This window comes from Marmota flaviventris, chromosome 6, assembly GCF_047511675.1.
Source record: "Marmota flaviventris isolate mMarFla1 chromosome 6, mMarFla1.hap1, whole genome shotgun sequence".
Classification (NCBI taxonomy): Eukaryota; Metazoa; Chordata; class Mammalia; order Rodentia; family Sciuridae; genus Marmota; species Marmota flaviventris.
The window spans coordinates 18678752-18750840 of record NC_092503.1 but is presented as its reverse complement, the minus strand read 5'-3'; positions in this window follow the sequence as shown (position 1 = coordinate 18750840).

The window sequence follows — 72089 nt, the reverse complement described above, 5'->3', positions numbered from 1 at the left end:
TCAACCTATAGAACAAGAGGTTCAGTGAACCCAAACAAGGACAAAGAAAAAGGTAAGCAGTAAGCATACCTGGGCCCATTATAAGCAGCTTCTGAATTCAAAAGATAAAGAGAAAAAAATTAAAGTGCTAAGGGGGAAAAAGAAACATTACATGCAAGGAAATAATGATAAGAATCAATACTAACTTCTTATCAGAGAAATATGTCAGAAACTACTGAAATAATATTTTTGAAGTGCTGAAAGAAAAGGCAAGCTAGAATTTCATGTTCAATGAAAACTAAACACAAAATAAAACATTTTGAGATAAACTGAAAAGGAGAGAATTTACATCCAAAAGTATGTACTGAAATAAATGTTCAAACTATTTTTAACAAGCTAAATAGAAAAGATATCAAATGGGAGTCTGTACCTTCAGAAGTAAAAAAGGGCACTAGAAAAGATGTACTGACCTGTAGATATAGGACATTTTATATTATCATTATTTTTATACATGCAATTTTAAATTTTTTGAAGGCTTACTATTTAAAGCAAAAATAATATTATCTTGTGGAATTTAGCATATGCAAATGTAAACTAGGGCTGGGTTGTGGCTCACTGGTAGAATGCTTGCCTCATGTATGGGGGGGTACTGGGTTTGATTCTCAGCACTGCATATAAATAAATGTATAAAATAAAGATCCATCAAAAACTAAAAAAAAAAAAATTTAAAGTAAACTATGTGAAAACAAGAGCAAAATGTGTAACAAAAAGTGGAATTCTGTTGTTAAAAGTTCTTATATTTTCATAAAAATATTAAAATTTTATTTGAAAGTAGACTGGAAGTTTAAATCAATGCATGATAGTCTCTCGCACTATCATGAAAAGAAAGACTCAAGTGTATCTAACTAAAAAGTCAATAGATGAAAAGAACATAGACACCTCAGCAAGACTGTTAAGAAACCATGAGCAGAACATCCAAGAAATATGGGATAACATCAAGAGACCAAATTTAAGAGTCATTGGGATACAGGAAGGAACAGAGTTTCAAACCAAAGGAATGAGCAATCTATTCAATGAAATAATTCGAGAAAACTTCCCAGACTTGAAGAATGAGACAGAACCCCAAATCCTAGAAGCCTACAGGATGCCGAATGTGCAAAATCATAAGAGACCCACACCTAGACACATTATAATGAAGATGCCCAACATACAGAATAAGGAGAGAATTTTAAAAGCTACAAGAGAAAGGAAGCAGATCACATTTAGGGGTAAGCCAATCAGGATAACAGCTGATCTTTCAACACAGACTCTGAAAGCTAGAAGATCCTGGAATAACATATTTCAAACACTGAAAGAAAATGGGTTCCAACCAAGAATTGTGTTTCCAGCGAAATTACGCTTCAGGATGGAAGATGAAATTAAAACCTTCCACGATAAACAAAAGTTAAAAGAATTTGCAGCTAGAAAACCATCTCTTCAAAACATCCTTGGCAAAACATTACAGGAAGAGGAAATGGAAAATAACAATGAAAACCAACAGTGGGAGGTAGGACACTAAAGGGGGGAAAATAATCAAAGTGGAAAACAAACCATGTTTAGTAACATAAATAAACAAATATGGCTGGAAGAACAACCCATATCTCAATAATAACCCTAAATGTTAATGGCTTAAACTCACCAATCAAGAGACACAGGCTAGTAGAATGGATCACAAAACAAGACCCAACAATATGCTGCCTACAGGAGACGCATTTGATAGGAAAAGACATACATAGGCTGAAGGTGAAAGGTTGGGAAAAATCATATCACTCATATGGACTTCGGAAACAAGCAGGAGTATCCATACTCATATCAAATAAAATAGATTTTAAGCCAAAGTTAATCAAAAGGGATAAAGAGGGACACTACATACTGCTCAAGGGAACCATACACCAACAAGACATAACAATCATAAATATATATGCCCCAAACAATGGTGCAGCTATGTTCATCAAACAAACTCTTCTCAAGTTCAAGAGTCTAATAGACCACAATACAATAATCATGGGAGACTTCAACACACCTCTATCACCACTGGACAGATCTTCCAAACAAAAGTTGAATAAGGAAACTATAGAACTCAATAACACAATTAATAACCTAGACTTAATTGACATATATAGAATATACCACCCAACATCAAGCAGTTACACTTTTTTCTCAGCAGCACATGGATCCTTCTCAAAAATAGATCATATATTATGTCACAGGGAAACTCTTAGACAATACAAAGGAGTAGAGATAATACCATGCATCCTATCTGATCATAATGGAATGGAACTGAAAATCAACGATAAAAGAAGGAAGGAAAAAGAATACATCACTTGGAGAATGAACAATAGGTTACTGAATGATCAATGGGTTATAGAAGACATCAAGGAGGAAATTAAAAAATTCTTAGAGATTAATGAAAACACAGACACAACATATCGGAATCTATGGGACACATTGAAAGCAGTTCTAAGAGGAAAATTCATTGCTTAGAGTTCATTCCTTAAAAAAAGAAAAAACCAACAAATAAATGATCTCATACTTCTTCTCAAAATCCTAGAAAAAGAAGAGCAAAACAACAGCAAAAGAAGTAGAAGGCAAGAAATAATTAAAATCAGAGCTGAAATTAATGAAATCAAAACAAAAGAAACAATTGAAAAAATTGACAAAACTAAAAGTTGGTTCTTCGAAAAAGTAAACAAAATCGACAGACCCTTAGCCATGCTAGCGAAGAGAAGAAGAGAGAGAACTCAAATCACTAACATACGGGATGAAAGAGGCAATATCACAACAGACACTTCAGAAATACAGAAGATAATCAAAAATTATTTTGAATCCTTATACTCCAATAAATTAGAAGATAGTGAAGGCATAGATAAATTTCTTAAGTCATATGATCTGCCCAGATTGAGTCAGGAGGATATAGACAACCTAAACAGACCAATATCAATTGAGGAAATAGAAGAAACCATCAAAAGACTACCAACTAAGAAAAGCCCAGGACCGGATGGGTATACAGCAGAGTTTTACAAAACCTTTAAAGAGGAACTAATACCAATACTTTTCAAGCTACTTCGGGAAATAGAAAAAGAGGGAGAACTTCCAAATTCATTCTACGAGGCCAACATCACCCTGATACCTAAACCAGACAAAGACACTTCAAAGAAAGAAAACTACAGACCAATATCTCTAATGAACCTAGATGCAAAAATCCTCAATAAAATTCTGGCGAATCGGATACAAAAACATATCAAAAAAATAAAAAGTCAATAGAAAAGATAAGCTAGAACACCAGAAATACTTAATTCACTCAAAGGGATGCAATAAAATGAAACAGAAGAACAAATAACAAGGGTGAAAAAGAAAATTGATGCCAAGACAGCAGACCTAGATTTGACCTCACAAATAACGACATCACATATAAGTAAATGAAAGCCTCAATATTTACAGAATAAAGAAGGAAAAATTTAATGTATATCAATAGATGTACAAAAGGCATGTGACAAAATTGAAAAGCTTGTCTATGATAAAGTATATTAGCAAACTAGGGATCTAAATTATGAATTTTCTATATCTAATAACAGACATTTAAAAAATACTATGCTGTCATTAACAGGAGACATCAAACACTTAGGAAACTGTTTTCAGAGTAGTAAAAAGAGGGGACACCTGGTTCTTAAAGCTTCTGTTCAACACTTTCCTGGAGTGCCTAACCAATACAAGAAGACAAAAAAAGAAATAGAAGGTATAGATATTGCAAGGAAGAAGAAAAACTGTCATTGTTCTCAGAAGACATGATTAGGGACAGAGAAAACTTTATGGAACACATACAGACACACAGATAACTATTAAAACTAGTAGGTAAATTTGACAAGGCAGTAGGATACAAGATGGTGAAGAAAAACTAACTGTATATCCATATGCCATCAACAAACAAATAGAAAATGGAATTTACAAATCAGTCATGCCTTAATAGCATTTAAAATACTGAATACCTAGGAACATGTCTAATAAAAGATATGCAAGACTGTTATACTAAAAAACATGAGAAAACAGTGTTTCAGGATATCAAGTGCTTTAAAAAAATCAGCATCAACAAGGATTGAGAAGTGGCATTGCATTGTCTACACATTACTATCACTTTCCTACAAGGTTCTAGAAAGTAGGGAGGTACAAAAAGAAAGTATAGGCTTGCAAGAAATTATATGATAACTGTAAAAAGGTTTTGGATTCAGCCAAATATGGCTTTTAAACCTGGTCCAGCCACTTCTTTTCTGTGACCCTAAACTTAACCTTGTAGATGGCAATTTCTCCATCTTTAAAGTGGAAATTACACTAATTACAGATGATTTTTAAGAAAATACAATTATGGGAATTAGAGTTTATATTTAATATAATATGTTATAAGGTTAATATTTAAGATATTAAAATTTATGCTTAATAATCAATATAAATTATTATTGCCATCATCATCAAAATATGGCTTTGCAAGAAGATAGGATTATGGCTACAGAGGGCATGACAGGAGAAAAACATTGTTTTTAATTTGAAAAGTAAGCTTGTTTGTGGACTACAGACTTTATGTTAGTAGAAATAACATTACAATTGATCAATTACAGTCCTGGAGGACATAGAAAAGGATAACTCAAGAGCATGGATGACAAATTAGAATTGACTTTTAAAGATTTTGTTTATAAATGTGTATTATGAGAGAGAGAGAAATGAGGTGGGAGTAGAGTTCAAAAGATGAAAGAGATAATGGAATGCGAGGGAGTTCCCACCTGGCTAGTAAGATTACAGGAAAATCATCTTAAAGCACACCAGGTGACCAATCTATACAAGTTATTAAAATGTCACTTTAAAAAGAAAATTACTTTTACCTGAACTTCACTCAAAGAGTACCTGAAGTGACCCATAAGGTATGGAAGAAAGTTTTTTTATTGCTTTATTAGGTGGGAAAAAAGTGAGATATCCTTCCGTCTGCCAAGAAACGCCAAGCTCGAGGTAAAAAACAAGATTGCTCAAGTGCAGGTCCCAGTAACCTCAGAGCTGCTGCCCTACTGAGTGTGCTGTGCAAGGCCGGAGCCATAGCTAGCTTAGAACTAGCAGAAGAACGGCTTGTACCAGACGTCATGCATTCCCCTGTAAGGATTATTTAACAGCACTGATTTGAAAGGCTCAAAACTGCCCGTGTGGAGTAGCTCAAATCTTGGCCTCTCCAAAGAGTGGAAATTGTCCAATGAGGACCCAGGTTTTGGGGGGGAGGTTAGAGAATAGTGGCATTAATGACAGTCTGTGAGAAATGTGAAATGAACAAGAAAGGTACACATAGAAGGGGCTAATAAGACAAGGGAAAGGGAAAGATCAAGTGAGAACTCTGAGGATACACACACACACACACACACACACACACATTTTTCTTAATTTCTTCCCCTTTGCTAATTCTTTCTGCTGATGTCTGGAGCTCCATCTTTCTCAATTCCCTCTTTCTTTTCCTTTCTTTCCTACCCCACATCACCATTGGCCTTTATCTTTACTCAGTATTCTCTGGATAGCTACAAAAATTGTATTCCACAGTACTAGTAGCTTCACCAAACTCTTGATAGTTTCCTTTCTTATCAAGTGTGGCCACTGGAAATGTGAAGGATCCAAATATGAAATTAAGAGGTCAAGGGTCCAGATGTGCTATGTGGGACTCTGGGATGATATGCAAATTCCAGCTTCTATGACAATAAAATGGAGTAGAACATAGTCCAACATACTTCCCTTTTATATACACATTTTTTTGTCATATTTTGCTGTAGAGAACTGCAATCACTCTATCTAGTACATTTTCCCCAATCCAGACTTGTTAGCACACACAGGACAAGAAGAATCTATTTGTTTCAGGTTTGCATACTTAAACCAGAGTATTTAGACATTGCCCAGGAATAATTACTGTTGTAGTTAAAGACCTGCAGCTACAGCACTGTTTGGGTCATTAACGCATCCCAGCTGGTTAATACCCCCTTAAGAAATGTCCACTGTAATGTCTTAACCATTACTAACTAATTACTCCAGCTTTCCTTGACATTTTTGCGTTTCTGTGACATCACACCTTGAGCAGCTGTTTTAGTTATCCACTTACCAAATGCTGTTTTTTGATTGGAATTGAAGGGTGGCCTAAGTTTATTTTCATATAAGTACAAAAAAATAATTGAAAGCAGAATATATCTTACACTGCAACTTCCCACATAACACAGCTCTTCTTTCCAAGACAGAGAATCTGCTAGCTCTGGAATACTCAGCAAGTTAACTAACCTCTTTTGAGCTTCATATCCTCATCCCTACAATGGGGGTAATAAGAGCAGTTGCTATCATAGATATCTTGCAAGAATTAAATAATAATGCAGAGAAAATATACAGGATAATATGTAACAAATATTCCTTAGTAATTATACATAATAAGTTAAACAAGTGGTAATTTGAATTTACTGTTTTCTGTGCTACAAAAGCACATGGCATGGTTTTAGCTGATTTTGTGCCACTTAAAAGCTCACCTCAATCTTGACATTTTTAGCTCTCTTACCTAAAGCAAAGGTCAAGGGTCCAGATGTGCTTTGTATGGAGGAAACTCATACAACATTCATGGTCTCTTTACACTAAGTGAGAATATGAGAAAGGAAGGGAGGAGAATTGGGAAAAATTTATCTTCTCACACAATCACTTTTTGGATGTAAAAGTGCTTAGTCAACTAAGAATTGTATGGCCTCTATTACAATAATGATACTAGAAATTACGACAAATAGCACATTCCACTTGATTAAGGCTTTTAAAAACTTGCTTTTAAAAATACTATCATGTGATATCATCATTCAAAACACTTTAGGATAAAGTAGATATAGTATTGCCCCATTTAACAGAAAAAGCAGAGAAATCATGACTTGGCTTACCTAAGCTCACACTGCCACAATCTGTACTCAACCAGTGATATGTGACTTATACTCATTTCCACAAGCCGGCCAGTTTCCCAAAGATGCATGCTAGTGTGAACTTGTGCAACCCCCAACCCTATTTCCATAGTAAAAATGTAGAGAACGTGAAGAAGAGAAAAACAAATACAGTAAGAAAGTACAAAATTATATTCCTTAGTACCTTTACCAAACTCCTATTTTTTTTTAACAGTAGTTATCTAGTGTGGCCACTGGAAATGATGAGTGATCTGAATGAGAAACCAAAAGGTCAAGGTTCAGATCTGGTTCCATACACCAAAAGTTGTGCACAAAGCATGAAAGTCACATGGTGCACTAAGCATGAAAACAATTTGCTTCTCTATCAACAAGAGGAAAAGATTTTGCATTAGCTACTCCAGTGTTGGCTTTCTTCAACTGCTAGACCAATTCAATTGCAAGACCAATAGGAAGCTTAGCAGCATGGCAGCCCGCTGACTGGGAGCCCTATGCCAGTGAAGGCAAAGTTTTCGCCCCTGGGTCTCCTGGAGTATTCAGGGCCCTGTGGAGAGCACAGCCTTGGGAATGACAGTGCCCTTCGGAATGGTCAAGCTGTCACCCTACAGATGTTTCCCATGTTCCTCTCCTGCCTGTCTCCCATACCATCTTATTTGCTTTACCTCTCTGAAATCTGGTAGAGCGCATAATAGCCTAAAAACTGAAAAGTAATATTCAAGCATCCTTCACGTAATGTGATCCGTTATGTGAGCCATTATAAGTCAATGGCTTGAGGGTTTCTTTTTAAATTTTCAAAATCTTATTACATCCTCTAATAGGGTTCTTTTGTGGATAAAAATGATTCAGGACTTTTTAAGTACGAAATCCTTGCTGCTTATAAATGCTAGCTAGAGTCACACAAGTATAGTAAGGAATAAATGTGAAAATAAAAAGGTAATAGACTTTTGATTGAACCTCAGGCTGTAATTTTTTTTAACAAATCATAGGAACAAAAATATATAGCTCTCAGTTGTTATAAATAAAATCAAAATAACTTAACCTTAAATATCATTTCAAAAATTTCAAGTCAATGCATCAAAGAAATACATAGTATAAAATGTTTTATGTGCTAGTAACTTAAAATAATGACATTATTTTCACTGAAATGTTTGAATATGTTCTTCCATTAAGAACTTGCTCCATCTCTAAAAATTATGTATGGTCCCTACAGCATTATTTAATGCAAAACCTTGATTCCCATTTCAATCCCTAACAAACTAAAAGAAAGTGCAATTGAAATGGGGGAATGAGGTTTGGTCCCAGTAATGGTAAGAGAGTTCTGCAGCAGGAAATTTCAAAAACTGAAGAGCATATAATTTACTTATGTAAATATTTGAAAATAACTGAATCTAACTTACTTGCTTTTGAAACAAAGGAAGCCTTATAAAGCTATTGTTTTATGAAATCTTTTGCATCACTTATCAGAGTGATTTCATAGTTTCCCTCGACATGCTAAACATGGTCTTCACTGAGAAAAACCAGCCCAGGAATGAACTCATTTCCAATAAAGTTGATACAACTATTTGATGAACAGAGAAGCTCATAATGATTCCAGAAGCAAGAATAGTGTTTATTCAGTATGCTGGCAGAAAAAAAAAAAATCTTTCATTTAGATGCTCAGATCACATAATGAGATTCAAGAAGCAAGGGTGGTCCCAGAAACTGCCAAGATAAAAACAAAGGGATGTGGATTTCATTTACCATCAAGCCAGGCCAACACACCACTGTAGCAGCAGCTCATGAAACTGGTGGTACACAGGAAAATGAGGATTTTCATGATGAGCCTATTGATGTAAGCCTTCTTTACCTAATAATGAGTATATCAATAGATTATCTGCGTGAGAAAACAATTTGCTTCTCTATCAACAAGAGGAAAAGATTTTGTATTAGCTACTCCAACCAATGTTGGCTTTATTCAACTGCTAAAGGTCTTTTGCTCTCCTCCACTCTCTACCCTTTCTCATTCTCAAAGCAGGGCCAGAGAAATAGTAACAGAGGAATACAGGGTCTGATCCACATAACACTCATGAAAATAAGTCATGATTGTTCCTTATTTTGATTGAATTGGATATGTCCTTTGGGTGAACACACTGACTATTTCTTCAGGTCCTGAAATTTAGTAGCTTTAACCTGATTTTTCAAATATATCACAGGACTCCATTTCCCCCAGATAATGCTGTGAATTGTGCAGAATATACACACCTGGACTTAGATGAAGAAACAGGCATCTGTTTAAGAGTGAATCTTTTCTCTGTAAGCAGCATGGCACAAATTAAAAGGAGGTCACAAGCACTACCCTTCTGGTACAGAGCTTGTGAGGAGCAGAGTGCCAATTTGTGGGCCAACCTCTGTGCACCTAGCCCTGCTTATTTCAATTCCAAGCCAGGCGGCCTCAGAAACAAAGAGCTGGTCACTAAGAGGAAGACTGTCTCCCGACACAGAAAACCTGCTGATAGAGTCAAAGGGCAGAGGCTGCATCTTTTCTGCCCTCAAAAGGAGTGCCTTATCACTTAGGAGACACTCCTGCTGACTCCCTACCCAGCAAAGTAAGAAGTGAACCAAAACATACAGAAAGACACAAAGCACATTGTTTAAAGGACCTCTGAAGATGTGAAACTTTACCAAAAAAGAAAAGAAAAGAAAAGAAAGGGGCAGAAGGAAAGGAAGGAAGGAAAGAAGGGCTTTCTACACTCTAAAAGCCTAGATAATTCCTATAGAAATTTACCTTGGAAAAATCAGTCGTTTTGAAAAGACAGACCTTTCCCAAATCATCCTAAAGCCACCTCTGTGAAGTTGATTTCTACTTTATTTTTACCCTTACAGAGACCATGACTTTTATTTTGGCGGTGAAAATTTTGCTTAAAAATCTAATGGGGATGATGTAGATGACTGTGAGAGTATGAGATTTTATACTAAAGATTAAAACTTTGAAGAGAAACTCTGGGCCAATGTAGGAGAAGAAAGTTCTAATTAGCCAATTATTTGGAGGACTCTGTCAGAGAAATAAAAGGGCAGGAAAGAAGGAAGGAGAGAAGGAGGGAGGAAGGGAGGAAAGGAAGGAAAAGGGGGGAGGAGAAAGAAAAAGGGAGGGAGGGAGGAGAAGGGATGAAGGGAAAGATAAAAGAGCAATATTACAAAATTTAGCATGAATTCTATGAAGAAATAAGAACAAAAGAAAAAGTAATTTTAATTAAAAAACTATACCAAAGAGTAATAATCAGAATTGCCTTCACAGCTGTATACTAGTAAAATTATGTCAGTATATATCAATGCTTACAAGAAAAGTACCATATGGCTTTAGAATTCAAACTGAAGAATAAGTGTAGTAAAGAGAATTTTTTTGTAAGGAGAAGATGATACCTAGAGACTAACCAAACATCTTGTAGGTGTGGCTAAAGAAATGTGCATAAAATGGATTAAGTGCAGAACATCTTTGCTTTATACAACAAAAGCACTGCATTTGGGAGTGAATTTCAAATTAATTTTGATTCTGATAGGGTTTTTAAAAAAAATTATAATCTGCTTCATTTACCTTAGTTATCCTGGGGCCTCTCTCACTTAGAGTTCCTTAGAGACTTAAGCAAACCCTAATACTCTAAGGCATACATTTTATGTAAATTAACTCCTTCCTTAGCATTTTGATTACATTAGACTCTTTCTATAAGGGATATGCAATCTTTTTTTTTCTCCCTCAAAATATATTATTGTACTATAATATTAATGGGCAGGTAGCATATACAGAGTAGATATGCTAGACAAAGGGATAATGAAATAAAACAGATGTCATAAGATTTTAGCACACAAGTGAGAATGGTGCACAATCTAAAATTTATGAATGGTTTACTTCTATAATTTTCCACCTAATAATTTCAGACTACGGTTGACCTCAAGTAACCAAAACCACAAAAAGCGAAGCTACAGAGAAGGGGGGAACTGACTACTGTACATTCTATTTCTGAGGACGACCAAAACATACTAACTCAAATTATTCTCTGTTTCTTTGGTTCAAATAAGGAACTCACTCTGAATCTTCTAACTTTTCCCCAAACACACAAAATCTCTATCTCACAAAAAAACCTACATAAGGTTCACTGTCTCTCAAACCAGTGACTTAGATTATCTTCTCAACCCTATTCCTTGTCTCCCTTGAGGTTTCCTCTTCCTGCCCCTGCCCTCTCCAGACTGCCAGGTGTCCTCTGTGTTCTGCATTTTCCATCACACTCTATTAGTTATTTTTGGTCCTCATCATTGCATTCTGATTCACTGTGGATGGTCCCTTTTTTTCTTTCCTCACATTCAAAAAAAAAATGAATATATATATGTGTGTGTGTGTGTGTGTGTGTATATATATATATATATATATATATATATATATATATATATATATATATAAATTTGCTCTAATTCCCAATATTTAATTTAGTTTTTAAAATAAAAGTTGTTCTATAAATGCCAATAGTTGAATTTAAAACAATTTTATCTATAGTGCCAGCCTAAATTTATTGAATGGAAATACAGGCAATCATCCTGTTGATACCAAACATATAATTATCTTTAATATATATCAAGTGGCTATCAAACTATATTGGTTGGGATTTTTTTTTAAAAAAATTATAGTTATGCTCTACACATATTTGTTCAATAAATAGTGAATGAATAAGTGACCGAATGACTACAAACCATAGAAAGATGATGTGAAGAATAATACATTGAATCGTAGGTATTTCAAATTCTTGTCAAAAAATTTGAGTATATAAACAAACAAAACATCTTGGCTTCATTTTTGCAGCTTAATGGCTTTGCCATTTTTAATTACAAGTTTGCAACTTATATTCCTGTCTATTAAGACTTTAAGCTCCTTCACAGCTTGGACTGTGTCATAGATTATTCAATATTCACAGAGTTCTAAGCACAGAGCAGGTGCTTAATACACTCATTTGAACAGAATTAAATTTCAGTGATTATAAATTTACTTTTAAAAGTGCCATGTTAAATAGTTTCACATATAAAGAATATTTTGCATAAAATATGCTCTCAAATTATACTTGCTATTGTGATCATCAAACTAATGTCCCATGTAGAAAATGCAAGTTAATTATGATTTGCAATTTTAAAATCATGTTTTAAATGCATTGTACTATTTAAATATTTCAGTTAATTTTTAAAAAATAGACATAAAAAATCAAGAAACTTATAAAAAGTCAAAATGGATTTCAATGGGCAATCTTCAAATATCAGGTTAAGAAATTTTGTCTTAATAGGAAGTTGGGGAGCTTTTTATTATTTTTAAAGAAACTTTTAAACAAGATCTGGCATAAAACATGTACTTACATTCAAGAGAACCAAAAGTTCACTTGACACCAACATTTTACCTAAATGCTTTAAGAACATTTGCTGACTTTACAGAAATCCTAAGATGTTTTACTTCTTGGAAACAAATATCTAGAACCAGCAAACCTATATACTAGCCGGATAATCTTGGGAAGTCAAGGAATCTCCATGCCTCTGCAGAACCATTCCTAAAATGAGGATAATAATAAAATCTGCCTCATAGGTTTACTGTGAAAATTAACTGAGCTAATACATGTAAAATATGTAGCAGTTGTCAGTAAAAAATAAATGCTAATTAATGTTAATAATTAGTATCATATCTGGAAGCTATTTTTAAGTCAAATAGAGGATTAAATTCAAAGGATAAGGATTTTTGTGTGGGAGTTTCACTGTTACTTTTCTCCCACATGTTCTTTCTGACTTCCTGTCCCCTGAAAATCTGTCTTATCTGTGAACAAGAAAAACTGGAGAGTATAAAAATTGGAATGAAAGATTTTACTTCATGAAATTCCAACCAAAAATTATTCATAAATGTCTGTAAAGAAGAAAATGATGGAAAAAGCAAAACACAACTGAAGTCAAAATGAAAGAGCCACCCAAAGGACAGCATAAAAACGTAATCCATCAAAGTTCACCTCAGAACCATCCTTGTAAGGACTCAGAGCTGTCATCCATGTGCAGAGCATCCACCTGGAAGCACTCACCTCACAATCCTGTCCTGAGACCAGATGGCAAAACAGGGAGATTTTCATTCTGAGTGGAAATGATTTGCAAGTCAGACAATGAAACTTTCCAAGGAAGTTCAGTTTCCTAACAGAATTACACAAACCAAAGCCTCTGACTCTTAGGTCAAAGAAAGTCTCTGAGCAAACTGCTGCCCCAGTGCGCCTTCTGCACATATAACCTCATTTGCAAAGTACACCAGAGAAACAATGGAGATTACAGTTCCATATTAAGAAAGAGAATAAACCTGGGAGATGGGAAGCACATATTTTAAATGTGTCAACCCAATATCTCACCCAACATTGAAAAATTCTAGATGAAGTCATTATTTTACTAAGAAAATAAATACTGAGATATTTATCATATGGTTTACAGCATAACCAAGAAGCACACATAAGGGAAAAATCTCTGTCCTGTGGCAATTGCATTATAGATGAGGGAATAAATAATTTCAAGGCAAGTAGGTAACCATACAACATAACGTCACATGGCTGGTTACACAGTTTATAGGTCAAGGAAATCATCAGCATATTCTCAGGGGTTTCAGTTAGTTGGTTTTTTGTTTTGATGTTTTGCTTTGTGTTTTGTCACTGTGACCAAAACAACTGACAAGAACAACATCGATGAGGAGAAGTTGATTTGGGCTCATGGTTTCAGAGGTTCAGTCCATGGTATGTGGACTCCATAACTCTGGGCCCAAGTGAGGCAGAACATCATATAGAAGGTTGTGGCAGAGGAAAGCAGCTCAGAACATAAGAACTAGGCAGTATAGAAAGAGCTCCACTTAGTAGAAACAAAATATAAACCTCGAAGGTATGCCCCCAGTGATCAATTTCTTCCAGTCACACCCTACCTTCCTACATTTACAACCTGGTGATTTCATATCAGTGAATTAATCCACTGAACAAGTTACAGCTCTCATAATCTAATCATTTAACTCTGAACATTCTTACATTGTTTCATGCATGAGATTTTGGGAGATACCATATCTAAACCATAACACTCTGCCCCTGGCCCCTAAAAGCTCATGTTCTTCTCACAATGCAAAATATAGTTAGTCCGTTTCCAAGAGTCCCCACAAGCTTAACAGTTTCAGCATTGCCTAAAGACCAAAGTCCAAAATCTCATCTGAAACTCAAGGCAAACTCTTAGATGTTTTCCCCTATAAAAATCAAATGCGAGTTATATATGTTCAATATGTAATGTCACAGAGTAAACATTTTCATTCTATAAGGGAGAAATAGGGGCATAGAATGGTTCCATAAAAGATGGAATGAAAGCAAATCTAAAATCCAGCTAAAAAAAAAAGTCCTCAAGTTCCACCTTGAGCATTTGGGATGCATGTCATTAAGATTCTCTCTAAAAGGCTTGAGTAGCTCCACCCCTTTCACCTTACTGGTTTCAACCCACATGGCCTCTTCTCTTGGCTTGTCTCTGCTTTATTCCTATGACTTTACTCAACAGATTTTCCAAGTTATCAACATCTCTTAATCTCAGGGGCCTCCACTGCAGCTTCAGCTTTCTTCCCACATTTTTACACATTTCTTTCTCAGGAGCTGATTGTAGAAATTCTACCCCTACTATACTTTGCCTCACCTCTGAGACCTTCCTTTGCAAACTCAGTGAAAAACTCCATGACCCCCAAAACTCTAGCACACTGCATTCCTGCAGAGCCAGGCGTGTCTCCTAGGATCGTGATTACACAGCCCCTGTGTGGATGGGTGGCTGAACACACTTAACCAACCTCCAAGATGCACCTGTGCAAGAAGGGTGCCCTGTGGTCTCTTCTCAAAGGAATTTTTTACTTTACACCCTTGAGTCAAAGAAGAGTATGACCTTGCCAATTACTGATAGTCATGCCTCAAGCCATTTTTCCTATTGTCTTTGGGTAAAACACTTAGCATCTCTTTAGTGGCTATAACCTCTCTGAAAAGCACAATCACCTTTTCCCCAGATTTAAAACCACTTTTCTGGCCAAATGGCAAGTTTTTCAAATATTTCCACTCTGCTTTCATATTATCACAGTAAACTTGGCTAAAAGCCACCAGCAATATCCATGTCTCTGCCTAAATGCTGTACTTCCTTGAAATTTCCTCTGCCAGATTGATTCATTCATCGATTTTAAATTCAGCCTCATAGAAAGTCTCAGGACATGAGCAAAATGTAGACAACTTCTTTGCCAGAATGTAACATGAATGGCCTTTAGTCCAATTTCCAAGAGTTCTCCTTCTTCTCTGAAATCTCATGAGCCTAGTCTTTACTGTCTACAGTCCTACTGGCATTCTGGTGTTTTGAGCTCCCAACATAATCAGGCATTAAGCTCCACTTTCAGCTTTTTAAATTTTTTCCAGCTTGAGTCTATGAACTTTTCCAAATTCTCCCACAAACAAGCTCCAAAGTCTTTTGAACCACAAGGTCAGGTTAGTCACAGCAACGATCCTACTCTTGCTACTAATTGCTGCTTTAGTCAGCTCTTTATTGCTGTCCAAAAGATATGACATGAAAAAAAATTAAAGGAGAAAAATTTTATTTAGCTCACAGTTTCAGAGGTTCTATCCACGATCAGCTGACTTCATAGCTTTGGGCCCAAGGTGAGGCAGAACATCATGGCAGAAGGATGTGGTAGCAAGAAGGAGCTCAGGACATGGTATTGAGGAAGCAGATAGGGCTTGAGGGAAAGGATCCAGGAATAATATAATCCCCAGAGGCATACTCCAAGTGATCTACTTCCCCAAGCAACACTCTATCTGCCTACATTTACCATGCAGTTAATACACATTGAAGGATTAATCCACTGATTAGGTTACAGCTTTCATAATCTGATGGGTTAACCTCAAGCTCATGCATTATCTCACATATGAGATTTTTGGGACACCTAATATCTAAACTATAACATCAGAGCTCAGTATTTAGAGCTGCAACCACCTAGTATGTCAATATGGATACAGCAAAGAAAGGATTCTAGTGGAATCTATGTCTCAGAGGTGAGAGCGACACTTTAGAAATAGGAGAGATCCTGCATTCATGTCTCAGCCAAAGTATCTTCCCAGGCACACCATGGCTTTCAAACCATGCTTATTGGGTAAAACCCAACCCAAATCGGAAGTTTTCTTCAGATCTCCTGTTCACTAAACACTTGAAAGCCATGAATATATTGTTGGGGGTAGGGGTTCTCACTATTTTGCCCAGGCTGACTTCAAACTCTAAGCTCAAGTGATCCTCCAACCTTACCTTCTGTAACTGGGGCTACAAGTGCACTACTCTGTCAGGAAAGCACACTTATTATGAACGGCAGCTACAAACTCTTTAAGGTATCCCAAATTGATATCCAAATGAAATTAACAAAAGTTTAGACTTCTGAAAGTTTAGAACTTTCTAAGATCTCTCTTTATCTACACACCTGCTGTCTACTTCAGTAGTATATTCACTGAATTCTCACAGATTTTCATGATAAGAAATAGAACTGAGATTTCAACCCAGAGAGTCAGATTCCAGAAGCATTACCAAAAAACAACCTCAGTCAGTACTAAAGCAGGCATCTGATGGAACCTACTGCCTAAAAATATAAATAAAAGTATATCCTCAATCAGTCAATTCCTTGAAGCGTTTTGCCCTCCACAGGAGGTATGTGACAGTAAATGAAATACAGGTGTGCATATTTAATAATTATCTATAAACATTTCCTATACCTTAAGATAAAAAATACTGCATAGACATAGCATCTTGCTGAGAAAAGAAGGAAATGTCTTAATCCCCCAAAACTATTATGAGTACTAAAGCTAAGGCGTCCAGCAGCATAATCAAAGATACTTCTTGAAATGCCACTAGCACAAGTAGTCTGGATCAGCAGCCAAGTCAAAGTAGGTCAAGTGCTGATGGGGTTGGCCTTTTGTCCCCATTGTTGGAGTTGTCAATATGCCCAGCATATACCTGGTAAAGGAACACTATGTCACTAACAGGCAGGTATAAATCTAAGAAGACAGTAACAGGACTTCCATGTTACACAAACTCCGTTTGCCCCACAACTTCAAAAAACAATGCCTCTAAATGGAAACTGAACAAGTGCACTCAGGAAAAGAGATCGATTGGAAGTAAACTATAAAGTCTCTTTCTGTATCTTGACCATCTGTGGCAGAAGAAACCTGTGTAGGCAATGCATTCTTAACAACAAAACCAGACTACCCCAGGGAGGCATATCAGGGAAATGTTCCATTTGAACTAGTATGTTCTGTCCTATTTAAAAAATGTTCCCTGCAAATCCCTTTACATCTCTCTCATGTAAATAATAAAACCCAGGGTAATTGTCTTTCTCTTTCCAAGCAAGGGCTATTTATAACTGCCAAGCTTGCCTCCTTTGGACTGTTTTATAGATTTTATGTTGCACATTATAGGACACAGAGCAATCACATACATTTAGGTGCTTATTCTTCCCAATAACCACACATCTTCTTTCTAGTCCCACTTTAGAGATAAAGAAACTGAGGCCCAAGATCATTTAACTTTAACCAGAATTCAGACGGGTATTAAACCTTCCTCTTGCTAAATATCACCTGGATTCATGGATATCCCAGCCACATCAATTGAAAATTATAATAATTTAAAAAGTCAAACCAGATTTTTTTGACACTATAAGAAAAATAGCTGATTAAATAGTTACCCTTGCCAAACAATTAAGCTAAACTATATAGGAGATTCAGAGAAGCAAGTCATGAAAGAGCAAGAAGAGAAAGATTAGAGATAAAACTGGACAAATCTGCAAAGGAGGAGAGCAGGAAAAAAGAGACAAATTGGGAGCTTAAGAAAAACTAGAACAAACCTCCTCAACATGAATTTGATTTGGCATGGGGCCTCTGACCCTTTCAGATTCAATCTCTTATGGTTCTCTTTGTATTTTTCCATTTAACTGTCTGCTTACCACTCCCCAGTCCAAATGAGTCCCTGGTGCTTGATTTTAGTATTTACCTAAAATTGGCAATAAAAGGTGTTTATGTGCCATATTGTTTAGTATATAAGTAACAGTGGATTACCAGAATTACTAAAGAAGAGAGTCCTGATTTCTGGAGCAGTAAAGTGGGAATCCCCTGTAAGAGCTGCTGTTTGCAACCACCCAGGTCAATGCAATTGAGTTTGGGGAAGAGAAAAGGGGGAAAGCAGTCACCACGAACTTCTGGAGAAAAATAGTACCTGCTTTGAATTATCAGTGAAAATCCAGGAGTGATTTTTATTGTGATAAAACAACTCAAAATTGGAATACTCCTGCAGAAATTTAAATTGAATTCATGAAACAGAATGCAAAGCATATTGCATTTACTTTACTAGAGACACCTAATTAAGATACGACTGGACTTTCAGAGTTTAAAAAATTACATCAGTACTTTTGAAATGCCAACAAGACTCCTTGTGAATCTCAGAGGAGCATCCGGCATAGGGAGGTGAGAGTACTATGGAGATTCATTCTGGGATTCTACCTGAGGTCATGCTGAGTCTTAAACAGTAAATTCAGGTTACAGAAACATTTGATAAACTTAGTCCCTGGTAGATTAAAATAGGGACATTTTAAAAAGTTGGCTATGAATGCCTTAATACTATCATCAATTAGAGAATGAGTGTTAATATTGATTAGTATTACATTAAAATTCACAATGCAATACTTTGATCCAATCAAAAATTCAGCCAGGGCTACATATTTGTATTGTTTCAAAATAGTTACCTAGTGTGACAACAAGCCATAGTAACAAATTAACATAAATGTTCATAGAAACCTAAAGGAATTCTGTTCCCAAAAGTCAAGGTTCCTAATATATTCAAAACTTTTTCCTCAGTAGATAAGTTGAAGCAGTTAGGATGCCCTCATTCAACTCTCTCTAGGCCCATCTCTTTTCTACTGAGCGCAAGTCCTACCAATGCCGTTGCTTCTTCCTAGATGACCTGGCATAACCCTCATTCCTATACTCATCTAGTTGCTTGAAGTTTTTTTAAATAATATATATGTGCTGCCTTGCGTAGACATTCCCAGTCTCTAAGGGACAAAAGCCATATTTTCCAAAAGGCCTAGGAAAATATGTGATTCAGTGTTTGAAAATGTGTTGATTAATAGATGGAATCATTTTGTTTCACCCACAAGAAAATGAAATAGAGATTATAGAAAAAGTAGATGGTTTGGGATTTAAGTTAAAACATTGCTAGGTTATGGTGCTTTTTATCCCAAGTCTACATGTCAGAATGACATTCTGATCCATGATCCATCATCATAGATATTTGGAGAAGGCAATCTATTCTATAATTCCTTTTGTAATTCTTGTTCGATTTTGTCCTAAAATACATCAAATTGTTTCTTTAACTTAGTATGATAACTATGGAGACTAATATGATTTTTAATGGATTCAAAACTTCAGTTATGTTAGGATCACAGTCCATACCCTTCTCAAACATTTATAGAAACCCCATTCCATATGCAGAGGGCTGGATGGAATTACTAGTACTTGCAGAGCACTTTAGAGCGTGTGAAGCTCTTCCCCACACCTCCTTTTCTTTGACCCTCATGGCATCCCTAAAAGGTAAGTAGAGCAGGAAGCATCATTGACATTTAACAGAGCAGCAAAATAAAAAGAGATTTAATGACTTGGCATATGTCACAGAGCCTATAAACAATAGAAGGAGGACAAAATCTCAGTCATCGATGCACTTTTCATTTTGTCTCTAGAAGTTTCATTTTAAAATAAATCCTTAGGATTCCAAGTGAATGAATTATAAGATTTCTAGGACTTTAATTTTTTTTTCATATTGAGGATGTTTTGATTTGATAATTTACAGTGATGCTATCACTTATTGACAGCTAACTCAGTGCTTCCTAAGTCTTTTGTGCAGCTGTTTGACAACATTGCTTTATCACTCTCCTTGAGCTGTCAAACATCCTGCAAACCTGTTTCTTGCCATGCACATGCATGAATGGTTGACTAAATTCTGTGTAAAAAAAGAAGCTAAATAATGAAACATGGCATATAAAGAAGGTCAAAGAGAGCCAAATTATATTACACCACATGGTTTGCACACCGTGGACTCTGCTAATTGTAATTGTTTAATATAAATGTGCAGCATAAAGGTCATTATGGGTGGGAAGCATATTTGGCAGTCTCTAAAAACTGGTTTGCTTGCATTCCTAAAAAATGATAGCTACTTGAAGGTTGTCAATCTAGGGGTGAAGTTGATCTGCAAAAGAAAGACAACAAGAAAAAGAATGACATGAAGGAATACATGAGATTGAAAGGATATTAACTCCCCAAGTTCCAGTTTTTTTCTAAGTGTCCTAAAACAAAAGATAATGACTGTTGATTTACTCCAGATAGGATGTAGGTAATTTCTTCCTTGTAGGAAGCTCTAAAAGTTTTAAGAAATGCTGAATACCCTTCAGTGGGGTTAGATTTTCAATCTCTGAATCTACTAACAAATGGTTACAGGTTTAAGAACTATTTTAAAAATATATGGTAATATTTGTACTAACATCTGTAATTAATAATCCCATTCTTCTAGATAGGGATTACTGCTTGATGGTAACTAATAATTTCTACATATTAGGGGAAACATTTTTATTTCAAGGTATCCACCAAGTCTTTGACTCTTCTCTGATTTTCCTTTACTTTCTTCAAATTAGTAGAATTTTACCAAATAAGATATATAACATTTCCAAAAGCCTTAAATATATTTTAACCAGCAGGCACTTACCACATTGTCCCAGTATTTTTCTTTGTTTTCTTCCCTTGATTTATGCTTAGGAAAGGCTAATTGATTGTCAAAGCAGCAAGTCAATGCCTGGCTCAACTGAAAATAAAATTAACATGACACTTTACAATGACAATGAATCATTAAAGTGTTCTGCCATGAAGACAAACCCAAGAGTGCTTTATTAAATAAATTGGCAAATTATATAAGATACTTGTTATACCTAAAGACATGAATTTGGTTTCCCTTACAAGGCCCAGAAGGTGTGTGCAGATCCTCTCTGGCTACTCAGGAAGCTAAACAGAGAATACTTCAGCAATCCCCTACCAGAAGTATCCCTCCACTACCACATAACACAGACTGGAAGGGGTAAAGCCAGCCAGCAAACCAGCAGAGCTGGCTGGCCCCTGTGTGTCCTGAAGTCATCCTCCCTCAGAACTGTGATAAACAATTCAAGTGTACTTTCTTAAGGCGCTTTGATCTACCACATTTTTGGGGAGTGAATTACAACATGTTTTACACAGATTGTAAAAGGCTCGAAGTCAGTACCCATATCCAGTTTGTACATGTTCTTAGCACCAAGCCCAATATTTGGCTACCAATTTGTGATGAGTAAGTATTCGATAATAAACTGAATCCTCATACAAAAATCTTGGTTCTGCTCTTCCAGAACCTTTCCATGCTTCTTACCGTCATGAAATAAGAATGGAGTCTCCATAGTCCTACACCACTCCCAAGAATCCTTACTAGTGGAAGATGCAAACCTTAGATGAAGCTTAAGCTACATCTTCATCAGTCCACTTTCAACTTCCCACTTTCCCTTATGAGGAGAGGGTGGAAATCAGAAGTCCTCTCCTCTTCAAGATCTAGACTCAACCCAGACAAGGAAGGCAGGAGCATTGAGTGTACAAAAGAGGATGCTTGCACATTTTTCAGGACTCCCAAGCATTTCCCAAGTCTCTAAGTGATTATCAGACAGTAATTAAAGTAATACTAAGTATAGACTCTTCTTCATTTATCTTATAAATCCTCCTACATACTAGTTTTAGAACTTCATATTTTATGCATGCTGTTTTCTCAGCAGTGGACACAAAGGACCAAATTCTGGTCTTTAATGCATACACACAGTTGCTATTAAATTATTCAAGAACTGTGTTCATACATTTAACAACTGAATTTGCTTTCCTGGAATACTTCTTTATTTGATGTACATTTGTACATCTTTTAAATATTGCTGGAGGACTACAAATGTTTCCAATATACAACATATCAAGAAATGAAATTATTTAAAAACCAAAATCCATGCACTAAATTTATAATTATAATTCATTCACAGATGAAGCTAAAATATTTCTTTTTTAATGCAATTTCCTTTGATCCTAGGTAATGTTTCTTTAGTAATCCCCATAAGTACTCAGGGGCTTACTGATTCTGCTGGGGAAAAAACTCACTTTTAAGTTAAGGATAGCAAATACTTCCAATTTTGAACCCAACAGATACTGCTTCTCAGCCTTTTCTGCTGAACCTCAGAATCCTTCTCATCACAGTGCTCCAAGAAAATACTATTTAAAAAATTACTTTGATGCTTAAGATAAAATCTATTTGCCACATGTGCTAAACTTTCTCTTAGTCTTTTTTGAATAAGAAATACTTGTGAAATTATGAACCTTCTATAGAAAAATTCACATATACGAAAAAATTTTTTGTGCTTTTTCAGGTAGTTGTTACAACTCCTAAAGCTTATCCATTCATTATTTTTTAGATTAATCAACTCATGAGAAAAATCTCTGTTCTGGATCATGTATTTCCCAAGAAATAATGGAAAATCTGGATCATGATAACTAGTACTTGAATTTCTCACTTTCCTTTTCAAATTTCATATATATATATAAATTCTCTAAAAATAGGTCAAATATTGGTGCTCTTCTTCATTACTTATTTTTTTACATAATCTGTATTAGGTTTCATTCCCCTTAAATTTCACAGGGATGCAATACTGTTTTTAAATTCATATTAAATTTTTTGATGCAGTTATTAATGGGGTACCCTAGAAAATATTCCATTTTCCTTACTTCTTTTTAAAATATTTTTTATTTCTCCTTCCTCATTCTTTTCTATAAGTTCTCATTCTGCCCTAAAGAGATTATCTCTTTTGTTTTCATAGGCCTTTCATCAAGGCAGTATAAATGATAGTGTGGTAGACAAAATTCACTTTTAGAATATCCTCCCTGCACCCAGTCAGTCTCTCATGGTCACTTCTGCCCCTTGAACTGTCTCTACTGTCTTACAGAGCCGTTTTTTGGGTTTTTTTTCTCAAGGAAGGAAGGACACAAGACAATCCAGAAATTATTAAACCCACATGTTTTAAATATTATACTATTACAAATTGGGTATCAACATACTTTATATACAAACAGATATGAAAAATTGTGGTATATATGTATAATAAGAATTGTAATACAAAAAAACCAAAGTACATGTATGAAGACATGAATTGGCGTGAACATTCTTTATATACAAAGATATGCAAAATTGTGCTCTAAATGTGTAATAAGAATTGTAATGCATTCCGCTGTCATTTATTTAAAAAAATAAAATCAATTAAAAAAATAAATAACTAAAAAAGAAAACAACCACAGCAGAGAGCATAGCCTTGTAATACACAAGAGGGTGGTGGGTAATTTGAAAAAGCCAACATTTTTTATAAGTGGTGGGGGCCTATTGAATTTATATTTACTTATATGTTTAGCTTTGAAAATTCAGGGACAAAAACCTAAGCTACAAGCAAAAGTCTATACTTAAAAACACAACTGAAAACAAGACAGAAAGATCTAAGAGGAATTTTTCTGTCCAAAATGAGATACATGCAAAACGATGAAATTGGACCTCTACCTCATACAACATACAAAAATAAATTCAAACATGGATCAATGACTAAATCATAGAACTTTTAGAAGAAACTGTAGGGGAAAATCTTCATGACCTTGGATTTGGCACCGTCATTCTTAGACATAACACAATGGAAGAAAATAATCAACTGGACTAACTCAAATAAGTTTTTAAAAGTGTGCTCTAAAGTATATTATCAAGAAAATGATGAAACAACCTACAGAATAGGAGAAAATATTTTCAACTCATTTGTAGCTCATAAGGTTAATACCCAGAATATACTTTTTATTAGAGCCTTTAGTTATATGTAGGAGTTGGGTTCATCCTGACAAAATCACACCTGCATGGAATTCTATTTTAGTTCATAATCCTCCCCTTTTCCTTCCCCCTTTTCAGTCCTATCTTCTCTCCTCTCCCCTGTTCTCCTTCCTCTACTCTACTAGAATTCCTTTCACTCATCTATTAGTTTATATTTTATTGGTTCTTTTTACTTATACCTAAAGGTGAAACCCCCTGGTATATTTACATAAGCATATAACATGATTTTTAAAGATTGAATTCTAAAAAAAACCTGAACCTCCACCATAAAAAAGAAAAGAGTTGAATAGACATTTCTGTAAATACATACAAATGGCCAATAAGCACATATATTACCATGATAAAAGTAATTGGCAGCAGGATATGGAGAAAGAAAAATAAAAGACTAGAAGAAACAAAAGTCCTTGTAATCCCAACGGTGCAGGTTAGTACTAGGAACTCAAAGAGGCTTTTTAGATTTTACCTAGAAGACACATAGTATGAGAACATATTCATCATCTCTCAGATGCCAGCTTGAATAGATATTAATGATCAAATGCCACTGGTGACTGCAATTGTATGGAAGCTCTATGCACAAATGTCAACACCATGGATCAGACCCCTCTTCCCAATGCCACATCCATCTCTCTTGATGCTCTGACAATATGTAATATTCTCTTCTACTTTAAGTGAAGAATAGAAAGGAGAAAGTAAGGAGTAAACCTGAATTTAACTGAGCTTTCAGTTAAAGCCAAAAGTGGTTAAAGAACTAACTCCTCTCCCTTGTTAGCACTGAATGATTTTCCAACTTCCCTAGTTCATGCACTAAGCATTGAGCAAAACCTAGTCTGGCAGAAAAATCTTGTGAGGCGCTGCAAAGAGTTTTTAAAAGGAACGTTCTTTGCTTAGCCTGTAGGAACACTGAGAGTTACATTACAGATCTTTCTAGGTTCATGAGGTTTTAAGAAACCAGGGAGAACAGACAGGTATAGAAGACTCAAAGCTGGGGCCAATAATGTAAAGAGGAAGGTATTGGGCAAGAGGACCAGGAGAATCATGTGCAGTGTGGCTCAAACAATAGTTTTCTAACAAGGCAGCTATTCTTCTTTGCTTTTTCTCTTTTGGAGAAGCAGTTCCTGCCGTCATATCTATGCCACCTAAAAAACATATTGAATCAAAGGAGACCATTCAGGAAAAGAGTGCTTTTAGCTGAGGGAAGCAAGAACTTCACACAGTAACTGGGTTTCCTATGTGACACCACAGTTTCAGGGGTAGAAGATGAAATGATCCCACATTCACATGTGGGAATGCACAACTGGATGGACAGAGTCGGGACAAATACCCCAATCCCATTGCTAAGGATGTGGATGAGGAAGGTGGGGTGGGAGGGTGGCATGTGTTTTCTTCAGGGAAAAGAAAATTAGCATAAAGTTGAATATGAAAAAAATAAAATTCTATGAAAACCAAAGCATTTTCTTTTCAGCATTTTGCTCATTTCCCTACAACCTTTTACTCTCTGAATCATTTAGCATTTGTTTCCTCAATGGAACGAGAGATGTAACTGAGAATATAAGAGTCAATTGAATCTATAAATAAATTTTGAAACTCAGAGAAAAAAAATAATAGTTTTGAAAGCCAAAGTGTTTTGATTTGCAAGAATCATTTAAAAAAAAAATAAGATTTTAAGCACCAAAAGTTTGACTTTAAACATAAAAGCCAAAATACTGAAGGACACATAAACAGAGTTTAAAAGTTGCCTCTTTAGAGTTTCTAAACTCCCAGAAGGAAGAAGATTTCTAGGCCAGTAAAGGAGAATATTCAGAAATGGAGAGTACGTAATAAATTAGTTCTCTCTTATATGGCTTTCTGAGAAAGAGGGTTTTGCATGTTGTCCCCTAAAAAAGAGCTGAGTCTATGGCATGAAAACACAGAAAAACAGGTGATTTGTATCTCAGAAGAGAGAATACATGTGTCTTCCATCTCCCCGGTGTAATCTGGAGAGCCTGCAGAATTCATGAAGTGGGCCCCGATCCAACACAGCAACAGAACAGTAAAATGCCCACTGCTGAAGATACAAGCTAGATAGATGACCTACCAGCAGGCTAACAGTTGAGGGCACCCCTGGAGTTAAGAAAGATAGTTCCTGAGCCCTCTAAGAGGAAATATGTAAAGTAAGAGTACGAATTGCAGTTTGAGGGAGAAAATTCCAGAGCACTTGGGCCTGACAATGAGAAACTAGCAACATCAGGAGCTGATGCCAGTAAACACTAATTAGGGCCAGATGACATGGGTCAAGAGGAGTAGAGCATGCTCAGAAAGCAGACCCTCCCTCTTGGTTTATGCCGTGGTTCTGTTATAAACTGCCTGGAACTTAAATTCAATGCAACAAAAGAATGCAAGAAAAACCCTGCATTGACTGAATAGGTTAACAGACACTTGACCATTGCTTTGACCAAGTTGACCTGGACATCAGTAAGTTTTGTTTTCTGCTGATAGAAATGGCAAACTTTAAAAAAATGCCCTCAGGTTTTACACAAAAATTAAATATAGATTCTGCAAATTCAAGTGTTTCATTGTGAAATTTCAACCAACTACATGTGCTTTCTAATCTTTCAGTCCTGGGATTACACTCAAGATTATTTTCTTCAGCATTTTGTAGATTCTAACACTAGTACTTATACTTGCAATCTCTTGGTTTACTTCCCCCAAATAGATATACCCATTGTATGTTGGTTTCACTCATTCAAATTTGTGAAATGTAGCTCCAAACTAAAAACTACCTAATGATTTCAATTCCATTTAGAATTTTTTTAAGTACAGATGCTCTGTCAACCTAGAGAGTTAAACAAGTATGTCTTGTGGATAAGTAAAAGTTGTTGGGAGGAACCCTTCCCTGGTTTCCTCTCCCCCAAGCAAGACAAGCTTAAAGCAGGGAGAAACCATGCTCATTTGTTGTTTGTTAAAGCATTGCTACTGTGCCTAGCACAATAAAATTACACATTGTAGATGCTCAGTTATTAGTTATATGTGGCATTGGCTTGAAAGAAATTTAATTTAAATAAATTGGTACAAGTATGGCTTGTTTTCACTGTTTTTTGCACTCTGTCATGCAAGTAGTAGCTGTGAATAATTTATATTCCCCCAAATCAATCAAACGAGTAAATAACTAAGTCCTGTTATGTCCTTAAATATGAGACATAAATGCAGTATTTTAGGGGACTTTACAGGACTCTTAACAATCTACAAATGGCTCTACATTCTAACTGTGAGATTGGTTCTTTCAGCCCTTGATCTTTTAAATCTTTCTGAGTGTAGTGTTGTAGCTTTTGCAGTAGATGAAGAAGGACATACATCCTTGAAGTGCTTGTGTTCAGGGCAGGGTTTGCTAAGGGTATGACCTTGAGAAAACTACTCAGACTCTTCAAGTTTGGGGTTCTTCCTAAGACAGGAATAATATCACTACCTTGTTATATTGCTATTAGTCTTAAATTAGATGGAAAAATTCTAAAGTACTTAGCGTTTTAACCACAAAAGTGCCTGGCAAAGCAAGTAGTATGTAAAAAATACAGTAATCGGGTGCTTTAATTGTCTTGGGAATGGAGATTTTACTTCTCTACCCTTTTCTGGGTATATGTGAAACAAAAACATGTTTCTTCTTGTTCTCATATATGGTATCACATGATCTCTACCTATACATATGATATACTATATCTAACACTATGGATTAAATATTCTACATAATCACCTAGGCATTCCCCAAAGCTACTTATGTATCATTGTTATCTATTTGTCATCAGAGACATTCACCCAGCACACCTCTGCCCTTCTCTCTTTGCCATGCTGCACATCGTGGGTGAGCAGACAGCATCTCTGTCTTCTAGATGCACATAGAAACAACGGAACAGACACTGACTCCATATTAAGGAACTAAGTAGAAAACAGATCTATTAGCAACGTGTAAGCACAGAGCTCAGGAAAGGGAAGCCATCTTCTAAGCAGGTCAGCCTGTGGGAAATAAAACAACTCAACCTTCCTCCAGCTGTATTAGAAAATATACAAGGAACAAACAATGACTTTATTGAAGTCTCTGTCATCCTTACATTTCCATCCTGAATGCATTACTAAGAACCATAAAAAGAAATATTGAAGAGTCAGGCATATTGCTATATCATTAATCATTTTAGAATATGCATATTGGGTTTTATAATTTTTTCAGGGAAAGTGTTGAAAACTGTGTAAAGCATTATTATTTTTATTATTTCATGAAATCCAGCAATGTATATGCACATGCCAGGGGCTAAGATATTTTTACAATCAAGAAACAGCAGCAGATGCTATTATTGCCTGTTTTTTTGCATACATATCTCTGAGTTTGGCCTCATTTCTTAAATGTGGTAGCTACATAATGGCAAAGAAATTATATTAAAAGTAAAATTCATTCAGTCTTCCAGATATTCTTATTAGGCAATACCAAACAATGAAGTTATTGATTAATTAACTGAACCTCCCCTTTGTATTTTTTTTTTGGCATATGTACCACAGGTTTAAATTTAATATGAAAGTTTGTAACATCAACTTTTTTTTCATGAATTTGAGATTGTCCATACAAACTGAAATAATAGTTTGTGTCAATGTCACCATTTGGTTAGATGCTTATTAAGAACATAAAAATCACAAAGTAAAGGAAAACTGCTATATTTTTCTTATTAGGATAGTGGTGTGTTTCTTTTAATTAATATATTTACCATATTTCTGGCAATCCAGATAAGAAAACTGATTCATCATTGTCACTTCTTTCACCCACACTACCTGTAGTGCTCTGGGGCTCTATTTCCATTTTGCCAGTTTTGTACACATTTTCCTATTTTAAAATCTTATAATCTCTACTTTGGACTTTTGCCTTGGTTTCATAATTTTAAAAGGCAGAACACTGTAGCATTTAAGGCTACATACTCCACAGTCAGACCAGATGGGCTCAAACCTGGTTTTGCTATTCTTTTGCTATGAAAACTATATAGCTTTCTCATCTATAAAACGAGATTAATAATAAGACCTACATTGTCATGAGTAGGTGATGTGTATCTAACATCAAGGTCTACCTAGCAGAATGTAAATGTGGGCAAGCATTAACCATGAAATTCTCTTTTTGTTGTCATCCTTCAAGCCATTCAATGACTTTTCCAAAATAAATTCAATCATACTCTCCAACTCAGGAAACTGTGATGTTTTCTCGCTGACTATAAATAAATCCACACAAATCTTTCACTTCTTTGTCCCAAGGTAACATTTCAGCCTTCTGCTAACACACTTCCTGCTATTTAGCTACAGTGGACTCTATGTACTTTACATTCTCACATACTCAAGTCTCCCAGTTTTGCTCACATTGTTCCCTTTGATTGAAACGTCTTTTCTTAATCTCGCCCTAGTCATGGTCTATGGCTCCCTCATAGTCCAGTTCAAATGTCAAGTTCTTAGTGAAATAGTCTCTGAAAGAAAGAATTGCTCCCATGTGTGTTCTTTCACAGAATGTTATTCAGACCCCAATGTAGGATTCAAGCCTCTCTATGATAATATCATTACTTGCTTATGAAACTGTTCTTGCTCTTCGGTTTTGTGTTTCTTGTAGAAACTGATAATGTTTCAATGGTCTTTATAAGGACAGTCCATGATAGTGCCTGACATATTCCTAAGGCTGAATAAATATTTAAAAGAAAATAAAGGGAGGGTTGGCATAATAAGTAATATTATAAATAATAATTCCTTATAAGACATCTTTCTTTTACAAGATTCACATTGAGTTCACATTCCTTCAAGAAACTTTTCCATCCACCTTAGCTAAATTGACACCCTCCACTTTGAAACTCTCTACTATTTATTCTATCTGTCATTCATCTGACATTTATAATATATTGCATTGTAATTTCAATTTCTCCTGTTCATGTATCTGTAACTCAGATGTCAGCTAGAGCCTATCTAACGACTAAGATCTATCTAAGTGTGTCTCAAAACCCACTCCTGCCAATCTTCCACATTCAAAAAGATTCTAGATTATCCCTGGAGAACATTTGTACTTATAGTCAATCCTAGCTCTGAACCCCTCCTTCTTTGGAATTAATGCAGCATGTGGATCATCTTCCTTTCCTGTGCATATTATTCCTACTCTGCCCCTGGTAAATCCAGAAGTGAATTTCAGCCCTTTACTGATGTCTACAAAACTAAAGCAAACCATAATAAGCAAATAAAGTCTTCTCCTATATGGCTTTGTATAAATGACACTTAACCAAAACTTTGGAAAACAGAATAAATTTGCATAACAGTCACAGAAATGTCTAGTCAATTGATAATCTGTTAGAGATTGACTCAGAAAGAGGTGTGGATGTGTGGGTTCTAGAAGGAATACCTTGTAGTCACAGATCTGGATTCAACAGTCATGATTGAAAAACTGAAAAGACCTCTTAAGGCAAAAGTCTACATTTCAACTATAAATAAATGGCAACACAATTAGTAGTAAAATCTGGGGATGCATACTGGGGAGATTCACTAGCCTTTTTACCCCATGTGGTACCACCAGCTTTTCTTCATTGGTTTCTGCTCTTCTCCACTCACCTACCCACTTTGTAATTTTTAGTTCCTCTCTCCTTCCTGCTGGAGCACCTTCTAGAAGCTCAAAGTCATTGTTCTTACTCAGTTTGATAATTTCCTTTACTCTCAAATTCAGCATTAAGCATTATTTAATTAAGCCTATATTTGAATACACAAGGTGCATCAAAGTGCTCAGCAAATAAAAACTTATCTCATTTAGTAGAATGTATACTCCTCAGAAAACTGCAGTTTAACTAAAAACTCATTTTTCCTCCTAACCTGTGTGAACTTTAATCTGTTAATTATATTTCAAATCCCTGAGGACTAAGCCACTTTATACTACTTTGATCTCTCAGCATGCAGAGTCTTTAAAATCATTCATTTATCTACCTGAGAATTTGCTATGTTAAAGGTATCAAAAAAGAAACAATTACCATTGTTATCTTCAATATGTTCCTAGTAGGAACATATACACATGTAACAAAGAATTATAACGCATTGTGAAGAGTGTCATTGACTAAAGTTCAGCCTTGATTTTGTAGAACCACAAGCAGGATGTGTTAGCATAGTGCTCAGCCTGTTTTCTCTCTGATATCTCTGAGGGCCATCAGAGATATGTTCCCCAACCAAGAATAGCAATTCTCCACAGTGGAGAGTCTTACTCTCAGTGGAAGTGGACATGTTGTGGGTAGAAGACATTCACAATCCCCCATCTAACAGATAGGATATAACAAGATAGGATTGGGTGGAACATGGAATTTTCAAAAAGTCCTCTAAGCATCAGTAATTCTGATAAACACGCTCAGGGAGTGTGTCCTTTGAGAATAATTGATGTAAAATCTTTAAAATATAATGAAATTAGAACACAGTCTTTCAAAAACACATTTATTCTGCAAAGTCAGGTGCAGCAGGCATGTTTGTATGTGTTCCAGTGACTAGTAACTGTACCTGCATAGCAATCCCTGTGCCGTTTCCTTAAGCACAAAGGCATAAACAGCTTGCTGCAGGTCTGTCTGTAATGGCAGAATAATGAGGTCTCCAGGGTCCCGAGCTTAAAATGACCAGAGATTTCTTTTTGAGAATATATTGTGAGTTACTGTGAATTGGTTTTGCCTTATGCAATGCTCAGAATAAGAAGACTAAAATCATTTCACAGCAATTTTTCCCAAATGGGAGTATAGTCTCTCAGCTATTTTTAGCTCATTGTTCTAAATCCCAAATAGTGTTTTATTAATGTTTTTTTTTTCTCAAGTAGAACTAGGCGTATGTTAAAAGTTATTTGTTAAATCCTTTCTTTAAAAAAATGACAATAAGCATATATTCTCCAGGGTACAATTGACTTTCAGATTGAAATCACCTAATAAAACCATCCAGCTCCTTGAAGCAAACGTTTGCATTTCTTTTTAGATAATTTTTCTCTGCTTTATGAAGCAGATCAGTGTGGAGACTGGAGAGGAAATCACAACTCAAACCCAGACCATCATCTGGCCATTAAAAGAGGGAGAAGAATGCAAATAGAAAAGAGCAAAACACCTCTGCTTAAAGAATCTGGCAGATTCATGCCATCTCATGGAGCTTGTCCCTGCTGAGGACCATGCAGCAATTCTACATGGGCTTCTAATCAATTACCTATAGGAGCTAACGCAAAGAAAAAGCCCTAAGTTAACTTTATTAGAAGGTGTATTTGTTGACATTTACTAATTTGTGCATATTCATTTTGTATAGCCAAAAGGATTGGATTTTATTGGAAATATTAATAACTGCTTTAGAGTACACAGCCCTTTCAGACTGTTATACAGGGACACTGAATTAAAGAATAGAAACAGTTTTCTGAGAATCTCAGAGCACTAAGGAATTTTCATTTATTACATTCAGAAGAAAGGAGGAAAAAATGGAGGGGGGGTGGTTATCTTGCTGTTTCCTCTGCCTAGAACATTCTTCTCCCCAGGAATAAATATATATATATATATATATATATATATATATATATATATATATATATATATGACTTGCTTTCTATTTTTCAAATCTTTTCTCAAATGTTATCTTCCCAGGGAGGAATTCCCTAAGTAGAGGAAATTACAACCATAGCCCTTAAAAAGCTACGTGATGAACTTATTTCTTGAGTTATTTTTTTGTCTGTATTTCTCCGACAGAATAAAAACTCAATGAAAGTACAAATAAATTTTTCTGGCTTCTTTCACTTATCTACTATACCTGCAAGTCTCAAGCTCAGAGTAGGTGTTCAAGAAATATGCTTAGAACCAATTAATGTATGATATGAATAATCTGTGTACTGTAACTGATGAAAGTCTCTCACCATGGCACTTGGTAAGACTTAATTCTATGGGCTTATTCTGGCTTCCTTCTGTTCATAAAATTTTAACTAGCCTACATCTAGTTAACATAAACCAAGAATTCCAATAAACTACCTTGTAGGGCAACATACCTTCTTACGAAAACAGATAATGTAGTACGTGGAATTTTCTAAGTTGGCAGAGAAACACCACCCAAATCCTCTTCCATCATAACCAAAATTCTTAAAAACTATAGGCAAAACTACACATAAAAGCAGCAGCAATCAAACAAAGGAAGTGATACAGCCTTTCACTTACTTTATGAGAAGCACAATCATTTCCAGAATATGAATTTGCCAGGACAGCTTCACTCACCATGATGGTAGAAAAATGACTTGAAAATTCTTACCATCAGGAGTCAGCTGGTTCCCCTGCAGAATGAAGCCACACTGGGAGTTGTTGGCTTCAGCTGTGGATAGGTTTGACACTATGCAATAGGAGTAGCCAAATTAGTTATTAAGCTAACACACACACACACACACACACACACACACACACACGAGATTCCAATGTAAGGAGAGTACTAAAAGTATAAAAAGCCCAAAGAAAAGAAACACAAAAATCCACCAGTGTCTCCCCCAAATCAGAAAATATATCTCAGGAGCATACTGTCTAGTCTATTTTGTGTTTGGTTTTGTTTTTACCAGCTGAGAACAAAGCAGCAAAGAGAAGGCAGGCTATTCACAATCCCCTAATGCTAATTATACCCAACAAAATATATGCATCTAGCAAAGCAGAAAACCAAAAACAACAAAGCAAATATGAACAAAGAAGACATTAAACAAGCTCCTTTGGAAATGCAAAAGGCCCAGGTTGAGAAGCCACAGAGCCCTGCCAGGAAGCAATGAGGTCATAGGTTCAGTCCACAAGTTACACAATTTTTGGAAACAGGAACAGAAGATGGGAAGTCACAATTTAGAAAGAAGGAGCAATCCCTATGCCTTGTCCCTATGCAGTCCAACAGTTTTCAGGCTCCACACTAGGCTGGGTACTTCCTCAGCTGTGGACAAGACCTCAGATACTTTAAGTAAACTATAGACAGGGCTTTGGATCAAACTGGAATAGTGAGAGAAGAGACCAGGTTCACAAACTACAGCCTCCTCTAAGTTCTGATAAGCTCTCCTCTTTTCCCCTGCTCCTCCTGGAACAGAAAAGAAGCACAACACACATTACTCAGGCCCTATGATAAGCTCTAAAAAACAAAAACAGGTCCCAGATAAGATATGAAAGGAGATAAAGAGGTCTCAGTTCCACAATATCTGGGGAAACAAAAGGTATTATGATACTAATACACACCAAACACTTTGTTTATTGTGCTCCTGGGCACTAGTGCTATATATATATACATATATATTTTTTTTAATCAAGTCCACACAACAACCCAATAAGGTAGGTAATATTATTGATACACAGATGCTATGGTTTAAGTAGACCCCAAAGGCCCATGTTCAGGTTCTTGGTCCCCAGTCTGTGGCACTATTGGGAGGTGATAGGACCATAAGGAGGTACAGCCTAGTAGAAGCAAGTCAGGTTACTGGGGACTTTCCATCAAAGAGGATATTGGAACCCTGTCCCCTCCTCTTCCCCCCTCTTTACTTCCTGGTAGCCATGAGGTGATATCCCATGCCACCATCAGCTCCTGACCATAATGTGCTGCCCCACCACAGACCCAAAGGCAATGGTGCCAACTAGGGACTAAAACCTCTAAAATTATCAGCCAAAATAAACCTTTGTTCCTCTTAAATTGATTATCTCAGCCATTTTATCACAGTAACAGAAAATTGATAAATGCAATTTCATATTCAAAACTCCTAGAACCAAGTGTGTCTTAAAACTCAGATATTTTTTGATTTTAGAAATTGAATAAAATATGCCATTTAACACATAAAATCCACAGGTTTTGGGAAGCATCCTTTATTCAAACATGTCAATATTTTACAGTGAACTCTATGAATATTCACATTAAGTTTGAAAAATAAATTCTATAAGTAATTCACATCAATTAAAATTAAGTCAGATTTTTACCACCAAATTAATTTATGCCAAACTTATACAAACAAGGTTTGCAGAGAATTTGGGGTTTTGGACTTGTGATCAAGCCTGGTGCAGTTATGCATGCCTGTAATCCCAGAGACACAGGAGGCTGAGGCAGGAGGATCACAAGTACAAAACCACACACAAGTGAGACTAAAGTAGAGAAAGATTTAGGACACAATCCTTGTAGGTCAAAAAGGTAGAAAGTAATGGAATCTAGATGCAAACTGAGACTAGAGTCTAAAATTTTAACCCCCAATTGATAAAGTCAGAGTGCATTCACTCATTCAACTAACATTTACTAAGTAACTATTAAATTACAGGAGTCAGGAATACAATAATGAAAAAGATAAAGCCCTACCTTCATGGAGAGTACAGTTTAATAGGGCAAAACACAGATATAAAGTGCTTAAATAATTAAAAGCGAAGTCATTAGACTGAAGGAACAATAATCCTCTGGGGTCCCAAGTAAGCAAACAAAACCTAACTATAACTTTTTTTTCTTATAAGCAGCTACTTCTGGAGGAGTCCTGGAAAAGAAACTTAAAGCCCAGCCAAGCACAGGCAGCCCATGGGGCATTAGTTATATGCCTTGATCTTTCCCTTGACATAGTCCAAATAAAGCCATTGTTCAAATTTAGTCATCAAATAATTTCTTTGTTTTACTTCTGAATTCACCCTATGAAATCTTTCCCTTCAGCTACTTCTGGAGGAGTCCTGAGCCACTTCTGGTTTGGAAGTTACCTGATTCATGAATCGCTATCTTCTGAAATAAACTCTTTACAATTTTGATGTGTGAAAATTGATCTTCTAACGGTAGGGTGCCAGGATTTGATGACTGGTAGAGGTGCCCCTGACTACATGTTATGCTCAGTGTTTCTTATCCCCTGATACAGTGACTGTTTTCCCCTCAGTACTAAATAGGCATCATGGCCTCTTGCTTCTCCACCTGTTGTTTTAGTGCCCTAGAGACTCAAATGGCCAGGTGGCCTTCTCTCTGAAGAGACAACAAAACTGTACAAAGTAAGAAGCATCCCTCCCTCAGAGGGTACGATTCTCAACTCAGAAAGACCAAAGTTATAGGTATGGGGAGCAGAAATTCTAGATTGTTAAGTTCAATAGTGGAAAGGGTGACTCACAACTTCATTCCTTTGGTCCCACGTTGTAAATTCTGGCTATTAGGGAATGACATGAACCTTGCTGATATGAGGTATACATTCCTTCCTGTAGAGCATAAAACCTCACACAGGTTGTCTCCAAGATGACACCATAGCACCTACTGAAGTACACCTGTCCGCTATCCTATCAGTCCAGCTGATTCAGATTGTGAATAAGGGGGAGGACCCGTGAATTCCATGGACCTGACCTCATTGCTGTGCTCCTTTAACTAAGAAATTAAATTCTTGGTTCAAGATGCTACTGTAAGAAACATCAGGGCCTTTTGTGGGTCCTTCAGTGAATGATAGGTGGCAGTGTTGACAGAAAAACATGAGAAAGAAAGTCAAATCTGTATCCAGATATGTACATCATTTATGAATTTCTATCATTCATATGTGTACATGGCTTCTCCCTCCGTGATGATAGGGATTCGATTTATTCAACTTACCACTAAGAGGATGACAGTTTCCCCTAAAGAACAGTGCTGTGAGATAAGTGTTGGCTTCTGCTATGGAAAAGTTTCATACTCAACAGCAGCCACCTTAGACTTATGAAGGAGAGTCCATTCTTTGAGCCACTGCACAGCTTCAATCCCTGATACCACGCCTACTTTATGAATGAGTCCCTGGGGACCAACATCCATCACACAGCTCTTCCTGCCACTTCATCACTGAGAGCTCGCAAGTCCATGGGGCTTCACTCTTTCCCAGACCTTCCTGCCACCAACTTTCCTGTTACTTCTTTCTAAGGCCTTCCCTAGCTAGCCAAGCCCATAGCTCAATGCATATCTGCCTTCAAGTTTTCCTCTTTAAGGTGAGCAGACCCCCCAGATGTACTGCTCAAAGTTCTGCCAACCAGGGAGCCTCTCCTCACCACTGACCACCTGAGACACTATAAAACGAGTCAGTAAAAACATTTTAACTCTCCACTACTGACCAGCGCCAGCACTCTCACATACGAAATAGGCCTTCAGTTTTTCCTCTTCCGTTAAGAGACGACAAAACTCTACAAATTAGTAAGCACCCCTCCCTCAAATGGTATGATTCTCATCTCAGAAAGACTAAAGTTATAGATAGGTATGATCATAGGGAAACCAAAGGTACCTTGAGTATTTAATAATCAGCCTCCTCAGTCTCATGTTAGGGTCAGTATCTTATCAGATCTGGAAAGTCTGGAAAAGTCTCTTTCACCAACGTATAATCACCCTATAAATGTCTAAGTAAAAGACTTAGGGGAAAATTTATAGGGCATATTATAACTGTTACAGGATCCTTGCCAAATGGACCTGGCCTCCCCTCAATCATTTTTCCAATTTTGAACTGGTTTAAGTCTAGAATTGATGACAGCCTGTGAATTCCAACATGTCATGTTTATGTCCACAAAATTAAATAGCTCAATCAATAATTTAGTAGCCTACTTATCCATTTATTCCTATTGAACCATGATCAATTAACCAGTAGCACAGATTTCTTTGGGTCAATTCTAGCCTGATGCAGTTGTGCATGCATCCCAGAGACTCCAGAGGCTGAGGCAGGAGGATCACAAGTACAAGACCAGTCTTAGCAACTTAGTGAGGCCCTAAACAACTTAGACAGGCCCTATCTGAAAATAAAAATATAATGGGCTGTGGATGTGACTCAGGGGTTAAGCACACTCAGGATCAATCCTCAGTACCAAAAAAACTGTGTTCATTCATCTCTTTGATCATTAAATCTCACTCCCTGAACTCTGCTTAATCAGGATTTCATTATTTCCATTAAAATTTGGATTCCAATTCAAATGTAGTATTTTCTAATATCATCTGCAGCTTGTATAGCAAGGATCAGTAAATTTTTCCATAAAGAAAAAGATACTAGTGGTCATGACTACTCACTTTATAGTACAAAAATAGGCATCATTAGAGCAGTGTGGATGTGTTCCAATAAAGCTTTATTTATGGACACTGAAACATAATCTACATGTGACACAAAATAGCCTTCCTGTCAACAATTTAGAAATATAAAAATTATTCTTAAGTCTCAAGGCATAGAAAAGCAGGCAACTGGTCATTGACCCACAAACTAAAATTTGCCAATACTGGCTTTAAACCCTTAGAATGCGTTCTCTTAAGTATTCCCTAGGCTTACACTGTGAAAGAACTGAAAAGCAGTTGCAGTTCCTTCAGTCTGTTTAACATCACTGCCAGGCAGTGAACTCAATTCTCTCCTAGACCAAGCTGTGGATTTAGCTCTGTGTAAAAGTAGCCATGTGCAGGCACCATCCTTGCAAGGGATGCAGATACTCCCTGAGACGTGCCCCTGACATGGGGAGAAAGCAGGGAAAGCGCCTGCCTCTCCTGTCACCCTCTGCTTTCCTGCAAGCATTTCCCATTGGCCAAGAACAGCTGGAAGGCAGTGGGCTAGCAAGCCCAGCAGAGGTCAGCCTCAGGACAGAAGGAAGCAGAGTAGGGCCAAGAGTGAATCTGGGGCAGGTGTGGGAGAACCAACAAATGAAATGGACAGAACAGATAGATACCCCTCTTTTCTAGATAAGGAAATATGCACAGTTGATTTCATACAGTCTCATGGGCAGTGGCAAATCTAGATTCCAACCCAAGCAGTCTGCTTACAAAAAAAAATAAAATGCCTAAACAATCAGCAACTACATTCTACAGCCTCAGGCAGATATTTCTTTTTGTTTTCTCTCAAATTTTTTATTTTACTTGTTCTTTTTAGTTATCCATGACAGTAGAATGTATTTTGACATATTATACATACATGGAATATAACTTCCCATTCTTGTGGTTGCACATGATGTGGATTAACACTGGTCGTGTATTTGTACATGAACATAGGAAAGTTATGTCTGATTCATTCTACTGTCTTTCCCATTCCCATTCCCCCCACTTCCCCCAACTCCCCTATGGCCAATTCAATGAACCTCCACTCCTCCCTCCCTGTCCCCATCTACTGTGAGTCAACATCTGCATATCAGAGAGAACATTCAGTCTTTGTATTTTGGGATAGGCTTATTTCACTTAGCATGATAATCTCCAGTTCCATCCTTTACCTGCAAATGCCATAATTTTATTCTTCTTTATGGCTGAGTAATATTTCATAAAATATTATTGGAAATAATAAAATTGGAAAAGTGATTGAGGGAAGGCCAGGTCCCTTTGGGAAGGCTCTTGTAACAGTTACAATATGTCCTTAGCCTTTCACTTAGATATTTATAGGGTGAGTATACATTGGTGAAAGGGATTTTTCTTTATTCACTCATCTATTTAAGGGTGCCTAGGTTGGTTCCATAGTTTAGCTATTGTGAATTGAGCTGCTATGAGCACTGATGTGGCTGCATCACTATAGTATGCTGATTTTAAGTTCTTTGGGTGCATACCGAGGAATGGGATAACCAGGTTAAATGGTGGTTCCATTCCAACTTTTCTGAGCAATCCCCATACTTCTTTCCAGAGTGGTTGCACCAATTTACATTCCCACTAGCAATGTATGAATGTACCTTTTCCCCCACATCCTTGCCAGTATTTATTGTTGCTTGTATTCTTGATAACTGCCATTCTGACTGCAGTGAGATGAAATCTCAATGTAGTTTTAATTTGCATTTCTCTAATTGCTAGTGATGTTGAACATTTTTTTATATATTTCTTGACCAATCATATTTCTTCTTTTGTGAAGTGTTTGTTCAGTTTCTTTGCCCAATAACCAATAACCAAATTAGGTTATTTGGTTTTTTGATGTTAAGTTTTTGAGTTCTTTATATATCCTGGAGATTAATGCTCTATCTGAGGTGAAAGTCACAAAGATTTTCTCCATTCTGTAGGCTGTCTCCTGATGATCTTGTTTCCTGCGCTATTAAGACATGTTTTTAGTTTGATCCGACCCCACTTATTATTTTACTTCTTGCATATTAGGAGTCTTGTTGAGGAATTCCGTTCCTAAGCTGACATGATGGAGATTTGGGCCTACTTTTTCTCCTAGTAGTCACAGGGTCTTTGGTCTAATGCCTGGGTCCTTGATCCACTGAAGACTTGAATTTTGTGCAGGGTAAGAGATAGGGGTTTAATTTCATCTTATTATATATGGATTTTCCCAGCACCATTTGTTAAAGAAGCTATTTTCCCTCCAATGTATGTTTATGGTGATTTTGTCCAGTATAAGATAACTGTATTTATGTAGGTTTGTCTCTGTTTCTTCTAATCTGTACCATTGATCTTCATGTCTGTTTTGGTGCCAATCCCATGCCTTTTTTTTTTTTTTTTTTTTTGCTGTAGCTCTGTAATATAAAGTCTGGAATTTTTATGCCTCCTGCTTTACTTTTCTTGCTGAGGATTGCTTTGGTCAATCTAGGCCTCTTATTTTTCCAAATGAATTTTATCTCTGCTTTTTCTATGTTTATGAAGAATATAAATGGAACCTTAATAGGAACTGTCTTAAATCTGTATAGCTCTTTTGGTAGTATGGCCAATTTGACAATATTAATTCTGCCTATCCAAGAACATGGGAGATCATTCCACCTTCTGAGGTCTTCAATTTCTTTTATTGTTCTGTAGTTTTCATTGTAGAGATCTTTCACCTCTTTTGTTAGATTTATTCCCACATATATATATTTTTGAGGCTACTGTGAATGGGATAGTTTCCCTAACTTCTCTTTCAGTTGATTTATCACAGATGCATAGGAACACAATTGATTTATGGGTATTAATTTTGTATCCTGCTACTTTGCTGAATTCATTTATGAGTTTTAAAAGTTTTCTGGTGGAGATTTGGGGTCTTCTAAATATTGAATCATATTTTCAGCAAACAGGGATAGTTTGAGTCCTTTTTCTATTTTCATTTCTTTAATTTCTTTGTCTGTATAATTGCTCTAGCTAGAGTTTCAAGACTGTGTTAAATAGAAGTGGTGAAACAGGGCATCCCTGTCTTGTTACAGTTTTTAGAGGGAATTCTTTCAATTTTTTCCCATTTAGAAATATGTTGGTTTGGGGTTTAACACATATAGCTTTTACAATGTTGAGGTATATTCCTAGTAGCCTTTGTTTTTAGTTATGTTGAACATGAATGGATGCTGTATTTTGTCAAATAATTTTTCTGCACCTATTGAGATAATTGTGTAATTCTTGTCTTTATGTCTACTGATGTGATGAATTATGTTTATTAATTTCTGTATGTTGAACCAACCTGGCATCCTTGGGATGAACCCCCACTTGATAATAGTGCATTATCTTTTTAATATGTTTTTAATGCAATTTGGCAGTATTTTATTAAGAATTTTTGCATTGACATTGATCCGCTATATTGGTCTGAAATTTTCTTTCCTTGATGTGTCTTATATCTGATGTAGGTATCAGGGTGATTGGAACTTCATAGAATGAGTTTGGATGGGTTCTTTTCTTTTCTATTTTAGGGAATAATTTGAAGAGGATTGGTCTTAGTTCATCTTTGAAGGTATGATAGAACTCAGATGAGAATCCATTTGGTCCTGGGCTTTTCTTTCTTCTTAGGCTTTTAATTTTGTCTTCAATTTCATTGCTTGAAATGGATCTGTTTAAATTTTCTGTGTCCTCCTGATTCAATTTAGGTAGGTCATACATCTGTAGAAATTTATCAATCCATTCAAGATTTTCTGTTTTATTGGCATATAAATTTTCAAAATAAGTTCTGATTATTTTCTATATTTCAGTAGTATCTGCTGTGATGTTTCCTTTTTCATCACAAATTTGAATTTTCTCTTTCTCTTTGTTAGCTTGGCTAAGGGTTTATCAATTTTGTTGATTGTTTCAAAGAATAACCTATTTGTTTTCTTAATTTTTTGTTTCATTTTTTCAATTTCATTGATTTCAGTTCTGATTTTAATTATTTCCTGTCTTCTACTGCTTTTAGTATTGACTTGTGCTTCTTTTTCTAGGTCTCTTAGATGTAATCTTAGGTTATTTATTTGTTGACTTCCTAATCTTTTAATGAATGAGCTCAATGCAATGAACTTTCCCCTTAGCATAGTGTCCCAGAGATTTGGATATGCTTTAGCACTATTCTCATTCCTCTAAGTATTTTTTTATTTCATCCCTGATTTATTCTTCTATCCATTTATCATTCAGTAGTATATTATTTTGTCTCCAGGTATTAGAGTAGTTTCTATTTTTTATTTTATTATTAATTTGTAATTTCACTCCCTTGTGATCTGATAGGATGCAAGGTATTCTTTTGTTTTTGTTTTTGCTAAGATTTGTTTTTTAGCCTAAGATATCATCTATTTTAGAGAAGGATTCATGTGCTGCTGAGAAGAAAATGCAATCAGTCACTAATTGGTGAAATATTTTATATATGTCTGTTAACTCTAAATTATTAATTGTATTTTTAGGTCTCTGTTTTCTTTTTTTTTTAGTTTTTGTTTGGAGAATCTAGTCCATGGTGAGAGAGGTGTGTTAAAGTCACCCATTATTATTGTGTGGTGGTCTATTTGATCCTTGAAATTGAGAAGGATTTATTTGATGTACATAGATCTTCCATTGTTTAGGGCATACATATTTATGATTGTTTTGTATTGATGATATATATTTCTCTTATGAATGAAATGTCCTTTTTTTGTCCCTTCTGACTATCCTTGGCTTGAAGTCTACTTTATTTGATATGAGGATGGAAACCTGCTTGTTTATGAGATCCAAGTGAATGATATATATTTTCACATCTTTTACCTTCAGTTTGTGGATTGTCTTTGACTATAAGGTGAGTCTCTAGGAGACTGCATATTGTTGGGTCTTGTTTTTGAATCCAATCTGCCAGTCTATGTCTTTTTTGATGAGTTTAGGCCATTTGCATTCAATGTTACTATTAAGATATGATTTTTATTCCCTATCTTTTTTCTGGTTTCTAATTTGAATTAGTTTCTCCATTGATTCACTGTTATTTTGGTGAGTTCCTCTGTTTCCTGTTTTCAGTTGTTTCTTTTCTTCTTCAAGAAATATCTTATTATGTTTTGTAGGGTGGGCTTTCTAGTTGTGAATTCTTTTAACTTTTGTTTATCGTGGAAGTTTTTTATTTCATCATCAAGCTTAATTTTGCTGGGTGTAGTATTCTTGGGTGGCATCCATTTTCTTTCAGAGGTTAATAAATATTATTTCAAGACCACCTAGCTTTGAGGGTCTGGGTTGAGAGACCAGCTGATATCTGGATTGTTTTCCTCTAAATGTTACCTGTCATTTTTCTCTTGTAGGCTTTAAAATTCTATCATTCTGTTATGTTAGCCATTTTCATAATAATGTGCCTTGGTATGGGTCTGTTTTAATTTTGTATATTTGGGGTTCTGAAAGCCTCCTGTATTTGTTTTTCCATTTCATTCTTCACGTTTGGGAAACTGTATGATAGTATTTCATTAAAAAAAGAGCATGCATGACTTTTGTTTGTTTTTCTGAGCCTTCATCTATCCCAATAAATCTTAAATTTAGTCTTTTCAGGTTACCCCATATTTTTGAAAGTTCTGTTCATGGTCTCTTAACATCTTTTCTCCATGTCAACTTTGTTTTCAAGATCATATATATATTTTTTCTTCATTGCCTAAAACTCTGTCTTCCATGTGATCTAGTTTGTTGGTGATGCTTTCAACTGAATTTTTAATTTGGTTTAATTATTCCTTCATTTCAAGGAGTTCTGCTTTTTTTCCAGAATCTTTCTTTATTGATCTTTCACTTCCTATATTTTCTCTCAAATTTCACTCCTTATACCACCCTTCACTTCACAGATCAGTTTAACTATGTGCATTCTAAACTCCTTCTCCGAGATTTCTTCCACTGTGGTGTCAATGGATTCTGTTATTAAAGTATCTTGGTTTGTTTGGGGCAATTTGTTCCCTTGCTCTGTGTGTGTGTGTGTGTGTGTGTGTGTGTGTCTGTGTGTGGTATACTCAGCTAACAATATGGATCTGAGGTATATAGTTTCTACCCTGTGCAATTATAGTGTCCCTGAGCTTTCTAGTATCTCACTTGCTGAGAAGCTTTCTGTCTGCTTTCTAGGTTTCACACCAAGGAGCAGTCAGGAAAGTGACCTCCTCTATTTCATCTTTAAAACCATACTCAGAGAGATATTTTTGAATATCTGAGAACTTAGAGGAGCAAGAATCCACAAATGCTTCTTGAATAAAAGGACACTGCTTGATGGCCACATAACGGATGACTGGAGAATCCATGACAAAAGGAACAATGGTGAGCACCAAATGTATGGGGAATATAGTTATAGAAGAAAATGACAAATTTAAATTAGTTAAAGTTGAATTGCAGTAATACAAACTACTAAAATTATGAGTTAGTGGAAGAGTTATTTTAAGGGCATTAATACCTTTATCTTTCTTGTAATCAATCAACACTGGTGAAGTCTGTAAGAAATGAAAAGTACATTTTTGAGCAAAGATTTGTATCTTTCCAATGTAATACACCATCATTTATTTTCATCTCCTTAATTTTCCATAAAGGGAAAAGGTGAGTTAATATTATGCCATCATTATGGTTTTTTTCATCACTCCTTATAGTTCCTGCATTTTATACTTGATATAATTTAATGTTACAGAAAAAAAAACATTCAAAGAAAAATCTGAATGTTGAAAATCATATTTATACTGGTAATAAAATGTAGAAGTCCAGGCTTCAGAAGAACTATGCTTCCTGAATAAAGAATATAGACAATGTTTAGAGGAATTTAAAATAATATTCAAAAAGTTTCCGTTTTTTTCATTTTTGTCCTTGGTGCTAAGAAGACATTTTTTTTCCACATGATCATCATATCTGCAAGAATTGCTACATATCCTTCAGATGTCAGAGGCAAATTTGTTCTTTCATAGAGTAAGAAACTTGTAGGAAAGGGCTTCAAGGCTTCTGTTCTTAACAAGTGGTTCTCATTTTTTGTAATTGATCAAAAACAGAGGTTTCTTGTTTTATTTTCTCTGGTGGTGCTACAGGATATACAGACCTTGCAAAGGGAGCTAGATATCAGTTTTGGTTTCTCATTTTGTTATTTTCTGCATAAACTCTAGAATGATCATATATATTTGTGATTTTTTTACTTATCATTCTTTTTTTTAAAGAGAGAGAGAGAGAGAGAATTTTAATATTTATTTTTTAGTTTTCAGCGGACACAACATCTTTGTTTGTATGTGGTGCTGAGGATCGAACCCGGGCTGCACACATGCCAGGCGAGCGCACTACCACTTGAGCCACATCCCCAGCCCTCACTTATAATTCTTAAAATATACTTTTTTGTCTCATGTAACATCATTTCCTGATAGTCTGATGTCAACATTATAATCCCATCCTTTTTTTAGCACTTATATCTAATTTTTGTATGCCTTTTTTAACATTTCTGAGTTACTTTGTTTTGAATACATCTTTTATATTATGTACTTAAGTTTGGTGTTTTGACTCAACTTGAAAACAAAAGTATAGAGCAGGTGGGTTTATAATATTTGCGTGGGTTGATATAAGAGATAAAATATGGCCCTAATTGGTCAAAATTCTGTTTTCTCATTTTTAATGCTTCCTTTATTTTCTTTTGTTATTGATTGGTAAGGAGCAAGAGGTGTTTAATAGTGAAAAAATAGAAGGATTTTCACTAAAATAAAGAGAAAAGAAGACTCTCACCTCACTACTAATATTTGACCTCACTAAACATTGTTTTTTGGAGTTAATAAGTCAATGCAGTGGTAGAAGAGCAAGAAATAAAAGCTAAATACATAAGAGAGGAGAAATTTTCTTCAGTATTTAGAGCTAACCTGGAAAATCCAAAAGAACCAACTAAAAAAGTTTAGAAACAATTAGAGAATAGTGAGCCTACTTACAAAATCAATACAGTATACAATAGTTGATAGATTCATTGTTTAAATGCAAAAAAAATTGATAAAGCATAATAAGAGGTAAGACACCAATAATAACAGCAACCAAAAATTAAAAAAATAATCTAGGAATCAGTTAACAAGGAATACATATTTAATTTAAAAAAAGAAAAGCATTAAAATGCTACTAAGAAACAAAACCAACTTAAGTGCATCGAAAGATCATGTTCTGGGATAAGAAAGCTTAGTATTGTAAAATAAATATATATATATACATATATATATATATATATATATATATATATATATATATATATGCCAGTTATTGCTGGACATGGCTGTCCACACCTGTAATACCAGCAACTCAGGAGGCTGACACAGAAGGATCACAAGTTTGAGGCCAGCCTCAGCAATTTAGTGAGACCTTATCTCAAATTTTAAAAACTTTTTTTTTTTAAAAAAAGGACTGGGCATATATCTCAGTCATAAGGCATCCCTGGGTTTAATCCCCAGTACAAAGAATATATACATGTTATTCTAATATTTATCTAAAAATTCCATGCAGTAAAATTTAAAATTTGATTAAATGTTTTTTGGAAACTTTAAAAAATAAGATTAAAATCAGAAAAAAAAATGTACATTCCAAAAATGTCTTATAAAAAATAATAAGATGAAACTAGTGAATTAAAACATACCACAGAGCTTCCTTGCTAAATTAAGTTTGAACTGTTTTATTAATAGAGATTATCATAGAGTTTGATAAAAGATCTAAATGCATGTAGGATTTGTGCACATAAAAGATTGCATTTGTAATCAATATGATGTTAGTCCAATTTGGAAAATACTTAAATCTGGGCCCCAACCTTTATGCTATATTACTTCTAAATAGGTCAAAGTAGTTTTAATTAGGTTTTTTGAACTATCTTCTCAACTTTGATGTAACTACATTGTGTTTAGAGAGTTTAGTCTCTTAATATGTTTAAAACTTACAGATATTTCTTTCTTCTATGACTTGACTCATGGTAAGTTTTTTTTAAAAGAAAAGCATTCTAAGTAAATTTGAAAAGAATGTATGTTCTTTGATATTGGGTACAAGAGTTCATGTACAAATGTGTATAATCTTTTTTTTTAATACTGGGGAATGACCCCAGGGGTTTATAACCACTGAACAACATGCCCAGCCACCCACCCCCCTTTTTAAATTTGAGTCAGGTTCTTGCTAAGTTGCCCAGGCTTACCTTGAACTTATGAACCTCCTGCCTCAGCCTCCAAAGTCACTGGGATTGCAAGGATGTGCCATGGTGCCCCGCTGTGTACAATCATTTATATAGGTCAAGTTTGTCAACTGTGTTGCTCAGATTCTCTAAATCCTCATTAATTTTAAAGGCTTCATCTGTTGCTAATAGAGGTAAATATAATCTAAGTGGTTGTGTATTTTTCAGTTTCTCCTTTCAAATCAACTTGTACACTGTTGCTCAAGGCCATCTCATTAGATATGTACAAGTTCATTGCTATATTATTGATGGAGTGTTCATTTTTTAAAATATATTTTTAGTTGGAAATGGACTTTTATTCTATTTATTTATATGTGGTGCTGAGAATTGAACCCAGTGCCTCACACATGCTAGGAAGTACTCTACCACTGAGCCACAGGCCCAGTCCCTGGAGTGCTCATTTTTATCATCACTTATAATCATACTGTTTTATTATCTATGACTTTGCCTTAAATTCTGTCTTTGTTTGATATCAATATCAGCTCTCTTTTGTTTAGTATTTTCATGATATATCTCTTTTGGTGCTTGTATTTTCACACTTTTTATATAGTTTTGTTTTATGCATAGCATAAAAAATAGTTGAATTTTTAAAACTCCTTTTTAGCAAAATTATTGTAACCAAAGACTGTGGTCTATTTGTATTTATTATAAATATTAATGTATTTGAACTTACATATACCATTTTATTTTATGTCCTCTATTTACTATCATTTTTTCTTAATTTAAAAATTTTCTTTCCTGATTTCCATTGCATATATACTTTTATTTTTCTCATTTTGTTTCTATTAGTGTAGAAGCTATAGATTGCATCTATTTTAGTTGCTTACCATTAGATTTTTATACTTTTCTATATTTTCTAATAAAAATCTACATTCAGTAATATCAATCTCCTCCTGACTATAACTTAGTTATCTGAATAAAGGCAAGGCAGTCCTGAACATCTAGCCTTTAAGCCTAGTTTTAAAAAAGTAGTTTTTTTGTATTAAAAACCAAAAGCAACCAACATATTCATTTCTGTACTCTTTGTTTTCTACATCCCATGCCTAACTTCTGGATTCACTTTAACTTATGACCTTTGATAGTTTTTTGTTGAGTCATTGGCAGAATAAACTCTCTTAATCTTTGCATGTCTGAAGTGTTTGTATTTGCTTCTCCTTCATTGAGGCTGTTTAGAGGATTTGTTCTACAACCTTTTGTGAATACTAAGATCCTCAGATTCTCAAGTCCCTTATATAAAATGGCATATTATTTGCATATAGCCTATGCAATCCTCCCATATAGTTAAAACCATCTCTAGGTTACTTATACCTAATGCAATAAAAATAACATGTAAATAGTTGTTATTCTTTATCCTTTTGAGAATAAGGAAAATAATCTCTTCATGTTCAATACAGATGCATTTTTTTCAAATATTTTCCGTCCATTGTTAGCTAAATTTACAAATCTTTTGGCTTCCTTCATTCCTTTGGAGTCTGACTCCCTACTCGGCAATAGGAGATGAGCCTGCCCCTGTGTTCAGCCTCACTGTACCTTATTTTGTGCCAATTCAGCTCAACAGTAATATCCATCTTGTCTAAGAGTCCAACTATGTTTGTCTGCTTTGTCTTCGTATGCCTTATCTTTTATTGTAGTGTGCTTGATGAAGAGGGGGACATTTGAAACATGCATTCACTCTGATGTTAAATGAAATCCCTTAGCCCTATTTCAAACTTTTGTTTTTCAAAAATGATTATGTATTCTGAAGTTTTCACTTATTTTTATAAATATTGACTATGTTGAGAAAAATTAAAGGTTTATTTTTTCTTTCAATGATAACTTCCATTTTTTACCAGTAAAATTATTCTTACTATATTCAATAAAGAATTTTTAGTGTAAATGAAGCACAATGTTCTCTTTATTATTATTAAATTTGAATTTAGTAAAGATTTATAGAAGTTTAGACTACTGAGCTATTAATTTTAAGAAGGATTAAAGAAGGATGAAGAGATTAAGGGATATTTGATTTGTGTTCAATAGATGAATAAGAGTTTGCCCTACTCATAAATAACAAGAGGTTCAAAACAAAAAAGCAGAGGTCACAAAGTAGACCACAAAGGGATTTTGAAATATAAGCCAATATTTTAAATCCAAGAGACTGCAATAAAAATTAAGACTTCAAGTTTCAGGTGGAAAAAAAAAGTAAAGTATTAATCAAAAACTGGTCTCTTGTTCCCCCAGATTTGGAGCTGAGTAGTTCTGCCCTTTAGATAGTGTTTCTTCCCCCAGAGCTCTCCTTTTCTTTGTATCACGTGTGTGTCTTCTGAAAGTCTGCATGTGGCTGCTGTGGAAAGTCCTGGAGACTTCAAAGATGCACAATGCACTATGTTTTTAAAGCAGGAAAATAAATAGTTCTATCTTTAATTTCATGAAGGAACTCTAGAGGTGAAGGGAGGTAGATAAACAGGGAGGAAAGGGGACAATTTGAAAGCAAAGAAACCAATTAGGAGCCTATTGCAGGAGAATTCTGATAAAGTGCAAAACTAATTCATAACAGAAGTATTGAAAGGAAAGGTACAGAATCAGAGAATTTTTGGGAACTAGAACGAAAAGGAATTAGAAATAGGTCAAATGCCAGTTTTGAGGGGTTTCAAAAATGTCAGTGTTTTTAGCTTTCAGGACATTGTGTTGCCATCTACTAAGACACTTAACTCAATAGAAACTGGAAATATTGGTGGAAAAATAATTGTGATTTATTTGTGACCTCCCTGGATTCTCTGTCTAAATCTCAGCCATCTTTGTATCCTCAGCTTCTAACTCATCTCCTGAAAGTAGTTCAATAAATAAATGTTGAATTGAACTCAATTAAGCTTATTGATTTTTAGTTGTTTCTGGGAAGGTCACCCATGTGGAAGTGTCCAGAAGACAATTTGTCATTTTAGAATTCAACAGAAAGGTTAAAGCTGAAAATATATTTGGGTGTTGTCAGCATATTTACTTTCTTGACTGATGTCCACAATTATATTTTATTAAGGCATATTTTGAGAGTACGTCTTGATTAATAAGTTTATGATTTTGTTTATTTTCATAATCTCCATGTGTGCTTAATACATTGCAATAATGAGTAGATAATGATATTTTTACTACCTCCTCTCCAATGCCTTTCGTAAAATGTATAAATCCACAAGGGATTTTTTTCACCAAGAGATAATCAGAATCTAAAATGATAACAACTCTAATATTTTATTGATTCCTCAAATGATATAAAAGGAACTCAAGTGATTTTAAAACAAATATTCAACTCTAATTCAAGGAAGTTTTAAGTAGCAATTTCGGTGGAAGGAAAGACCTTTCAAAATGAGATAGCAATGTTATAAACAAACATTGCACGCTCAAAGTTAGCATCTACACAATGAGTTGTTTTTTTTTAAGCCAAATAGTTAATGTTTAAATTCTTGATTTTTTTTAAGCCTAAATTTTGCTATTTTCAGGAAAAGAAGAAACATGGTCTCCATTTTCAAGTATGCCAAGTATATCCTTATCCTGGCTTTCTCTGTTGTCTTTTCCTTAGGAAATATGAAAGTATTTCTTAAAAGCAAAATTGGGAAAGTACACAGCTTCCTCCCAGCTTCCCGTGGTCTTCATTTTCTTTCACAGTTTTCTGTGGTACTTGATAAGTCAATGCTTAAAGGATCTCCAGGGATCCTGACCTCATAACTCTGCCATGTTCCTGCCAGGAGACACCGCAGAGTGATTACCTTGAGGAACATGTCAGAGGAAGCGAGCATTGCCCAGAGTCACACCCCAGCAGAACCATATGATGACAGAGGAGAGAGGCAGGCACTCACCAAGGAGAGCTCTTTACTATATCCTAGTTGATTTTTTTTTCTTTTAATTTCCATTGGAAAAAAAGTATAAAATACAAAAGAAGAGTGATTTTCCTCACACCTGTCACCCAGCTACAAAACTCAATACAAGAGCTCTTGCTGGTTTTACCAATTCTCTTATCTGCTTCTTCCTTTCCCCATAACAGCTGGAATATTTTGAGGAAAATCCCTGCTATTGCTTTATTTCATTCAAAATATTTCAATATGTATTTCAAAAAATAAGAACTCTTTTTTTAAAAATTAATAAAATACAATATCCTTGATGTCCCCTAAGAGAAAGTAAGATTCTCTAGTGTCATCAACTATCCACACACTGAGTTCAAATTCCCCTTATTTGTTTTCATCACTAGGTTGGTTTAAATATGGATCCAAATATGATCTACATATTGCATTCGTTTGAAAGCTTTTTTATTCCTTTTTCATTGAAAGGCCCCCCTCCCTTACTTGTCTCCTAACAATTAATTTATTTGTTAAGATCACTAGAAAATTTATTGTCACAAGGCTAATGATATTCTAAGTTTTACAGACTGCATCTCTATCATCTCATTTGATATGTTCTTATAAATTGGTAGTTAAATCTAAAAGCATGAATTAATTCAGGCTCAAATTGGATGATTTCTAAAGCAAGTTTGTTTTATAAAGGGACATACTATTTGATTATCTCTTTTTCAGTGATATTAGTGACCATCAATTTTTGATGCCTACATCTGTTATGTCATGAGGGGTTTAGAATCTGTTCATGTTTGTCCTTCTTTTATCATGCATTAGCTGACATACAACTATGGATAGAAATCTTCCTTCAAGCAAGGTAAGTGCTTGACTCTTTCCTATTATTTACTATTTTTTTAAAGGAGTGAGTTTCCTAGCATTTTTCAAAGCTTAAAAATGAGTTATTAATATCATTTTGTACTCATAGACTTTAACATATGATGTTTTTTGATTTATTTTATTAATTACTTATTGATGTGCAAATTGTCCAATCTTCTTTTAAAATATCCATTTTTTAGTTATAGGTGGACACAATATCTTTTTTTTTTAATGTGGTGCTGAGGATTGAACCCAGTGCCTCATGCATGCTAGGCAAGTGCTCTACCTCTTGAGATACAACCCCAGCCCAAATTGTCCAATCTTGCCTGTAGGAGACTTTTCAAGTTGGTTTCTGAATCTTTTTGATACAACTACAGAAGTTTTTGTTGATTTCCTTACTCTTTTATGTAACAAAATATTTTCCTAATTTATTTCCCTTCCATACCAGGAATCAGACATTTCATCAAAGTACCCTGCCTCCTTTTAGGGGTGTATGGTATTTAGAAACCATGGATTGGGCACAATCTGATTTTTAATGTTATCAAGCATGAGAAAAACTGGCTGCAGCTACTGATTTTTTAAATATGCATCATAGGTCACTTATATCTGCTCTTCCCTCTGCCTGAAACATTCTTTTCTCACTTCTTTATCTTCTTATCTACCCTACAATTACCTTTCATATTTCAGCTCAAACTTCTTTCTCCAGTGTTCCCTTTTTCAACTCAATTTCTCCTGTTATATGCCCTCAAAGAGGACATGTCCTTCAAAATATCTAGCATTCTTGATAACATAGTTATTCGAGGAATACTTAATTTCCATTGCTAGACTGTAAGATCTATGAAGACAGAAAACACATTGGATTTTACTCAGTATTGTATCCTAAGTACCAGAAAAATGTCTGACTTAGTACACCAGTGTGTAGTGAGTTGATTAATGTGCCCCCAAATTTATGCCTGCCTGGAACCTCAGAATGTGTTTTGTTGAGATGAGGTCATACTGGATTAGGATGGGCCCCCAATCCAAAGATGGTGTCCTCACAAGATGGGGAGAGTGAACACACAAACAGGGGTATAAGGCTATGTGGAACCAGGGTGCAGAGACTGGAGTGAAAATGTCTTAAGACAAGGAATGATAAAGGATGAGAAAGATTGCTGGAATCCCAGAGAAGCTAGAAAAGGCTAGGAGGGATTTGTCCATAGAGCCTTCTGAGAGATTGTGGCCTTGTAACACCTTGATTTTTTAAAATTGTCCTCCACAGCTCTTAGGGAATAAATTCCTGTCATTGTAAGTCCCCATTTTCTGGTACTTTGCTAGGGGCACCAGAGGAAACTAACACAATGGAAATTACATTTTAAAGTGCATTAGGAAATATGCTTGTTTAAAGAATCAGTTTGTTGTGGAATACTATTCATTTGAACAATCAAATTATCTGAAATCTGGTGTGCCAAATGCAAAAATGGTGCTGCCTATCCTGAAAGAGAGTTTCCTCCACTCTGGGAGCTTTGTCTGCTTTTTCCTTTGAGAGCTCCCACGGTCCACTGAAGGCTGCTGGAGAAGACCCATCAGTACAGCATACAGCGTAACACAGAGATCCGAGATCCCTCCTTGCGAAGGACAAGGATAGATGTGGGGGTTCTTTTGAAGCTTTGAGGGGAAGTGGTAGTGAATAAACTGAAGTCACGGAGGAAAAATGCAAAAAAAAGTAAGAATAAAAAAAGTAAGTGGATTTTAAGACAGAATTAGGTGAAGACCTGGGGACTTGGAGATGTTCTCAGTCCTCCAGTATGAGAATGAGTATCATCTTAAGCAGCTCCAACCAAGATAATTTTGGTCATCTATCTGCTCCTGTTGCAATATTTTGCAATATTTTTATTTTCTCTTGACAGTTCTATCCACCTAGCTTCTTTAGTCAAGAAAACTTCATTTCCTTTCTTAAATCCTTTGTTGTTGTTTTTTTAAAGAGAGAGAGAGAGAGAATTTTTAATGTTTATTTTTTAGTTTTCGGCGGACACAACATCTTTGTTTGATCGAACCCAGCCGCACGCATGCCAGGCGAGCGCACTACCGCTTGAGCCACATCCCCAGCCCCAAATCCTTTGTTTTAATAAAATCTCTTTTCACTCATTGCACAACAACATTCCTGTTCCTCTTCTTTTATTCAGAACACCCAAACATCAAAACCTTAATGTTGAGTCAGTCACTTTAATCAATAAAGGGTTCAGTTTATGGGTTCTATCAATTTCCATCAACTAAAAACAAAATAATTGCTTCTAACCTTCTATAAAATAAAGGCTAGATTATCAATTAACTACATATTAAGCATGACAACTATTAAGTTCAGGTATGCTTTTAAATCAATGCCTTACCCCAAATGGGAAAATAGTGAATTATATGTTTTCTTTGCTTTAAAAGTAGTCCTGAGAGGATTTTTTAATAAATTGACACCGAAAAGCCCATTTCTAGAAATCTGTTATCGTATTAGGCTTGATTGAGAAATTAGCTTCATATGGTAGAAACACTACTCAATATGAAATCATAAGACCTTGTGTAATCATGAGAAACAGATCTGATTACAAGATTACAAAGACTTGAAGCTATTTTTTTCTTGTAAATTTTGTCAATGATCCAGATATTTTTCATATTTGCATAAAAAGAACACAATGCTGCTATTAAAAACTGCCCCATTGAAATGTTTTTAAAATATCCATTCTACAGCTTTAATTGGTCTAAGGATGACACCATAAAATGACAAATTTTTAAAATCATCTACTTTTAGTCTTTACTTACATATAAAAATATTATAAAGTATGCATTGGATTGGTAGGTCTTACTTTTGGATGGCAAAAGCAAAGCATTAAAGAAGTATAATTATAAAATCACTTCAAAAGTATTTTTTCATGTGGTATGGCAGGTAAATAACAGTTGCTTTAAAATGTGAGAATTGTCTTAGCAACTGGCTATGCAAATGTAGATATTTGTTCAAGTGTGGGTTAAGGCTCCAAGGAGTTGCTAATATCCCCTGAGAGGATGGTTCTTCATTCTGAATGAGGAAGGTGTAATTCTCTTTTCTTTTGAGCACTCTAGAAAAATGTACTTCTTTATTTTAAAAGTATCTATAAATTTTAATAGAAATATGTATTTTAAACTATAAAACACAAAAGTATAAAATACGAATATGCCTACCATTTTTGCTCTCCCTCAAGTCCACTTGTTTTATAGCCTTTGTGTGTGTGTGTACAATTTACATGTATGAAGACTGACACAAAGATAGATAAATGTTCTCAAATATTTATTGCCAGTGTTATCAATTAGGCTGGGGTGTAGCTCACTGGGAAAGCGCCTGCATAGCATGTGCAAGGACCAAGGTACAATCCCCAGGCCCCCAAGGGGAAAAGTCCTAATACAGAGATTTTTATAAGAGCTAAGGATGGGTCTTTGGAAGTTTTCACAATTGGGGCCTTTTCAGCCTAATTTCACAGGATCTAACTGAACTGGCTGGCGTACGATGAAGTCTTCAGCAATTCAAGTGACAATCATGGGTATTTATGACCCAGTGGTGTGCAGCCTAACAGTTCACAGTTTTAGCTGCTAAAACCAAAATGACACCAGTTAAGTGAACTTTTAGAATTTTAAACTTAGGATCATTTTAGCTAGATTCACAAAGTTTGCCAAGTTTGTCAGGGTCCACTCCAGTTAATAAATGGACAACCATCTAATGAGTTTCCTGCCCTTTCGAACAAGAGGAAAACCTGCCTCCTCTCTGCGAAGGGGGAACACTCTGAGAATAAGTCCTCATGCAATTTGGGCACATTGTTTTCAGTCCTAATTCAAACAACGAAATTCAGGAAAGGATGATGATGAAAATTACAGGATCAGAGGAGTGTGGAAATTAGCTGATTTCCCCCCCCTTGCCCACCACACACACACGCGTGCGCACACACACACACACACACAATTTGTAAAATCACATTAACTTGAGTGTGGAGTGTGATTTCTGGATCTTACGTGAAAAGAGATGTCTTCCAGTTGAAACCTTAGAAAACCAACAAGGGAATGTCCTTCGCCTCTCTGTAACTCAAAGCCATAGCAAGAAAGCAACCTGAGACTAAGTCCAACAAGACTGACCCCAAAGCAAAAGTGCAGGGGTGACACTGGGAGTGGTGACTATTCAAATTAAGACCTCGATCACTCAGTTTCGAGTATCCCATGAAACTATATTCAGGTATCCAGCACAAGGCTTACTTTATGGAATCACCCATTAAGTAGTAATGGGTGCAGTTGATGTTAAAGCTTCATTCTAACTTGAAGCAAAGAGCCACTTCCTTCAAGGACAGCAGTGCTTCTTTGTGAATGGCCACAAAAATCTCTGGGGAATTTTTTTCCATGGCATCAGAAGCTTTAAAAATGACCTCTAAAAATGGGGAAAAGATAGATTGCATTTATGTACCCTGGATTGTGAATCCCTTGAGGGATTTTTATCCCTCCAGTCCTAGATAAGGTCCCACATACGACCAACATCAATACATGTTGCTATGTAGGGTAATATTTAACAAAATAAGTAAGCACCTAACACATCTCAGGAGGCAGGTTGTTTGGATATATTTCCAATTCTCCCACTTATTACCTGTGTGAATCTTGGAGAAGTTCCCTAACCTCTTTATGCTTCAGTATCCTAAAGTGTAAATATTTTCTCTTTCCTTGGTTTGGGGTAAGGATTTAAAGAATTACTGCTGGTAAATTGCTCAGAACAGGGCCTCTTACTTGCTATGCTCCATGGTTGTTACCTCTGTTGCAATGGTGACAAAGGCAGTGCTTGCTCCCCACCCAAAGCACCAACCTTAAACCCTGCAGCTGGAGGAAGTGGTCTTTGCTGCACCTCCTGAACCTCCTGACTCTCAGACAGGTATATGGTTGCTCCTTTTATATCCAATACTGGGTTGTGAGGACAGCTACTAAGTGGGATACTTCTACCCTATTGCATTATTCCCCACCCCCGACCCCCCAGAAAAACTGATGTCACCATTGCGGTCAAGAGCCTCTCCTTTAGTTTTCAGCAAGTAAAGTTGAGTCTTTTCTTGCTGTTTTGTAAACATCATCTGAAAATGATTACTACTCAATTAGTGCCATATTTAAGAAAATAACTTTTTCTAAATTATTGGGCAAAATGTATTTAATAGTGGCATTGTCTGACCCTAATAGGGTTTTCTGGGTATCAAATTAGCCTACTCAAGAATAATTAAGGAACAATAAAACTGCTCTCTCTAAAAATCAATAAGTAATGCTTTTAATTCCTGGATTTGGCAGAGAATATTCATGTAACAAACAGACACTACAAAAAAAAATCATTAGTCTGATAAAAACAAGTAAGATTAAGCCAACAACTGAGCTGCAGAAAGAAAAAAAAAATATTTCAGGAAGTCATTTCTGTGTGAAATGAGAAGTCAAGGCTCTGCCATTGGCCTCAGCATGAACAGGAGCAATTCTCTTGCAAATTGCCCTCATTGCAGCTGAATGATATTATCTCCACCTGTGCAGCAATTCTTTCACCCAACAGTTTCCATAAGCAGTATGAAAACTGCCTTTATCGTTCTTAAGTCGACCATGCCAGTGGAGGAGATAACAATTACACCAATGAGAAGAGTGTGCCTGGCTTCATTTATCATGAGAACAGGACTATCAACTAATGTTTGCATTATATCAGCCCTTATGTTGTCATTCTAAAATGCAGAGGGAACAGCAGCTCTCTCCTCTGAAAGGTGGTAATTGTTTCTAATTTCAGTTAACAAGTTCCATAAAAAGCATCCTGTTTTTCCTTTATTTTCTGGAATCTGTTATGAGAGTTTAAAAGGAAGTAATATCAAAGGTCACAGAGAGAAGGAAGAGGCAGTGCTGAAGAGAGGAAGGAGGATGAGCTCTGGAGCCAGGGAGACCCGCTCCCACTACAAGCTTTGCCAGCTAAAATGGAGTTACCATGAGCAAATACACTGACTCTCCTCAGCCTCAGTTCCCTCAGGGGATAGAAAAATCTACCTAGAGTTACTGACAGAATTTAATGAAGTAAGCACCTAACACATAGTATAAATGTAATGAATAATAGCATTAAAGTCATCTTGCAGAATTCATCTTCTACTTAGCCTTTCATATGAAATAAGCCCTGAAGAGGGTTGAAGTCAAGATGAAATTACCCTGGGGATGTGAAATGAAGTCACCTGGAGTCTGGAGCTGACTAGGATGTCATAACCCTAGGATTACAAGAAGGTCCACTACCTGGATTGCAGAGTCCCTAGCTTGGGAGGTCCACAGCCCCACCTTCGTCACTCCTCACCCCATAATTAAGCAGCATTATGGTCTTCTTCCCTATTCCCCAGACCATTGCACAGAGAGGAAACTACTCTACCTAATGTTGTGGCTATGAAGACTCTGGGGAGGCTTGCAAAAGGCTCTTACTGCAAACTTTCTGACAGCTCAAAACCATCACCATTATACTTGCAAATCCTTTTTATGATTACTATACATGGAGAGAACATTCAGAGCTTAGAGCAAGCATGTATCTACAATGTGAGTACTTGGTGAATACTTGAGGCTTATTTGTTTACTGGATGAAAAAGAGGACATTTCTTACTATGCTTTATCAATTGTTTTTGTGTATGATAGTATCTGCACCAAATTCTGAGACATGGAACTAATAACCCACTAATAGTAAAGAGAAAAATAATAATCTTACATATAACCCAAATTCAAGAACTAAGAGAAAAAGAACAAGAGGGGCTAAGACAAAAAGCAGAGAGAAAAGAAAAGTGTAGATATGCTATTAGAAGCAAAGAACTCTAATTGAAATATAAGTCACTCAAGAACACCGTGGATGTGTAACCGATGTGATTCTGCAATCTGTATACGGGGGAAAAATTAAAGTTCATAAACCACTTGAATCAAATGTATGAAATATGATATGTCAAGAGCTATGTAATGTTTTGAACAACTAATAAAAAAAAAGAACACCATCTTCAGATGAAGGCACATAATATGGACTCAGTCTCGGCCCATTCTCTCTCTAATAATACTCGAGAGGACAGTGGTTAGTACTCCCTCTGGCAGAGAGGAAAATACATGAGAAAGAATTGTTTTCTCTCTTTTGCTTTCTGCCTTGGTTAACCTCCAAGGGATAGTAGCTTCCAGTGGCAGCAGAGAAGGAGATTGCAGAGAGGTTTCATCTCACCTCTTCAAGTTGAGTTTAATAAAACTCCTGACAATAAACATCCTGGCAATGTCTAAGAAATTGACATCTGTATCTCCATTCACCACCAGATATCTCCCCTGCCCTAAAAAATGCCCAGGAAATACATTGGAAAGGACAGAGAGATGCCACACAGGTAACTCAGAATCATTTGTTTCAATCGGTTCTTGTGAAAAAAATAAAATCTCATCAAGCAACATGAGCTAACACATCTCTAATGGGCTAGGTTTCCCTGCTTCCTCTATGCATTCCACACTGTCCCTCATTCTCATCTCATGAGGAGATATGACTGATACCAAATAACTTAGCCCTGCCCAGTTGTATGGTTTGATATATTGGTTTTAAAAAATGGACCCTGAACATGGGAAAACAAAGAAAACATAGATAAACTAGATTTGCCCAAATTAGAAAATTTTATCCATCAAAGGACATCATGACAGAGTGAAAAAAGTAATCCATGCAATAAGAGAAAATACTTACAAATCCATCTGATAAAAGATTAACACCCAGAATATGTAAAGAACTCACCACCAGGACCCGCCCCCTGCCCTAATGAATACCCAGGGAATACATGGGAAAGGGCACAGAGATGCCACCCCACTCCTCATGTTTATAACACATTAACAACAACAAAACAATAAACATACAAAATAACCAAATAAACAAATATAAGCAAAGGATTAAACAGATATTTCACCAAAGATGATTTATAAGTGACGGTAAGCAAACAAAAAAAAGTGCTCAACATCATTAATCATTAGGGAAATGCTAATCAAGACTACAATTAATACCATTAAGATGATTATAAAAAATGTTGAGGACTTGTGCTTTGTTGTCAAGGGGTGTAAAATGATGCATTTGCTATGGAATACAGTACAGCAGTTCCTCAAAGAATTAAACTAGCATTACTATAAAATTTAGCAATACTACTTCTAGATATATACAAAACTTAATTGAAAATATGGGCTCAAATAGACATGTGAATGCCCATGCTGATTCCAACACGGTTCACAATAGTCAAAAGGTAGATGCAACCAAAGGTCCCTCTGTGAATGAATGGATAAAACATAGAATATGCACACAGTGGAATATTATTTAGGCATAAAAGGAAATGAAGTTCTGATAACACAGAGGTGAATTTTGGAAACAAAAATATGTCAAGTGAAATAAAGCATTTGCAAAACAAATACTATATGATTCCACCTATATGAAGTGTCTTGAGCAGTTAAATTCATACAAGCAGAAAGTTACACTGATGGTTTCTAGTGCTGAAGGGAAAGCAGAAATGGAGAGTTGATTAATGGTCAGAGTTTCAATTTGGAAAGATGAAAACCATTCTAGAGATAGATGGTGGTAATGGTTGCACCAGAGGATAAATGTACTTAATATGTCATCGAATTGAACACCAAAAAATAGTTAAAGTGGAAAATTATTAAATGTGTATTTTTAAAATTTATTTATTCTAATTTGTTATATAGGACAGCAGAATGCATTTCAATTCATAGTACACATAATACAGCACAATTTGTCATGTCTGGTTGTACACAAAGTAAAGTTGGGAATCAACAAAAATGGCAAAAGACCTCTACAAGGAAAATTACAGAACACTACAAAAATAAATTAAAGAGGACCTTAGAAGATAGAAACATCTACCTTGTTCTTGGATAGGCAGAATTAATATTGACAAAATAACCACACTACCAAGAGCACTATACAGATTTAATGCAATAGACAGAATCCCAATGACATTCCTCATAGAGATAGAAAAGCAGTCATGAAATTCATCTGAACAAATAAGAGATCCAGAATAGTCAAAGCAATCCTTAGAAAGAAGAGTGAAGCAGGTGGCATTACTATACCAGACCTTAAACTATACTACAGAGCAATAGTAACAAAAACAACATGGTATTGGCAAAACAGACTGGTAGGCTAATGGTACAGAATAGAGGACACAGAGACAAACCCACATAAATATAGTTATCTCATATTAGACAAAGGCACCAAGAATATATACTGGAGAAAAGATAGCTTCTTCAACAAATGATGCTGGGAAAATTGGAAATCCATATGCAGCAAAATGAAATTAAGTCCATATCTCTCACTATGCACAAAACTCAACTCAAAGACCTTGGAATTAAACCATAGACACTGTGTCTATTAGAAGAAAAAGTAGGCCCAAATCTCCATCATGTTGGATTAGGCTCCAACTTCCTTAATAAGACTCCTATAGTACAAGAATTAATGTGAAAAATCAATAAATGGAATGGATTCAAACTGAAAAGCCTCTTCTCAGCAAAAGAAACAATCAGTGAGGTGAATAGAGAGCCTACAGAATGGGAACAAATTTTTACCATATGCACATCAGATAGAGCACTAATCTCCAGGATACATAAAGAACTCAAAAATATTAACACCAAAAAAAAACAACAACTAATCCAATCAATAGATGGGCTAAGGAACTGAGCAGACACTGCTCAGAAGATGATATACAATCAATCAATAAATATATGAAAAAATGTTCAACATCTCCAGCAATCAAAGAAATGTAAATCAAAACTACTCTAAGATTTCATCTGACTCCAGTCAGAATGACAGCTATTAAGAATACAAACAACAATAAGTGTTGGTGAGGATGTGGGTGAAAAGGCACACTCATACATTGCTGGTGGGAGTGCAAATTGGTGTAACCAGTCTGGAAAGTAGTATGGAGATTCCTAGGAAAACTTGGAGTGAAACCACCATTTGACTCAGTTATCCCAGTCCTTGGTTTGTACCCAAAGGACTTAAAAACAGCATACTCTAGTGATGCAGCCACATCAATGTTTATAGCAGCACAATTCACAATAGCTAAATTGGTGAAATGTGTATTTTATCATAATAAAAATTAGAATTAGACTTTAAAATATCATTAGGTTTGGGTTCAAAGTGTTAATACCCCAAGTATTCCACACACTAACTGTGATGCCTATAAAACAAGTAACACTTTCCATGCCCCCATTTTCTCAACTGTAAAACAGGATAATCAGAATGCTTAAGTTTTAAGGTCATTGTGAAGTTTATATGAGAAAGCCTGAGGAAAAACCTGGCACATGATGAATATGTAAAACATTTAGCTATCTTATTGTTGTTATTTTCTTTGATATAGATAGTAAACAGTCTTTGGTGTCATGAAAAGAAAAATCTCCTCCTTTTCTGCATTCCCCATACATACTCTACTAAATACTTATTGGCTGACTTACATATTCATACATAAAAATGAACATACTGAACTCACTATGAGGGGTTGTTTTTCCAACACAGAAAATAAATTAGCACCAGTCCCTTCATATTCTTGAATAACCCTCCTTGAACCAAAGATATGCATTCATAGACAGATGGGTAAGTCTGAAGTATTATCTTGAAAAGAATATGTCACATTATTATGTTCCAACACCAAAGGAATCATAGATCTCTCCCACGCTGTTATGCTATTCTAACCAACCTATAGAACCAGCCACAGAGTATAAAACCATGTAATCAGGATGCCACTATCTAACGAAAGATTCAAAGTCAGACAGATGGCAAAATCCCTGAGCCCTGGAGGCTGATATCATCTCAGGTCTTTATCCATCACTGACAGGTGAGGTGTTAAAGACAGGGACCACTAGCAACAAATTCTGCCCAAGAGAAAGTTGGGGAGCCCCAAGTAAGTTTAAAGGTAAATATATCTAAGGATGCTGTTGGTCTTGAGTGTTGACAGCATGAGACATGGTGCATTTGCTAATTCTCTCCATTTTATATGAAGCTATTTTAAAATAAATGTCTCTACACAAAAATTGCTATTGTTAAAACATTAACATCCATTAATTAATGTTAATTGTTAAAACATTAATGTCCATTCTCAAACAGAATGAGGGATTCCTGAAATGTACAGCATTTCACAGTCTTTTCCTAAGATGAGTTTTTAAAAATCTTGGGCTGATGCTGACTTCTAAAATAACCTTCTACTGAAGTGAGAGAAAATTCATTAAAGGGATTATTTTTCCAACAATTCAAGTGACTCTTTCCCTCAGATATCTTTTTCAGAACCCACACCCTAAAGCTTCATAATTCCATTAAATCAGTGCACAGCTGGGCAATTCTTTCTTTGCTCATATTATAGTGATCCCCAGGGAATTTATGTAAATCTATGGAAATTCATTTTAAAGGCAGTACTCAGAAAGGAAGGATGCATCCTCATTAAGTAAACAATTATATCTACAAACAAGCTAAAAGCTAAATTAAACTTTCCATCAGAAAAATGAAACCATTCTCTTTCTTGTTAAAGCTTTACCCAAATGCCACCAAAACTATAAGAGAAAATTTTGAGGAAACCCAACAGATATTCAAGGATCAGGCTGATGACATACCATAGCAGGGACCTATCTTCAGGACCTTTTCTGCTTCCATCACTTTGGGCAATGCTCCAGGAAATAATAGCACTCTTATAATTCAGGGACTATTAGGAAAGACTTCTCCTCTAATAGGAAAAGAAATGCCTCTAGTCCTTCAAAGAGTATACCAAGTGTGTTGACATCAAGTCAACAGAAAAAAATTGAAGACCAGAGAGTCTGTAAACTAAAATACAGGATATTGTGTGCTGGAAAGAGGCTTTATGGTTGCACTTACCTACATTCCAAACCTAACTTCTTCACTTTATTCATTCAGGAAATAGCTACACTTCATATAATTGGTTCCTCATCTGTAAATTGGAGATGATGATGACTCTTGACGGTGTAATAAATTTCTCATGAATTAAACCATATAATGTCCTTAGCCAAACGGCTAGAACATGGTTTGCTTTCAAATGCTTTCACCTGAATCAGAAAATTAAGTATGTATGAGACCTAGATTACCAGAAATAAGGAGCCTACTGGAAGGGAAGAAATGAATTTCTCTGCTTCAAAGTTGTGGATCCTCAACCAACATGGTTTGTTTCCATCTGAGGATATCCTCTCACCTTTTCTTTTCTTTAATTTCATTCTTTTTTATTACTTTAGAAGTTTACTGAATAAATGAATAATTTATGATATGGGTTATATCATTTAATATAGAAAAATCTCAAATGATAGTCATCTTGCCTTATACGTATCAGGTGCTCTGTATTTGTATTTTCTCTGTATATGTATTTTCTCTGCTTCTACTTGCTTCCATTCCAACATCTGAAGGCCAGTGCCTCCACCCCTTTGCCTGAGGATTCTTTTTTGATTTTGTTTTTGTTCTTTTTAGATATACTCAACAGTACAGAATATTTTTACATATTGTACATACATGGATTATAATTTCCCATTCCTGTGATCATATGTTATGTGGAGTTACACTGATCATGTATTCATATATGAACATAGGAAAGTTATGTCCAATTCATTCTACTGTTTTTCCTATTCCCATTCCCCATTCATTGTCCTTTGTCTAATCCAGTGAACTTCTATACTCTCCCACCCACTTATTGTGTGTTAGTATCCACATATCAGAGATAACATTTGGGCTTTGGTGTTTGGGGGATTCACTTATTTCACTTAGCATGATAGTCTCCAGTTCATCCACTTACTGGCAAATGCCATAATTTCATTCTTATTTATGGCTAATATTCCATTGTGTATATATGGCACATCTTCTTTATTCATTCATTTGTTGAAGGACACCTATGGTTGTTCCATAGCTTAGGTATTGTGAATAGTCTACTCACATTCTCTAATGCCAGTAAAGTAATATAAGGCAATTCATGGTAGCATTGGCTTCAATGTCACTCTTTCTTCTTAAACAATTCTAACATTTACCCATTTGGGCAAAAATTCTCTTACGTTCCTAAACTCTATAAACAGGTTACATCATGATTCTAAAGTCAGAATTAAAAATGAAATTCCCATATGATCAAATTTACTTATGAAATTTCCTTAGGAAGATATGGCACTGGAACAACCTCTCAGAAAGGCCAGCATAAACCATTTTCCATCCATCATTCGAATAATTGTTGATTCTAGAATTGAAGTATCAGTGAACCAGTTGGTTTGAATGTGGGACCCATGTTGTCTCAAAAAAAAAATCATGTACATATATTCTAAACATTTTGTTTAGATAGATGCTCATAATCCATAAGAGACAAATGGAACTGAAAAAAAAAGCAGATTTCCATCTCCATGGGTACACTGAGTAGAACAACTGGCTTAGTCAGTGAATTGGCAGCCATTGTGTTAGATGTCCATCTCTGTTCAATACTCCCCTGAAAAGTGGGAAGGGGAGAACTTTTGCAGATCTGATGTAGATATGAACATGTCCCTTCAGCACAGAGTGGGATGTAGGTAGGTGTTTTGCCCTGAGCTTCCCAGAAAGCAGAGCTGGAAATAAAGATTTAAGTGCTACTGTTTTTACTAAGAAAGTTGGGAGTGAGTATAATAGAAACAAAGATAGGGAAGAAGGGAAAGTTGAATCAAGAGCTTGTTGCTGAACTAGCTAGTACTAATTAGACTACTTCATATCATGGGTCTGAGCTATGAAAAACCACATAAACTGCATTTCAGAAAGTTGAGGGGAAAGTAGTAGTATTTATCTACTTTCCTTACTATCATTGGTCAAAGGTTTTCTCTCCTAGTACTTCCCTAAAATTCCAACTGTGCATTTGTGGGTAATAGGCAAAGTGACTCACACCTTAATGTCAACAGAGAAGTTCCAGGTTGGAAAATGAGAGGCACATGATGTGGCTTTAAAGTAAGGCACTGTTGAGTTCTGCCTAAGTTAAATCATTTTGAACTCGTGCAGAGCTGGTTACTACAGCAGTGGTTGAAACCAGACATTTGAAGCTGAAAGATTAGGAACTGCTATATGAGGCATTGGACTTAGGAAACAATTATGAACACAGCTGGTTTAGGTTATGATACTTAGCAACTTAAATTTATTATCAATGGCATGGAAATAATATAAAATATTATTATATCATCAAAACAAGCCTTCAGGATTGCTTCCTTGGACTCCCAGTAGTTATAACAACAGCATCAAGATCACTACTACTGGCACATTTATTACATCTCTGACCTTCCACTCCCTAAATGCTACCAACGCTTAAGTTTCTCCTGTCCGCACACTATTCATCATTCTCATTCAGCCCTTTTGCCATCATATCTGGTTCACTAATAAGAGATTTAAACCCGCTTTTCCTGTTCTTAATCTCCTTTTAAATCTATTCATATTATTCATAATTGTAATTTTTCTTTAGAAGTTTCCATAATATTTTCTATGAGAAAAGTAGTAACTTTTACTTTGGGGATAAGCATAATATTAAGTTTTTACCCTCCCCCATAATCTATCAATGTTGACTTTATTTAATATTTTATGCTATTTTTTTCAATTATAACTTCATCTTCAAGCTTTCTGTTTCAAAATACTATTTATAGTCTTTCAATTTGATTCTGATTTGAACACAATTGGAGTCTAAGTGTTCAACAGCTCTCTTATTATGAAAATGCTTAAATGAACACCCCCAAAATTTTTAAGTGTAAAATTGGAAGCAAGGAAAAATTTGCCTAAAAGAATGAAAAATTTGACAAATTTCTACAAAATATGTTGTAAGTAAGCATTTGTCTCAAGTTGAGATCAAAAAAATTGACTGAGGCCCTTGATTATGAACAAAATGAATGAATCCAGGTTAGTAGTAATCTTGGAGTGTAAGAGGGAAGGGGAAGGGAGGGAATGAAAGGTGGTATGGGGCAGGAAAGATGGTGGAATGTGATGGACATCATTACCCTAGGTACATGTATAACTGCACATACGGTATGACACCATATCATGTACAATCAGAGAAAAGTTGTGTTGCAATTGTGCACAATTAATCAAAATGCATTCTGCTATCATATATACCTAATTAAAAATAAATTTAAAGAAAAGAAAACATACAAGTGAACTCAATGGAAATAAAGAAATGGAAAGAATGGAGGGAGGGAGGGAAGGAAGAAAGAAAGCAAAAGAGGAATAGAAACCAAAAAAAAAAAAAATGGGCAAACAATCATAAAAATAAGGAAAAACATGTCACAAATCATTTAAAAACTAAAATATTATATTAGATAAAAGTTATGATATATATGATATTCTGATTATATATATATATATAATGAGAATATATATATATATATATATATATATGACATACCTAAAATTTAAAAACAAATAAAAATGATTTAAAGATATACCAGATAAATAATAACTTAAAACTGGAGGAGCTATTTTATATTATAAAGATAGTCTTTAATATAATAAACATTAGTAGGCTGCTGTCATGTGTATCTAATTAGAACAAATTAAAAGAAACATTAGTAGGAAGAAGTGATATTATCTATTCTGATTTGGATGTGAGGTGTCCCCTCAAAAGTTCATGTTGCTCAATGCAGGAATATTCAGAGGTCAAATGATCACATCATGAGGCCTATACCCTAATCAGAGGATTCAATTTGATGGATTACTCATTTGAATGGATTAGTTTGTAACTGTAAGCAGGTGGAGTATGGCTGCAAGAAGTAGGTCACTGGGGGCATGCCCTTGGGAATTGTTTTGTCCCCAACTTCTTCTCTCCCCCTCTTTTACTCCCTTCTCCCTCCCTCCCTCCCTCTGTCCCTCAGTCCCTCTCCTCTCTCTCTTTTTCTCTCTCTCCTTTGTGGCTGCCATGAACTGAGCAGTGCTCCTCTGCCCTTCCACCATGCTGTTCAGGCCCATGAACTGAACCCCTGAAACCTTCAGCCCCCAAATAAACTTGATTGTTTCTAAAATGTTCTTGTCAGTATCGTGGTAATAGTGACAAAAAGTTAAAACACTATCTAAAGTATAAAGTTTAAAATAATCAGTTACATACAAAAATTACCTACATAATATTAACCCAGAGAATAACTTCAAATTACACAATGCAAAACAGTCATAGAACTACAGAGAGAAATTAACAAATTATTATATTGTGAAAATAAAACACATGTTTCTCATTATTGAAAGTCTGAACAGGGAAAAAGATCTTTAAAACATGACAAGTTTAGATAACCATACTTGATTTAATGGATATCTATCTGTAGAGATAGATAGGATAAATGATAGATACATAAAGATATTTCATATTATTCTCAAGAACACATGGTACATTTATCAAAATTGAATATATAGAGCTATTCTCCATACATACATGTGTAAGCACATATGGCTCTGTGTGTGTGTGTTACATTCTATATTCTTTGACTACAATGCAATCAGGAACTATCATTACGGATAAATATTTAACTTCTTACAAAATAATTCTAACATATGCAGGAGTAGATGAAATATTATATGGATTGTAAATGTATCATCCAACAATTGCTTAATTCATAGCCAATCTTTTATCATCTGTGTACTCACTCCCATACATATTTTTCTGAACAAATTTCATCCATAAATATTTGTCTGTAATTCCATAGAAAAGAGGCATTTTTTTGTTGTGGTTGTTTTTTGTTTGGTTTGGTTTGGTTTGGTTTTAGTTGTAGATGGACATGATGATATCTTTGTTTTTATTTATTTATTTTTATGTGGTGCTGAGGATCGAACCCAGGGCCTCACATGTACGAGGCAGGCGCTCTACCACTGAACCACAACCCCAGCAAGGAGGCATGTTTTTAAAATATTGCCACAATATATTCATGTATCTTTTTAAACTCCTCAAATATCTAGTGGGTATTCAAATTCTCCTGATTAATTCATAAATCTGTTTACTTGTTGGGATGCAAATACATTGTTAATAATCTACATGATTAGAATTTTAAAATTGTGCCTAAATAAATCACAAGTCATAGGGGAAATGACAATAGATCATTAGAATTACTTGTAACTGAATGGGGAGCACATTACGAATGTTGTTAAAACTTGAAAGGCAGTAAAAACAATAGTGACAAAAATTGAAGACTTTTGTACTTTTATTAGAAGAAGAAATAGTGAAAATTATATAGGCATCCAACTTAAGAAGTTAGAGTGTAGAGGAAACTCAACTCAACAGATTATAAACAAAGAAAATGGAAGGAAGAAATAAAGAACAGATTGTTGAAATAGAAAGCTAAAAAGCAATGGGATCACTGTAATAGAATGAAAATGGCACCATTTCTTTAACGTTCATTCCAATGAGAAGGCATATATTTACCCTCCCCTGAATCTTTTCTCTGTGACTCCTTAGACCAAGGTTATGACAAAAGTGATGCCCTGCCAGTTCTGTGTCTAGCCATTAAGAGGACTTGCAACTTAACTTTCCATCTTTTGAAACATTTTAGAGTCTTGGTTGCAATGAAAGAAGTCTGACTGGTACTCTGCAGGAGAGGACATAGGAAGAGGTCCTGTGGTACAGGGACAAAAGAAGAAACCCAGCTAAGACTAACTCTGTAGCATCCTAATAAAACACCAGGCATATGAGTAAAGCCTGATCTTTGGTTTCTTCAAAATCAGAGTAGCCAACAGCTGAATATCAACACTTAAATCCAGTAAATTCCAAAAAGAGATAAAGAACAACCCAGGTGAACTCTGCCTAATTTTCTGGCCCACAAAATCATGAGATGTAATGAAATGGTGGTTAATTTAGGCCACTAAATATTGAGGGTACTCTATTAGACAGGAAAAGATTAAAAGAACAGTTAACAAAGCCAGAAGTTGGTACACTGAAGACTGATAAAATGTGTGTACCATCTCTAGTGATACTGATTTTTAAAAAGAAACAAAACATTTTTTAAAAAGACTATAGCTCAGATTTTTAATAGAGAAAATTAATAAACACTTGAAAATAAATAAATTTCTGGAAAAAAATAAAACATACCAAATAGGACTGATTAACTCAGTAAGTCCCAAGTTTTCAATTCTGTATTTCAATGAAATTGGAGTAGATAAATTAAAATAGGTTGGAAAATCATAATTTAGATCTTATATGTTCTTTCCATATATTTACATATTTTTTCAAATGTTTTTATCTTTTCTAAATGAACAGACCTCTAAAACAAAATAATTTCAAAGTTACCATAAGTGATATACTTAATTGTTCAATTTTAGTATTTATGGGGAAAAAGGAATGAAATGGGTTGAAAAAAATAGAAAATATGAGTAGGACTATAAGTAAATTCAAATCAGTAATTTAAATATTTTTCCATTCCTCTTCAAAACAAATAAGAACAAGAACACAAGTCTACCATAAAACTCAAGAAGTCACACCTCTCCCAAACAACAAGAAAAGCCCACAGTTTTAACAGGCAATTTTACCAGTAATGATTAAGTATATAAAAGATAAAATTTCCTTTCCAGCAAAAAAAAAAATTAAGGAATGTCCCAAATTCATTTCTTAAGGAAAGTATGATATTAACATCAAATATTAGGTAAATATGAGAAAGAAAAATCTCTGAGAAGACTATAGGTGGAAAAATCCTAAACAAAATACCATTAAGATTAACCTAGCAGTGCAGAAAATGATACTATCATGACTATGTTGAATTTATGCAATAATGCAAGTGGTTTATCATTAGAATATCTATCAATGAATTGCATTCAGCTCTTAAGAAAAAATAAATAATTAAAATCACCTCGTGGGCTGGGGATGTGGCTCAAGCGGTAACGCGCTCGCCTGGCATGCGTGGGGCGCTGGGTTCGATCCTCAGCAGCACATAAAAATAAAATAATGATGTTGTGTCCACTGAAATCTGAAAAATAAATATTAAAAAAATTCTCTCTCTCTCTCTCTTCTCTCTCTCTCTCAAAAAAAATCATCTAATTAGATGAATATAAAGCATTTGAAAAAACCAGACTAATCCAAATGCCAGATAACAAAGTATTATACATTCAATGAAACAAATATTACACAGTAGTTAAAAATAAACTCATGAAGATGCAACAAAAATAAAACACTTAAAGAAAAAGGCAAGTAAAAGAAAAGAATTACTGTACAATACCCCTTTATGTATACTCATTAAAAAGAAAGCAAATATTTTCTAATTCATTTTATGAAATTATTGTAAGTATTATACCAAAAGCTTAACATAATTAGTAAATAAAACAGTAAGATACTGACATTAGATCATGGAGCAGAATTGTTAAAACCACATACAAATTTATGACAAGAAGAAAAATAAGATACTTGGGAAAAAATTTAAATGAAATTAAACTTGTTAAGTCAATACAAACTCTAGAAAGAAAAAAAACCCAATAAAATGAAAAGAAAATCAATATTAGGAAAAGTAGGCAAATATTTATATGATCTTTGGAGTTATGACACCAAAATCTGAAGCAAAAACATACTATGTACATAAAAACATGAAAAAAAGAAACAAATGAAAACCAGATATAAAAGACAGATAGCTAATTATAACACAAGTTAATGTGATATGTGTCAATTATAACCTTAATATAAAGGCTATAATTTATATAAATTATAAATTTATATAAATCCCTAAGAAACAGACCAACACTCATTTGGTAACTAATTGAAGGACATGTATGATCAATTAAAATAAGAACTCTACATTGAATTGAATTAAACTCACACATGAAAATTTACTAACACAAGATCCCAAATAAAAACGAAAGTTTTAAAAGTACTATTGTTTTTTTTAACAGTTTGCTGTGATTAAAAATTATACTCAGCAATAGTATGAAAGTGGGGAAATAAGTCTCATTCTAATAATATTTTCAACTGGTATATTTCTTAGAATCAATTTGTCAACAAGTTATACCCTTTAACACAGCAATTCCACTTCTAGGGTTTTACAATCAGAAAATGACAGCATATGTATATTTTGCCTCAATGAATTTGAACAAAAAAAATTTCAATTAAATAAAACTTTGGACAGTGTTCAAGATTGTATAATAAGAATGTTAAGAGCACAGATATGTTTGCATATATACACTTAATTAAGTGTATATTCTAATTTATATATATTATACTAGCAAGAAATTGGGAATTGACTAAGATCTAAGAATAGCATAAAGATTAAATAAATTAAAGTATACCCAAACAATAGAATTTT